Genomic DNA, 69,832 nt, shown 5'->3' on the forward strand with positions numbered 1-69,832 from the left:
GACGCGGTGCAGTTTGGTCTTTTCAATCTTCTCTTGCATATATTGTGTCACTCTTTTGCAAAACTGAATTTGGGGGTTGCTGATGTTTATGCTTGCAGCCGTGTAACGCTCTATGAAATACTTCATGCACCCATACATGATGAACTCAACAATCCCCACAAGTGGAAAGGCAAGACAAGAACGCATAACCATATTGAAACACTCTGCATGGTTCGTTGTCCGAATACCATACCGTATTCCGTTGGTATCATAAAGGAATGACCATTTCTCCTTAGGTGCACCTCGAATCCAGTGCGAAAATGGCTTCTCAATTGAATCCCTAGCCTCTGCAGCCTGACTCGTGCCTGCTCCTGATGCCCTTACCTTCACTAGCTCTGCAGTCAACTGATCAAGCATCTGCCATAATGCATTGAATTTTCTCTATTGATTTTGAGTGCATAACCTCTTAAACAGGTTCTTAAGATCCTTGTTCTTGAAGTGTTCATAAAAGTTTGCACCCATATGCCTAATGCACCACCTGTTTTGGACATCAGGCCATAATGGAGGTGTTGTCGCAGTTCCACGTTGCAATTTCAGTATTGATTGCAGGATACCTGCATGCCTATCACTAATAAGGCACACATCTGGACGTGCAGCAACAACATGAATCTTCACTCGTTCAAGGAACCAATACCAACTGTCTATGTTCTCATTCTCAACAAATGCAAATGCGAGCGGAACAATTTGGTTGTTGCAATCTACACCGATTGCGGTGAGTATCTGACCTTTATACCTTCCAGTCAAAAATGTGCCATCAATGCAGATCACCGGAAGACAAAACTGAAATGCTCTAACACAAGCACCTATGCAAAAGAAGGCTCGTTGCATAATTCTTTGTCCCCTAGTCACGGCTGGTACAAGGTATGTGTCATAAAAGCTTCTAGGATTTCTAGCAGCAACCTGGGATAACATACGAGGTAGGTTATTATATGATGCCTCGTATGTGCCGAACCGCATCTCGAACAACCTTTGTTTAGCCCGCCATGCCTTCAAATAACTGATGGTGTACTGGTAAGTCTGCTCAATGTGTCGAACAATCATTTTTGGCTCATAATTTAGGTTGTCCATAATAAATCCATACATTTGCTTTGCAACAAAGTCGCATGATATATTGCGATGCGAGGGAAGAACTTCTGACAGCAAACAAGTGTGCTCTGTGACAATGGAACATTTCCAGTTTGACTTCCATTTTCCCTTGAATGCATGTACTCGCCATGGACATCCAGCATTCACACACTTCACCTCATATTCTTTACTGCCAGACTTTACGACTCTGAATTCTCGTTTCAATGAGATTGCCCATAGTCTCACAACATTTTTTAGGGCTTCAATGTTTGGATATGTTGCACCTTGCACTACCTCATTCCCTCTGTACTCTCACTCCTGATTTCGTACATCTTCTGCGACATGACTGCCAAAACCATGCTCTTTCCACTCTTTTGGCAATGAGTACTGCTCGTCATCAGATGAGTCCTCACATTCTTCCATCTCTATTGCGGTTTGGTCTTCTGCCTCCATCTCGTCCACAATGCTATGTATCCTTTCTCCCTCATCAGCAAGGCCCTGTGGTCCCATGTTTTGGTTCTCTGTCTCTTCTGACTCATCTTGCTCAACATAATTGGTCTCTCTTCGAATACTCGAAGTTCCTTGATCTGCACAATGTTGGATTTCATTTTGTGTCTTCTCCTGAATTTGAACAAGAATGGCCAGAGGCCACCCACGCTCTAGAGCTGCTTGCATGTACTTCTGCCAGTCATCAGTGCTGTATATCATCATTAATTCCCATAATTCACTTTTTACCTCCCAATTAACAAGAGATTGGACAGTGATCATATGTGTCAACGGATCAACATGGAACCCACACTGCAGCCACTTACATATGGAACCAAAACTCCTTTCCAGAGGTTTATCTATGCCGCTAGATGTGCGCTTAAAGGCAGAAAGATCTACTCCATTTGGCCCATACATAACATTGTATTCACCATAAAATACTTGAAACTGCATCTTGCTCGACATATCTGTATATCACATAATACTTATCGAGTTATACTCTTTACTTCACTACCTTATTCAATAATCCGTAAAAACTAAGTATGAAATTCAACTACAACGTATAAGCATTCATAAGTACGTGATGACACTCAAATTCTATACTGCATATGCCAAATTCTATTCTAAATCATAATTAATTTATAAACACGTCTCTAATAGTACTGTAATTGTAATAATAAATGCGTAGAACTAATTTTCTAAACTAATTTACTACTACGTAACTACAAACTAAAGTATCATTGAACTCCTACTTAAATGGTTCTACTATAGCACTAATTAAATTAAATTACTCACCCCTACTTAAATTACTCATATTTAAATACGTAGTACTTAAATCTAACAATATATAAACTAAACATACTAACCTGCAGATCACAAGTGCTGAATCCGGCAGGACTTCGCCGCTTTCCTTCTCCTCACTCCTCTCTTTTTTTCTGAATTTTTGGTGGAATTTTCGGGCTCAAATGAGGAGGGAAGGGGAGGGCTGGACCTTTTATAGGGGGTTACCCCGGTCGCCCGCGGGGGGGGGGGGGGGGGGGGGGGGGGGGCAGGTCTGTCGCCCGCGTGGGGGGCGACAGGCCCCCCTGCCGCGCTACCACGCCCGTGGGCTGGGCCCAGCGGCGGTTGCCCGTGGGCCGGGCGACAGGGACTTTTTTTTCCAGGGACCTCATGCGAATTTGAAAAAAAATTTACACTTAAGGCCTGTCGCCCTATGAGGGGGCGACCGGGGGTATTTTTGAAATATTTCAAGACGGACATATATTTTTGAAATTTTAATTTTTTTAAATATAAAAAAGAAAAAATCGCTGGCTTTCATGGGCCTCAGCATAGCCAGGTTCTTCTCCTCAAATTAGCCCACTTACCTCACGCCAACTCAGAAAAGCCCAACTCAACGGCACACCCTGCTGCTTTCCAGAAACTGCTCGTGCGATCTCCAGAGCGCTGCCTCCCCCGTCCTCGCCGTCCCCGACGCCGCGCCGGCCGCGCCCCCATCTTCCGTCGGCGGCTCCTACTCGAGGTACGCGTTTCTGTCCCTTCATCTTCCATCCCTTTCTCCGTCACGCCTTACCCTCGGACCGGTGCTGCCCCGCCGTGGTAAGAACCCCCGCGCCACGGGTGGATGCCACTCGGTGGATCTGACCCGCATGTCAGCCTTAACCTGCCGTGTAGGAATCGCCTCTGCGTCGAGGCGTTCTTCCTCGCCGCGGAGCTAGTTGCCGCTTCCGCGGCGTTGAGGTGTTTTCCGCCTGTTGGGATGGGCCGGCTTTGCCGGCGCCTGCAACCTGTTCGACCGAATGCTTCTGCAAGTGACCTTAGTTTCACCTAACCGTATCGAGACTTGTGTGCTGTTGTTCAGTTTCATGCTCGTGTTCGTCTTCAATCGTTCTATCGATTGAAAGTTGCTATCTTTTAGACATGGACACATTGTCTCTGTAGTGAGAAATGAGAATCACATTGTCATGGTGCTTTGATTGCTTTATGCTGTTCAAATCAGTATGCTTATACCGGATAATGTGCCGTGTTGATATAGTCCATAGCTAGTAACCACGTATTCAATGCAAATCTAGTAACTAGTAAGCACGTATTTAATCCAAATGTTTTCGAGCACCATTTGTTCTACTTTTATCTTGGGGTTTGGTTCAAATATTTCATCTCCCACAATGATTTGTTGCCCCTAGAATTATTGCTCGTCTGTGTATTATAGTGGTGGGGTGGGATTTAGGGCTATCCACATTACTTGCTGTTGAACTAATCGCATAAACTGATCACATATGTGAAGGTGAAGGTGAAGCAGCATAATGGGTCGGAAGGCTGGTGCTTTGTACATAAACCCAAAGAAGTTTGGTGCTGTTGCGAAGCCTTGCATGGTAGAAATGGTGGCCTTCCTTAACTGCCTGGCCTTAAACAAACAGGAAGATGGCAAGTGTGTGAGGCAGAAGGATCTCTTGGTTATGTGCACTCAGACTCAGGTCATGATCCGCATCACTGTTAAATGTTTTGCATGCTTAGGCATTGTTTATTCAAAGCATTGAGCCAGCAATCATTCAGTTCCTACTTCCTAATGCCTGCTTGTGACATAATTGCAGAAAGGGAAACCAAAGAACGCAGCGAAGACCATCAATTACCATCTCCAGCGACTTGGGCGAGATAAGTTCCTCTAGGTTCAACGGTTTTGGGATCATTTCCTCGTCACGCTTGCTGCCTTGAATTAAGTGAGCGTCGAAAGATAAATTTTCTCTTCAAAGTAGCTTTACTGAAATGGGGCAGTAATGTGCTTGTTTAGGTTGGACAACTGGTCAGCCAATAATTCTATGACAAACAGTAATGTATCAGCAGTATATTGATATGGTTTTGTTCCTTGCTATTAAGGCACTTTGTTGCTATGTGTTCATGGTATACTGCCAATTGGAAGTGTTTTTGACTGCTTTGTAAGTGGCACTGTTGCTTCCCAGCTTGTGAATTGTGGTTTGACCGTTTTGAGTCCACAGTTCCAGGTCTGGTTGCTCGTGGGGTTGTACCATGTAATGTTCATGTTCTTTCCCTTCAATGGGGCATCGGCACTTTATCTGAGCCATTGTGACACATTAGACAGATTCTATGTGCAGGGAACACTTGATGAACCTACTGGCGACACAAAATCATCGATGCAAAAGGCCTAACAGTTGCGCCAAATATCAATTGGTTCTGCAGACGCAGGCGACTCAACAGACATAAATAGATTACCCCAGTATCAACGATTAAACCTTATGTTTTCATAAACTAATAACTGTTGTAATAAGGTCATATACGAGGCACGCCATACATAATGCATCACGAAACCAGCATTAAACTAAGCATCCACTGCAACAAGGACGACAGTTCACAAAACCAGCATTAAGCTAAGGCGCTAAGCATCACTTTCCCACGCTTAGGCCTCCAGGGATCGATTTGATCATCCCCTTCCCCTTGAGCTTCTTGGCCTCCCGCACCATGCGCTCGATTTCTTCCTTGCGCAGCCGGTCGGTTTGGCCGATGATGATGATGTTGTTCCTCCGCCTGGTGCTCCTCGCCACCGCCGACACGTTCATGACGCCATTCACATCGATGTCGAAGGTGACGAGGATATCGGGCACGCCCCGGGGCGCCGGGGGCATGCCAGAGAGCAGGAACGCGCCAAGCAGGTTGTTGCCCTTGGTTATGATTATGGGGCAATAGAATCCGTTTGTTCAGCTTATATCAAAACAGTAATCACTGTTTTGACCCAAAGTCACCATGGTTCTAGAATCTAAAATAAGCTGGGCTACGGCCACACACATGCCGAGCCAGAAGTTGCGTAACACTGGTAACAGTACTAGTTTTAAGACTAAGACTAAGACGGACAACTTGGGGACGCCAAGTTCTCACGGTCACGGCCGTCCTCGCCTTCCTTCATTGGCTTCAATGGCTGTTGTCTATCGTACGCCGCAGTTCGTCGCGTTCAGTTCTCACGGAACCTGTCGGCCTTCTGAATCATGCGTTCGATCTCCTGCGCGCTCAGCCTGCCGGTGTCGTAAGTGATGGTGATCTTGTTCTTCTGCCTCGTTGCCCTGTCCTCTGCCGACACGTCCAAGATGCCGTCGGCGTCGATGTCAAAAGTGACGTTAATCTGGGGCACGCCTCTTGGAGCTCGCTGGATGCCTTCTAGGTCGAACTTGCCGAGCAGGTTGTTCTCATCGGTGCTCACACTCTCGCCCTGGTACACCTGGATGAGCACGTTGCGCTGGTTGTCGTAGCAAGTAGTGAACACCTTCTCTTTCTTGAACGGGGATGGTGCAGTCCCGCGGGATCAGCAAGCTCATCACGCAGCCCATCGTCCTCACTCCGAGCGAGAGCGGCGTGACATCGACCAGGAGCACATCCTGCAACATCTCGTTGCCGCTGAGAACGGCGGCCTGGATGGCAGCGCCGTATGCGACGGCCTCGTCGGGGATGACGCTCGTGCAGAGCTCCTTCCCGTCGAAGAAGTCCTGGAGCAGGCTGCGCACCTTGGGGATGCGGGTGGAGCCGCCCACCAGGACCACGTCGTGGATGCTGCTCTTGTCCATCTCGGCGTTGCTCAGGCACTTCTCAACGGCCCCCATGCACTCGCTGAAGAAGTTCTTGTTCATGTCCTCGAATTTGGCACGGGTGATGGTGGCGAAGAAGTCGATGCCGCCATGGAGTGAGTCGATCTCGATGGTGGTCTCTGCAATGAAAGACAGCATTCTCTTTGCCCTCTCGCAAGCAGTCCTCAGCCGCCGGAGCGCCCTCTTGTCACTTCTGATGTCAAGCACCTTGTATCTCTTTAGGAACTCGCGGACGAAGTGCTTCACCATCTGGTTGTCAAGATCTGCCCCGCCAAGGTGGGTGTTACCCGCGGTGGCCTTCACCTTGAAAACACGCATGTCGATGTCGGCTCCTGGATCAATGTGGAGGATTGAGACATCCAACGTGCCGCCGCCGAGATCGAAGATGAGCACCGTCCTCTCTTCATCATCGCTCGACATCTTGTCGAGACCGTAGGCGATGGCGGCGGCCGCAGGTTCATTAATTATGCTCATGTCATTCAGACCGGCGATGGTGCCGGCGTCCTTGGTGGCTTGGCGCTGGGAGTCATTGAAGTAGACTGGGACGGTGATGGTGGCATTCTCGACTGTCGTAGCAAGGTAGGCCTCGGTGGTCTCCTTCATCTTGGCAAGCACCATGCCCGAGATCTCCTCAGGTGCGAACTGCCTCTCCTCACCTTCAAACTGGACCATGATCGTCGGCCGGTCGTCACGCCCTGCTACGACTTTGAAAGGCCATAGCTTGATGTCTCCTTGCACAGATGGGCTACTGAATCGGCGGCCGATAAGCCGTTTCACATCTGGAAAAGAAAATCAACCCATATGTTCAGTCTAGTGGAACCAACTAAAACTTTACTTTCAACTTAAAAAAGCCTTTGTTTCATGAATTATTGTTGTTACACGGATACTAGATATAAACCTACTCCAGAATTAGTCAATACTGCCGGTGATCTTTATGAGAAGAGGTATATATAGATTCCTGTTCCCACTATTCGTTCCTATCGTCATTCCAAATTCCCTTTGAGCTTCAAAATTTTCCAAATGAGTAAGTACTCCCTCCTTTCTCATCAAAACATAAAGGTGCGATTTAACTTGACATGGTATCTAAAATTAAACTTTGACCATAAAAAAAACTTTTAACTCCTGAGTTCTTTTAAAATGCAAGTTCATAGCAATACAATCACAACCATATATAAGTTTCAAATGCGATCCAATTATACCACTTTTGTATAGACAGGTTTTCATCTAATTATTGGTTAAAGTTATGAGCTTTGAATCTTGAAATGCATTATAAAACAACGGAGTAGATGGACCTAAAAAAATCGTAGTATCTATTATCTTAATACAATAGTGTTAAAAGAAGCCACCACGTTCGCCGAGAGGGTCTAGAAATTCCCACGTTAATAAAAAAAGAAGGATATATACCGTTAGATTTTATGAAGATCTAACTGTCTATATTAGTCTAAAGAATCCATATCACATAAATATTGGATAAAAGGTTTGTATTTCCTATTAGACTCAGCACATTAATTAGACTCGGACTCCAATTAGAGACTCAGCACATCAATTAGACTCAGACTCCATTAAGGAAACATCACATAATAGATACATGCATGTCTGTTTATGATACAACAAAGTTTGAGCACCGTTTGTGTCCCGAATTTAAAAAAAGAAAACATCACATCATAACTTCACCGCCAAACCTTTAGATAGATAAATTTGGAACTAGCAAAATAAGAAAATTAGGATTTAATCCAATTATTAGTAAATAGCTAATATAAAAATTTAAAAATTAGAAAAACATAAGACAAGATCAAAAAATCCATGTCAAATAAGATTAGTAGATAACTAAATTTGGAACTAGAAAAATAAAAAAATTAGAACTTAACACATTTGAAATTAAAAGATTAAGAAGCAACTACATTCACCGAGTGGGTCTAGAAATTAGCTCGGTCTATAAATACATGTCAATAAAAAAAGAAAAGAGTTACACTATTGGATTTTTATGAAAATCTATATCGGGTCTACTCAACTAACCTGTATCTGATACATCTAATAAATAAATATATAAATTCAAAATTTTAGCAAATATTCTTTCTCTTCCTAACTTAATTGGTGTCTTGATCAACCTGGATTTCAAAGTTCCCACATTAATTAAAAATATGGCCATCTATTTTTATAATCTTTTTAATCGTGTGATCAAGATTCAAGCAGATGCATTATATAGTTTAATTCGATCGCCTCATCTTGCTGGTGCACCAAAATAATAAAAAAGAAAGTACATGCATTATAAGCATCCACTATATGGATTGAAACTTGCAAGGAAAGAGCAGAGTCAGGCCAGAGAAAAAAGCAGATGCATTTGATTGCAAAAACAAAGCACAGCAAATAATTGAACTCAAAATTTGCAGCCGACTTGCACAAAAGACCAAGCACCCGAGCTAAACTGTCGCTTTGATGGATCAACCTTGAGCAAAAAATTACCACACGATAACCTCATATTTATACATTTGACATAATTCAGCAAACCTGAATTACAACTAATGGTTTAACATTATAATTTGCCGAATGATGGTTTGATGTTAATTTATGGTTATGGTGTAAGTGTAACAAGTGATCCATGTTCAATTAGACATAGCATTACCCTAGTGTCAGAAAGCAATTGCGGGATGTGACTAGTAAACACTCACCCGTAAATCTGCCCTCAACCAAGGATCCAACTAATCGAGAGAAAACTAGACTTTTATACTAAATGGATTGAATCGGCACCGTTATTCTTAAGAGAAACTTAGACTACGTCTAGCAATTTTTGCCATAGCATACGAGACAAATCAAACGCTACTGGCGCTCATGGAATAGCCATAGCGCAATAGCCATCGCCGTAGGGTCAATCACCAGACCAGGCCATAACTATTAATGTCAAGGAAGGGCGTCGGCACGTCGTGGCTCCACGGAGGGGCGGCGGGCGGCGACCGGAAGAGCCGGCGCGCGACGATAGTTTTCACGTAGTACGATATTTACTACGGAATTATCATGTGAGATCACATTTTCTCATTTTTAGGAAATAAAAATAGGGAACTATTGGAGATTGATTTTTTTTTGTCTGTCCATATCTATTTGGAGAGTTGGTAAACAACAAGATTTGGGAAGAAAATATGAAAAACTCTTGGAGATGCTCTAATGGTGCATTTTCCATGACCATTGTATAGCTATACCTAAGATAATATGAGAGTATGCATATATGGGGCTATATTAATGGGTGATTGAAGGACAAAGAAAATAAAGTATATTTTTACTTTTAGCACAAAATACCTAAATATTTTTATAAAAATCTAGAGATAATTTATCATGCACATTAACTAAAATATTTTACTCATGTCAAAAGTGTTTGCTAGCTTGGTCTTCAAAGATGCTCATAAGGGCATGGTTTACATTCGTGCATACATAAGGTGAGTGTGCACGAGTTTGTGAGTGTCTGAATTGTATTATTTAATCTCAAAAAAGTAAATATTTAGTTATTTTTAGTAAATACCCAAAAGACATATTTCTGTATATAAGGTTCATTTCTCTCTTAAGGCATGTAAAAACACCACACCTATGTCTGTAATTTTAGTACAAAGGAATTATAATTATATTTCTAAACAAACTATTTGCATATATATATATATATATTACTTAAAAATTCTAAGGCCGTGTTTAGTTCGCGATTTTTTTTTGTGTTCGGCTACTGTAGCACTTTTCGTTTTTATTTGATAATTAGTGTCCAATCATGGACTAATTAGGTTTAAAAGATTCATCTCATCATTTACAGTTAAATTGTGCAATTAATTATTTTTTAAATTACATTTAATGCTCCATTTATGTGTCTAAAAATTCGATGTGACGGTGAATCTTGAAAATTTTTGAGAACTAAATATGGCCTAAATATTGAAAGCAAGAACTAGGTACCCACACTATTTGCGCGGGCCACCTCGCTAGTTATCTGTAATCAAATGTTTGGGTAACACTTTTTCCCCTTCAAGGACTGCACGCTTTTATATGTCAACTTTCCGCCTTGGTAATTGCCCCCATTAACTTTGCATCCAATAACTCGATGAGGTGAAGTTGAAGGGGTTTGCATGCCAGTACTATCCATTAATGGTGCTTAGGGAAGCTAAGCAATCGCGCAGAAGACGAAACTACACCAAATTAACACCAAAAAAATTATGGAGTAAAATTTTTTTTGGCAGAATCCAGCGCGCGGCCGAGGCACACTACCGCATTAGGAACGCAGAGAAAAGAAGCCCCTAGCAATCTACGAACAGTGCTGCTGGCCTCATCTTCCCTGGTGACCAAGCGGCAGACAGCCAAACACGCGCCACGGCTTTGTGTTCGTACTTCTGAACCATCGAGCAGACGAGCACCTCGATTGGGAACTCGAGGATGTTCCTACCTACGTAGGTAGTAGTAGTGGTACTCACCGAAGATGGTATTGTCAGGGTTCAGGGCGGCCTGGTTCGCCGCCGCGTCGCCGACGAGCCTGTCAGACTGGTTTTCTTGTGCAGTCACTAAAAAATAATTTGGCTGCTGTACATATATACAAATGGAGCCACAATCAAATGGAGCGTTTAGATCAATTTGGATTTTGCATTTTTGTATTTTTGAAAGGAATTTTTAATATTTGAAGTATTAAATGTAGACTAATTACAAAATTAATTACACATCTCGTCTATAAACTACGAGATAAATCTAATGAGACTAATTAATCTATCATTAGATCATGTTTATTGTAGTATTACTGTAGCAATTTAGTGTCTAATCATGTCATAATTAGGCTCATTAGATTCGTCTCGCGATTTACAGTCCATTTGTGTGATGCGATTTTTTTTACTACATTTAGTACACCATACAAGCGATTTACAAAAATTTTGTATTTATGTTTTGGGATCTAAACAAGAGCCAAGTATTTTGGAATGCAACGTCAAATTCTTTAAAAAAACATGAATTGCAAATCAGTTCTATAAAAGTCGACATATCAAATTTCCTTTTCAATTGTGTTACTCCGTGTTTCAAATGACGTTCTATGAAACATGAGATTAATCCTTCCGTTGATCGCTGTAAGATGTGTTTGTTTAAATTTTAAAAGATAATGACCAAACCTTACAACTTTTGGCAAAAGTCAATTTAGGCCAGTTCCAGAACCGAACAACAGCAGCGAGGTTACCGAGCTGGGAAAACCAGCAACAGAACCCAATAATTAGACAAATCCTGCGCTATTTCGCGAGACGAATCTAATAAGGTCTTTGACCGCACGATTAAAAAATTGTTACTGTAGTATCACTATGGCCAATCATCAATTAATCATCGTCATTAGATTCGTCGCAAAAAATTACACTCATCTATTAAATTTTTTTACAAATAAACTTCGTTTAGTACTCAATGTATGCAAGATTCTCTAGTAGCATAAATTTGGGTAGCACGAAACAAAGGCCTAGCACAAATTTGGGTCGCAGGCCTAGCACAAATTTGGGTCGCACGAAACAGCTCGTAGCCAGAGAGCTGCACAGGTACCCAGGAGGTGTGCAGCCATGCAGGGAGCGTGTGAATGTCTGGTCGTACTGGTGCAAGCCAAAAGTTGTCAGGAGTCAGGACTCAGGAGGCGTGGGAAGAGGGCGAGCTGGTGACAGGTGACATGAACACTCACCACGTCTGCATGATGGAGCTAGCGGGGTGTCAAAACCAGGGTTTTTTTTCCGACCGGTTTATCCAAACTGCTGGCCACCGGTTCCGGTTTACCGGATCGGTTTGACCGGTTACCAGTAGAAACCAGTCAAATTCAAATTTAAATTCAAAAAACTTAGTTCAACCGGTTCGTACCGGTATACCGACCGGTTAGACCGGTTTACCGGTCGGTTTGACCGGTTTACCGGCCGGTTTGACCGGTTTGAATTCAACGAATTTAAAATCGCATGTGTAACCGGTATACCGGCCGGTTTGACCGGTTTACCAAGTGGGCCTTAATGGGCCGTCTCATTTTTTCCTTTTTTTGTTTTAACTTTAAATGCCCGAAAAGTATGTTAAACGAACGAATTTTTGAGAAAATTTGACACCATTAGATTCATCGCACCTTGAAGTATTTTTAGGAATTTTTTATTTTTTTGAATTCAAATTTGAATTTTGAATTTTGGCCGGTTGGGTACCGGCCGGAACCGGTCCGGACCTGTTTGACCGGTAACCGGTCAAACCGGACCGGTTCCCACCGGTTAGGTGAACCCTGGTCCAAACAGGGCCGAGCTAGCCGATGGGGAAGGTCAGTCACTGTTCGCGGCAGCGTCGGCGAACTGGCGAAGCAATAGGGAACACAGCCGGCGGCGCTGGACTTGTGAGGTGTCGAGAAGGTTGCCGATGGCCGACGACCCGGACGCCGGCGCCTCGTGCCATACTGCCATTTAGCTGGCGCGCAGCTTCCACATCATCTGTTCATGCCAAGGCGAGGAAATGTGGTCGAGTGTGTGCCAAGAGTTAATTCTTTCAATGTCATCAAAATTTAAGACAATTCTTTGAATGCCATAAAAATTTAGACCATCCCTTCATTGCCATTAAAGTTTTAACCCCATCCCTCCAATGTCATTCCGTCACTTTGCTGTTAGAAAGACCGTTAAATCAAAATGAAAAGACAATACTGCCCCTACAAAATGAACTCCATTAACAAATTGAACACAGCACCCAGTGCCTGAGCAAGATGAGCAGAGCAGCGGGTATGGACCCACGCGCGGCGATGTTCGAAGGCTGAAGCCGCAGTGCCCCAAAGCCGGCGGTTCGTGCGAGCGCGGTTATAAGGCAAGCAGCGGCCTCGGCAGCATGCGCATGCGAGACTCCGCCGGCCTCCACGCGAGTTGAGCACCGGCTCCGGTGATCCAGGCGAGTGTGTCATCAGTCAGTAGCAGCTCCAGCGGCCTGCGGAGTTCCGTCGCCCTGCGCGGCTAGCGGCAGCACGCTGGCTGGGGGCTGCATGCAGGGGAATGGCGGCTCCGGCGGTCAACGAGCGAGACGACGGCGCTCGGGCCAGCACCCGCGTGGCCCCTGCTCCGACGCGCGCGCGAGGTCCTGCGCCCGCCCTCGAAGCGCACGGCCTCGACCCCCGACGCAACGCGGCTCCCCGGCGCGCCATCGTCACAGGCAGAGGTCATGGGCCAGAGCCCGGGGGGGAGGGTGCAGGCAAGCTAGCAGCGGTGCCCGGCAAGGCTCACTGAATCGCTCCGAGGCCGAGCCTGCGAGTTTGTTGCCGCCATGGCCAAGGGCGGCCCGGCCAAGGACGAGCTGGAGTCCAAGAAGACCCCCGCGAAGGGTGCCTTCCCCGCGTGGTGCTGGTGCACGAATCGGCGGCGAGGAGCGCGGGGGACCTCCTGGCGGCGGGGGCGCGTCGCCCTCCTGTAGCGCCGTCCTAGCGGCCCCCTGCGGGGGCGCGTCGCCCTCCTGCGCCCCCTGCCGCACGGGGGGCCTCCTAGCGGCGGGGCCGTCGGTCCGCCCTCGCACAACACCCTCCTGGCGGCGCGCGCAGGTAGAGGGAGGGGTGGGCGGCGCGCCGGGTGCCGGCGGGCCTTGGAGTGAGGTGGCGTTGGGATCTAGGGATAGGGTTGGTGGGGGTAGAAACGGAGAAAAAAATGGCATTGGCGCATTTGTACAGTGATTTCACAGTTTCCGTCCGAAATCTAACGGAAATGGCATTGAGGGGGTTGAAGTAAAATTTCAATGGCAATAAGGGGATGACCTAAATTTTGATGGCATTGAAAGGATTGGCTTAAATTTTGATGGCATTCAGGGAATTAACTCGTGTGCCAAATGGCTTGGGACATGGATGAGGCGCCGAGTGTGGCGGCCATTGACGAGGAAGAGCTGCACCTTGTTCTTGCTGCTAGTTGTACTAGCTGCTAAGCATATAATCTTCCTTTTTTAGAAATCGGGTTTCGTTCATTGATTACAACCCAAATTACAAAGGTACCCTTAAAAGAAATAGAAATTACATCTAAATCCTTTTACATTCCCAATCGTCTTGGCCGATGGCAATCGGAGCTCCCAGCTTGATGCTGACCTCCTCCCTAGCAAAGAATATGGATTTTTGGCGCCGTCTTGAGCAACATATTGAAATCGACATGCACTATAAATGCTGAACGAACCGGTTGACATGATGGTCAGAAACCATCCCATCATCAGGCAACGAGGGATCTGACGCCTCAAGGGCTTCCAAAACCCCTAAATTGCCAAACGACGAAGAATTTCGAAGGGGAACTGAACCAACAAAGATGGGATCAAGCAACCAACTCAATTTCGCTTTGTGTTGGTACATATCACCAGCGCGGATGAAGGAGTATCAGAAGATCCTTCCGATGAACACATCATCGATAAAAGCACCGAAACTCCTCCGAGCAACAGACATGTAATAGGTAATGTATTTGGCGCCACCATTGACGAGAAAAACATAGGCGACCCAAAGAAGCATCCAGAGGGTTTGAGCATCGACGCGGAAAGAGACAAAGAAAAGATCGTCGATGTCAAACACCTTGGATATGAAAACATTAATATACATCTTTAGCCCATGGAGCATCTTTGTAAGCCGCCCCCATCAACAAAACCCATGCAAGAGAAGCTCAGGAAAGATTCAAGCCATAACCCTAACCATGGGGGCAGGAAAGCAATAGTAGACAAAGAAGCTCTCATCGAAACTCGATTGGTAGACACCCTCGCCTCCTCCTCGTCCTCGGACGAAGCCGCAACAACACCATTAAGTGCATCCATTCCGCATCGCCTGAATGGAAAGATCCAACCCTATTCTACCAAGTAGACACCTAATAGAAAGGGGTATGTACACCGTACAAAGAAATCGAGGTCCTTCGGTGCCGACAAGGCCACTCGAGGCGAGGGTAACCGGCGAAAGAGCAGTCGCTCTGGATTCGCCCTTTTTACTATAGATGGGAACAAGTCGAGAAGTCCTGCCCTGTTTAGATGCCAAATTTTTACACCAGAAAACATCACATCAAATGTTTGGGCACATGCATGGAGTACTAAATGGAATTTATTTAAAAAACTTTTTGCACCGATTGGTTGTAAATCGCGAGACGAATCTTGAGCCTAATTAATTCATGATTTGCAACAATGATGCTACAGTAACCACCCGCTAATTATTAATTAATTAATCATAGATTAATTAGACTCATTAGGTTAGTATCACGATTTATAATCCATCCTTGCAAAAATTTTATTAATAAACTTTGTTTAATACTCCGAAATACCGTTTCAAAAAAATTTGGCCAGAAGAACTAAACAAGGCCCAATTTGAACTTGGCTGGAAGTGTCCGAGATGGACCGAGTCGCACGCCCACTACTGAAGGTCTGAACCCACCAACAGTTAATTGGGCCTAGATAATCAGAGCGTCTCAGCAGCCCACCGGCCTGCGCACAAATCTTTTCATCGGTAATTATTATTTTCAGGTTAACCTCCACAAGCACTCGAGCAGCTTGCTTCACTATGGGTAATGGGTTCCACGTGATTCTGGACTGCATATTGATAGTTCAACGATGAGTCGATGACCCTTGCCCTCAGCCATGAAAATCTTGTGTACGATGTAGCAATCAGGGTTTTGAATTTTGTTTGAGAAAAAATTTCAGACATGACCGAAATCAGCGAATTTCGTGAAATTTAGACTATTTTTAAAATACTTTAAAATATATTTAAATTATTATTTCCGAAATTTCCAGATTTCGGAGGGGGCCGAAATCAGCGAATTTCGCGAAATTTCGGGTAGCAATCACCTGACCACAGAAAAGACAGCACTGTATTTACAAAGCACACGAACTATTCCCCACTTGAAAATATTTTTTTTTCAAATGAGTGGAAATCCAAGGGATATATAGAAGGATAACATAATTCCTGCATAAAATTAAGCCATCATGATCCCTGAAACAAAAAAAGATACAACGGCATAGGCTACGACCATGCATAAGCAAATCCAAGCGTCATCCACTGCATAAGCAAATCCAAGCGTCATCCACAATTAACAAAACCACCACTGTGCCACGCTTCTGCCACTCCAGGGTAAACACTAGGATTTGCTTCCAGAACCACAGCGTGCACCTAGCTCTCAAGTAGTCCTAGGCCGCTCTTTGGCGTTTGGCCCCAGCTTCCTTCATTTCCGCCTTGTACCCCTCCGCTTCCAGCACCATGCGGTCGATCTCCTCCTTGCTCAGCAGGCCCCTGTCGCTGGAGATGGTGATCTCCTTCTTCTGCCCGGTCGTCTTGTCCTCCGCGGACACGTTCAGCACGCCATTCTCGTCGACATCAAAGGTCACGACGATCCGGGGCGCCGCCCTCGGCGCCGGGGCGATGCCGGCGAGCTCGAACTTGCCGAGCAGGTAGTTGTCCCTGGTGCTCGCTCGCTCACCCTCGTACACCCTGACGAGCACGCTGTCCTGGTTGTCGGAGCACGTGGAGAAGAGCCGCTCCTTCTTCGCCGGGACGGTGGTGTTCCTCGGGATCAGCACCGTCATGGCGCCTCCCGTTGTCTCCACCCCGAGCGAGAGCGGCGTGACGTCGACGAGCATCAGCTCCCGCATCTTCTGGCGGCCGGCGCCGCTGCGGAGGGCAGCGGCCTTGATCGCGGCCCCGTGCGCCACGGCCTCGTCGGGGTTGATGCCCCGGCAGAGCTCCTTGCCGCCACCGAAGAAGTCCCGGAGCATGCTCTGCACCTTGGGGATGCGGGTGGAGCCGCCCACGAGGACGACGTCGTCGATGCTGCTCTTGTCCACCGCGGCGTCGCGGAGGCACTTCTCCACGGCCTCCACGCACCTGCCGAAGAGGCCTTTGTTCAGCTCCTCGAAACGGCAGCGCGTCATGGTCGCGTAGAAGTCGATGCCGTCGTGGAACGAGTCGATGTCGATGCTGGTCTGGCTCGTGGAAGGCAGCAGCCGCTTCGCCCGCTCACAGGCGGCCCTGAGCCGCCGGAGCGCCCTTGGGTTGCTCCGGACGTCCATCTTCTTGTGCTTCCTTATGAACTCCCGCAGGAAGTGCTTGACCATCTCGTTGTCGAAATCCGCGCCGCCGAGGTGGGTGTCGCCGGCGATGGCCTTGACGTCGAACAGCGCCATGTCTATATCCACGCCGGGATCGATGTTCAGGAGGGAGACGTCCATGGTGCCACCGCTGAGATCGAAGATGAGCACCGTCCTGCTTCCGTCGCCGCTTGGCATCTTGTCAAGGCCGTACGCGATGGCAGCGGCCGTGGGCTCGTTTATGATGCTCATCACGTTCAGGCCGGCGATGGTGCCGGCGTCAATAGTGGCCTGGCGGCTGGCGTTGCGAGTTGTTGAAGTAGACGTGGACGGTGATGACGGCGTGCTTGACCGTCGCCTCGAGGTAGACCTCCGCTGTCTCCTTCATCTTTGCCAGCACCATGGAGGAGATCTCCTCGGCGGAGAACTGCTTCTCCTCGCCTTTGTACTGGACCACGATCATTGGCCGGTCCTGGCGACCCGCGACGACTCTGAAAGGCCACAGCTTGATGTCTTCCTGGACAATCTCGTCGCTAAATCTTCGGCCAATCAGTCGCTTCACATCTGTGAGAGATTACACATCAATCAAGTGCATATAATAACTTACTTAAAGTAGCAGAAGAATTAGAAAAACAAGCTCTTGACATTTTAATTACCAGAATATCTTTTGTTTTCGTGTTTTTGGAAATGCAAGTACCGGCATGCAAGAATTAAATGGAAAATTTTCAAAGTGCTTTGGGAAACTAAACGATCACATACAAGACGAAAACCTGCTCCACTAAACCAGTGGTTCATTTAATTTGTTGGAAAAATAATGGCAAAAATATGAACAGGCAGTTCATGGCCGGCAACGGGACGAACGTTCTCGTCAGGTGACCTGACTCAGATCGGCCATCTGTGTTGGGCAGCCATCGTTGCATTGCGCTGACTCTTCTTCCTATACTAGTATCTGATGAATAGTATCATTCACGAACACCTCGGCGGCATGCAGAAAGTCACACAAACAAACGCAACGAAAGCGCTGTTGGGGATTACCACCGCATGTACCGGAGGTTGCCCCATACTGCAAGACGATGGCCGAAGGTATTGAAGGGTGCTGACGATCGAAGGTCCCCTTCCAGCCTGAAGGTCGGCGGAGGCACCCGAAGGTCACCAGAAGAGGCCGAAGGTCCAAAAAGCCCGAAGGTCCCTCCGAAGGTTCGTAGCCTGGGCGATCCTCCGGAGGTTGGAGAAGGCTCCCGAAGGTCCGGCGCGAGTCCGAAGGTCACTGGCAACCTTCGGGATAACGTGCCGTGCATAAATAGGATAGAGTATATAATTTGTATTTTCCAACCTGTAAAAAGACCATCGGACCGGAATATTCGTAGAATATTCTGGGCAGGTGAGGATATTGAGGTCATTATGTAACAAAGGTTGGGGGTATAAATACCTCCTAACCGATCTGTACTCGACACGTGTTATGACATAAAGGCGAAACTCTGCCATTTTACTGAGAGTTACCTTCGTGCATGCACCTTGTTTGGGCTACTAAGAGGCTGAGAACCCAACAAGGGCGCCCACCGTGTTCCCAGCTCGAAAACCAACCCCCGATGGCACAAACAAAGAGAAAGCCTACCGAACGCCCCGTGGATGACACCCAAAATGGTTCCCGAACCATCAAGGAAAACAACACTACGCAACCTCCACCAAACGACAATAAACCACCCAACGGAATTCCCGAAGGCCCAGATCCTTCGGGGTCCACCCAAGATGAGTTCACCACCCTGAGCCTCCAGCTCCAGGCCCTGGAAAGGCAGAAAGAGACCCTCGCCAAACAATTGGCAGTCCAACAGAATGCGCTGAACCGTGCAAACCAACTGGCCAAAGCCAAGTGCAAAGTAGCAACCATGCAAGCAGAGATTGAAAGGATGGAGAAAGAATGCGCAAGCGCGCAGACCAATCATGAGCAGCAACCTCCGCGAGGAGCCCCCCATCAGTATGAGATATACAACATCCAAACCACCAATACCCTCCAAGGAAACTATGTCCCACCTTCGGCCGGCACCTTTGACTCAAACTCGCCACTTTCCGCAGCACTGCAGCATACACCATGGCCGTTGGGCCACAAACCAACCCAGCTCCCAGGTACAACGGATCGGAAGATCCAACCCAATTTATCATGGCTTACGAAGCTACCATAGCTTTGGCTGGTGGCAATGACCCTATCATGGCAAAATCCTTCATCATGGCCTACGAAGGTCCACTAGCAAACTGGTACTCCCATCAACCTGCGGGTTCCATCACAAGTTGGCCTCAGCTAAAGGCGAAGCTCAGACAAGACTTCCAAGGCTTCGGGCGACTCGACTCGAACACCATAGAAAACTTCCACTGGCTCCAAGGAGACAAAGAACCCATCTATGATTATTTCCGAAGGTTCGTGCAGAAGAAAGCCCAGATACCAAACTTCCCTGAAAAAGACGCAATCGCCAAGTGCATCGCTGGTCTATCGCCTGGACAGTTAGCTTCGCATCTGTCTAGGGAGCCACCCAAAACGCTCAGCGACCTCTATGCTGAAGCAAAAAAATACGCCAGGTCAGATGCAGACCACAGACGAAGGGTTGAACAGCGAAGGATAATGAGGCAAGCTGAAAAAAACAACTAGAATTACAAAAACAAAAACCCACAGTTCGTGTTTCCTGTGGAACCTTCGCAAGAGACCAGCCCTGACCAGGAACAGGACTCATTCATAACTCCCCCAAACAAATCCCCCGAAAGTCAGCACAACAATTAGGGTCGTAACCATTCAGGATACAAGGGCCGAGGCCGCGGTCGTGGTCGCGGAAAAGGCCGGGGACCTTCGAATGGACCCAAAAAGATATTCTGCCATTTTCACGGCAGTGATTCAGACCATACAACCAACTTTTGCCCAGAGAAAAAGAAAACACTTGAATGAATGGAAGAGGAGAAAAAAGTCAAACTGGTCAGCCACACAGCATGGTCAGGACCTTCGGCTCCGCCGTTCCCACCTACACCCAATGTATACAACCCAACTTACCAACCCACACTAGCATTCACTTATAACCCATACCCAAACAACTGGCCACCTCAACCACAAGCTTATCCCAAGCCGCTACCCTTACCTCCGCCCCCGAGCCAGCAGCAGGCTCAGGAAGAGCTACCTCTGCCTCCTCCAGGCCCTCCTCCAAAACAAGAACCACAAGGCTCACAAGCTTCGCAAACATCTGCACTACCATCCTTCGGCATGATCATGCCCATTTCCGGAGGCTCTACCCTAGAGTTCCAAAATAAGAGGCAGCGCAGGGACTACTTCAGACAAGTCAACAACATCCTTGTTGATGGCCCGGCACAGAAAACCCATTGGTCCCACATGCCAATAACCTTTTCAGAGAAAGATATGAGCCTTAACAGCTATCCACATACCGATGCAATGGTCATCGAAGCTAATATTCAAGGATGGACCATCAGAAAAATACTGGTCGATACTGGCAGCTCCGCCGACATAATCTTCTCAAGCACCTTCGACAGAACGAATATCGATAGAAACCTCCTCCAGCCAGCCGAGATCCCGCTAATAGGATTCGGTGGGAAAAGGGTCGAGGCCCTCGAAAAAATCTCACTCCCTGTATCCTTCGGTGACACCAACAACCCAAGAACAGAACACGTAACCTTCGACGTCGTCGAAATGAACTACCCCTACCTTGCGATCTTTGGCCGGGGACTTATCAACAAATTTGAAGCAGTTGTGCACCAACTGTACTTGTGCATGAAAATTCCAGCTTCAAGAGGCATCATCACCGTACGTGGCAACCAACAGCTTGCCAGAGACATAGAAAGAGGGGTAGCTCCGGGGCAGAGAAATGTCCATGCCCTCGAAGCTGACAAAAGCCCGCTAGCTGCGAAGCCCAACAAAGAGAAAGTAACCTTCGATGAAGGGTGTGAGGTTAAAAGGGTGCCCCTAGACAAGCATTTACCGGATAAGGTTGTCACAATAAGTGCAACACTATCCGAAGAAGAAGAAAAAGAACTGCTCGACTTCCTGAACAAAAACAAAGATGTGTTCGCTTGGTTAGCAAGTGACCTTCGGGAGTCAGTAGAGACATAGTTGAACATCGTCTTGACATCAGACCCGATGTCAAGCCCAAAAAGCAAAAACCTCGAAAGATGTCCGATGAAAAGGCCGCCGCAATCAAAGTGGAGGTACAACGCCTACTCGACGTGAAGGTCATCCGCGAGGTCAAGTATCCGACTTGGCTCGCAAACACTGTGCCCGTCAAGAAGAAAAATGGTAAATGGAGAATGTGCATAGACTTCACAGATCTAAACAAAGCCTGTCCAAAAGACGATTTCCCTCTTCCACGAATTGACAAAATAGTTGACGATGCTGCAAATAGTCAGCTAATGTCACTCTTGGATTGCTTCTCTGGATATCACCAGATTTGGATGCGAACGGAGGATGAAGAGAAAACAAGCTTCATAACCCCCTTTGGCACTTACTGCTTTGTAAGAATGCCCGATGGTCTAAAAAATGCGGGCCAGTCATTTTCAAGAATGACCTCCAAAGTCATAGAGTCACAGTTAAAAAGAAACATTTTAGCCTATGTTGACGACATCGTCGTCATCAGCGCAGCGCGACGAGATCACATATCAGATCTTGCAGAAACCTTCGCGAACCTTCGGAAGGCTAACCTGAGTCTTAATCCTGAGAAATGTGTATTCGGGGTCCACAAGGGCAAGGTCTTAGGATGCCTGGTATCAACCAAAGGCATCGAAGCTAACCCAGACAAAATCACAGCCCTCAACAACATGGAAGAGCCACAGTCAATAAGGGATGTGCAAAAACTCACGGGCATAATCGCTGCCCTAAACAGATTCATCCCACGCTCAGCAGATCGAAGCTTACCGTTGTTCAAAGTCCTCCGAAGCTCCCAGAAATTTGAATGGGGCGAACAACAAAGGGAAGCTTTCAGCTCCCTCAAAGAATACCTTCAGAACATGACAAAATTAACTTCCCCGGACCCAAAGGAAGTACTCTTGCTCTACACTTCAGCTTCTCAAAAAGTTGTTAGCACGGCACTGGTGGCCGAAAGAGAAACAAATGGCACTCGCAAACAATACCCGGTGTTCTTTGCATCCGAAGCTCTGGCTGGATCAAAACTTCACTACTCAGAACTTGAAAAGATAGCCTATGCGGTTATCATGGCCTCCCACAAGCTTCGCCACTACTTCGAGGCTCACAGGATCATAGCCATCTCCGATCAACCTCTACACGGCTTATTGCACAATAGAGAAGCTTCGCCAAGGATAGCAAAATGGGCTTCGGAACTGTCATAACTGGTAGTCGACTTTGAAAAAAGGACAGCAATCAAATCCCAAGTCCTGGCAGATTTCATAGCAGATTGGACATCCCCCGAAGCTCAACAAGAAGAGCCCACAGAAACACGGACAGTTTACTGTGATGGAGCTTGGCAGAATGAAGGTGTCGGCATTGCAGCAATCCTCGAATCACCTTCGGGAGCTAAAATAAGATACGCGGCACGTCTTAACTTCGACCAATCCGCACCTTCGACAAACAACACAACCGAGTATGAAGCTCTTCTGCTCGGACTTCGAAAAATGAAAGCACTTGGGCATCAACACTGTGTCATCAAAACAGACTCGAAGGTCATAGCAGACCACATAGAAAAAGAGTCCGAAGCAAGAAAACTCGAGCTTATCCAGTATCTGGAAATAGTCAGAGCAATGGAAAAACACTTCAGGGGTTTCACGATCATCCATATTCCACGTGCTCAAAATGACGAAGCTGATAGGCTCGCAAAAGCAGTAGCCAGAAAGCAACAACTTCCACCAGATGTTTTCTTTGAGGAAATCTCTACACCTTCGACCAGACCGAAGAAAGAAATCGGAATCAACACAATCTTCAGCGAAGATTGGAGGGCGCCCATCATGGCATACCTTCAGGGACATTACGAACCTTCGGATAAAGGAGAAGAGAAAAGGCTCTCTCAAAGAGCAAGAGGCTATGTCATTTTACAAGGCGAGCTATACAAGTCAGGGGTAGTAACCCCTTGGCTGAAATGCATCCCAACTGCTCAGGGCATCGAGCTCCTGAAAGAGATCCACGCTGGCATCTGCGGATCTCACATAGGCATCAGACCTGTAGTGGCCAAGGCATTCAGGCAAGGTTTCTTCTGGCCGTCTGCGCTGAAAGATGCTGAAAAAGTTGTCAAAACTTGCGAAGCTTGTCAAAAGCTTGGCCCAAAATCAAACAGACCTTCGGAGCCTCTGCAACTGATAGCTCCCGCCTGGCCCCTCCAACGGTGGGGAATGGACCTTGTAGGACCTCTACCCACAGCCCAAGGAAACTACAAGTTCGCAGTTGTGGCTGTTGAATACTTCACTAAATGGGTCGAAGCTAAGCTTCTAGTAAACATAACCTCCGAAGCAGTCCGAAAATTCTTCTGGCAAAACATCATATGCAGATTCGGCGTACCGAAGGAGCTCACGGTAGACAACGGCAAACAGTTCGACTCACAAACCTTCAGCCCCCATTTGGAAGTTGGTATTGAGGGCTAGAATTTGGAATTGGCATTAACCAGCCCCCAATACAGCTGTTTGGAAGAGTTCGGCATTGGCGAACGGAATTGCAAACGAATACCGCGGGCATTGGCGAACACTGCCGCCAGCCCGCCCACAATTCAGAGCCCCCCCCGCCTCCGTTTTCCTCTGAATCGAGCGCCCTCCTCCCCATCGTACCGCTTCACTTCGCGAAAAAAAGACTGCGGGCTTAGGGGGAACCGCGGAAGGGAGACAGAGGGAGGCCGCCTCCGCTGCCGGTGGTCACCCTCGCCTCCGCCGACCCCGTCTTCGCCGCAGGTGTGCTGCGTCCGGCCCTCCTCCTCGTGCTCTTGCATCTCTGGCAAGCCTCCGCCCTTTTCCCTTCTCACTTCTACACCATCTCGTTCCCAGACCGATCGGGAGAAAGGGCGACAAGAGAGGCCTCCGCTGCCGGCCGGCGCCGCATCCCCAGCCTCCACCTCCCCGTCATTTCCACAGGTACGGCTTCACCGCCCCCAATCTCCGCCTCCGCTGCCCCTGATTTGCCTGATTGGAACCCTAACCCTAATCTGTTGCTTGGATTTTCTAGGGACCTTCACACCAACAAGCGAACTGGGTTGCTGCTTTGGCCGATTGAAGGTATGTGAAGCATTGATGTGTCTCGTTGTATGCCATGATGTTTTTCTTGCTGTATCTATTTTTTTGTTAGCTGATATATGTATGTTTGTGTACTATGTAGGCTAACAAGACAGCAGCTTGCTGCAAGACCAAAGTAGTCAAGAATTGGGATGCAATAAGACCAAAGCTGTTTTTTTATTATTTTTTTGCATATTTATGCCATTTTTCAGAATATGCATACTGTATATAAATTTTATTATAATGTATATTTGAAATCATTCCAATATATGCACAAGTTATGAAAAAGTACATTTGCATAAATGTACAGCACATGTAAATTGGTCAAACTCCTCCAATTGTACAATTCAACAATCTGTGCATCCAAACAGGAATTGGAATTGACTGATGCCCTTGATTCTAACTATCAATTGCAAATGCATCCAAACAACAGCATTGGCATTGAAGAGTATTTCCATTTCCACCCAGCTTTGGCATTGCTAGCCCAATGCAATTCCTCAGCCCCAATACCAACATCCAAACGAAGCCTTAAAGATGTTTGCCGAAGCATCGGAACCAAACTCATGTTCACCTTGGTTTACCACCCCCAATCCAACGGGGCTGTGGAACGCGCTAATGGCGTCATCCTCATAGGCATCAAGAAATGCTTATTCGATTAAAAGAAAGGCAAATGGGGTAGATGAACTCCCGAAGGTTATTTGGTCTCACAACACGTCAAAAACAAGAGCCACAAAATTCACTCCATTCAGGCTACTGTACGGTGCCGAAGCCACGAGCCCAGAAGAGCTCAAAAACAAAAGCCTAAGGGCAACCTCCGCACCCGAAGGCAACGAACCTTCGGATGAAACAGAACTTATAGAACTCGACATTCTACAAGCAGCCTCCAACCTAAGCAAATATCAAAAAGAAACCACCAAATGGAGGGACAAGAAAGTGGTCAGGAAGAACATCTCCGTGGGAGATTGGGTCCTCAAGCGCAAGCCAAACACAGAAAACGCAGGAAAAATGGAACCAAAATGGGACGGCCCATACCTTGTAATCTCCAGCAAAAGACCTAGGTCATTCCATTTGGCCGACTCCGAAGGCAATGAGCTGTCACATTCATGGAATGTTGACAGCCTCAAAAAGTATTACGTTTAGTCAACTGTAAAAAGGGTCGGACTGCAAATCTATAAGCAGCTCCGGACTCATTAGGAATCTTTTTATGTTTCTTTTTCTTCCAAAGCTTCGGGCCGTACTCTTTTCCTCACAAAAGGGGACTCCATCACGGAGGTGAGATTTTTAATGAGGCGGACCCTTGTAAATTTCATCATATGAATGAAAATGTTCCCCCCTATGTCCGAAGCTCTCGACAGTCGAAGCAATGTTAAAGTTGCGAACTTCAACAATCGCTCGATCTAAATTGAAAAATTAAGTCAGCCAGGCTCGCTTCCCTCTCGAGCCCAGCATACTTATCTAAAACAAGGTTACGACCTTCATTCTCAAGGCAAGGGGCTATCGGCCTAGCGCCGAAGCCAAAACACATTCGCCCCAAAACTAAGGTGCAACAAGCACTAAAAGACAAGGGGCTATCGGCCTAGCGCCGAAGCCAAAACACCTTCGTCCCAAAACTAAGGTGCAACAAGCACTAAAAGGCAAGGGGCTATCGGCCTAGTGCCGAAGCCAAAACACCTTCGCCCCAAAACTAAGGTGCAACAAGCACTAAAAGGCAAGGGGCCATCGGCCCAGCGCCGAAGCCAAAACATCTTCGCCCCAAAACTAAGGTGCAACAAGCACAAAAGGGGAAGGGGCTGTCGACCCACTGTCGAAGCCAACACGCTTACGCCCTAAAACTAAAAGGCAACAAGCACCAAAAACCCTAAAAACCTTCGCATGCTCTAAGCAGCAAGCGCAAGGTGGGGGGAGATGTTTTTTCTCAAAAAACAAAATTTGCCCATACCACTTAAAGCATGTGGTCACTTATTCAAAGACAAACCCTAAAAACCTTCACAGCTCTAAGCAGCAAGCGCAAGGTGGGGGGAGACGTTTTTCTCCAAAAGCAAAAACCTGCCCATGCCACTTAAAGCATGCGGTCACTTATTCAAAGCCACACCCTAAAAACCTTCGCAGCTCTAAGCAGCAAGCGCAAGGTGGGGGGAGACGTTTTTTCTCCAAAAGCAAAAACCTGCCCATGCCACTTAAAGCATGCGGTCACTTATTCAAAGCCAAACCCCAAGAACAGTCACAGCTCTGAGCAGCATGCGCAAGGTGGGGGGGAGACTTTTTTTCCTAGAAAATAAAAATCTGCCCATGCCACTCAAAGCATGCGGTCGATCAAACATTTTCACCCGAAAAACCTTCGCAACTCTAAGCAGCATGCGCAACGTGGGGGGGCGGCGTTTTTTTCCAAAAATAATCCTGCGGCTATAGAGGCCCCCAAAACCTTCGCATGTCTACGGCCTGCATGAGCAGGGTTCGGGAGACGTTTTTCCAAAGGCTCCGCAACCGAAGCCCCAAAACAAAAGTCACTCTCAAAACGAGTGCACAAAGCCGCTAAAATAAAGAAAACATAGTAGCAGCAATCATTTACATCAACCACCAAAGTATTCTCACCAGCAACACTACAGTTCAAACATAGTTCAGATGCTCCTAGCACCACTAGCATTCAAAAATTCGGCGACACTCGCATCCGGGTTAGCGAAGCTAAACTGCTCCCAATCCGTCCAGAGCACAGCAATGTCGTCGCGTCCAACTCGAAGCGGCGCCACAGATATTGTTCGATCTGCCGGCACAACAGCCTGGCCAGGGTGGGAATGTTTACATCAGAGTTCATATCACAAAAATATCAAGTTCACTTCATAAAAACTAAGGTCCTAAACCTTCGGGTTATCTTCCTCCTCATGATCGGCTCCAACTTGGCCCAATGTGCTAGGAACTTCTCCAGGCTCCGCGCCTTCGTTGATAACATCCTTCGCGGCTTCACGAGCTCTCCTGGACTGCAAAGCAAACAGTTAGAAATGGATCAATAAACAAACCAAACAAAGAATACCACCCTAACCTCTTCGAGGCGCTGGCGAGCCGTGTCCCGCAGAACTTGGCGCCCAGCTGTCATCTAGAACCTTCGCAGAAAAGCCCTTTTCACAGCCTGAATGCGGCTGGAGCAATTCTTCAATTTCGAAGCTTCGGGGAACTGATACCCACTATCAACAACCTTTACCATGTCCTGACAACCTTCATGTTCAAGCAACGCAAAAGCATTCTCACATGAGACAACAGCAGAGTTATCAGAAATATCTGTCAAGATGTTCCCAAGGACAGAAAAATTCCTGGAGCATCCAATCCAGCAAGCCAGAAACACCCAGACCTTCGGACCTCACCAGAGGCTCAGGTTCAGAACTGAAGGTCACCAGAGCATTCTTGTAAGCCTCGTAGATAGCATCACTCTTCTCATTAATCTCACAAGATGCGTCAGTTAATATATGCGCATTCTCTTCAGCTTCCTCTTGCAGCCTTTCAATCAATTTATCCTTTTTGGCACAATCAACTGAAAGTTTAGCAGCAAGGCTTTGAGCATTCTTCGCATGGTCAACCGCCTTCACAATCTCTTGCCGCAAACCTTCGATGGTTCTCTCTCGCAAGTCTAGCTCTTTCTGCGCCTCATCAATCACGACATCTTGGCGCTTAACCTTCTCCTCAAGATCCTCGTTTTGTTTCTTGCGAAGGTCATCAAGATTCTGGAGCGTGACAATCTCACTCCTCAGACGCTCGTTCTCAGCTGCAAGCCTCATCCTCTCAGCAGAACCTTCGAGCATCATGTCAGACTCAGTTTTCACTCTCCGGAGCAAAACCCTGCCTGCAACAAGAGCCTTCGCGTTCATTGCCGCCACCACTCGGCCAAGGTCTCCAGTCCCGTAACCTTCTAACTCCTTCTGAAAAGCTGCAAAAGCACGAACATTAGACAATTTACCACGCACATGTCATCAAAACAGGAGAGTTACCTTCAACATCAAAATATTCTTTCTCCAACAGTTGCCCATCCTCGACTGAGGCAGTCTGCGAAGGCAGAGAAACCTCCACGGACCCCAACTCGATCTCGTGGTTTAGCGTCGCCATCATTGTGGCAACATCTACTTCACGAACCCAAGGAAGATAAGGGTCAATATCAGGACCTTGGAAATTAACAGGTCGGGGTAGTAAAATCCCACCTAGATCATTGAAGGAAAATTGCCCTTCATCACGAGAGTCCTCCAACATCAGTGCGGCTGCCGACCTTGCAGAACCTCTGCGGGCCTTGGCCGCAGCTTCAGCAGCAGTAGCGGTATCAGCGCCAGCGGCTTCATCATCCTTCTCGCCAGACTTGCCTGCCGCCTCCGAAGTCTGTGCACCGGTAGTCGCAGTCGATGCGGCAGCAACCTTCGCAGGCTCAGGCGCAGCCTCAAAATTCTGCGCACTAGTAGTTACAACCAGTGCAGCAGTAACCTTCGAAGGCGCAGGGGTCGACCTAGCACCAGCCGCATCAGTGGGAACAGTAGGGTCTATGGTAGCACCCTCGTCCTCAAAATCCAACAAGCTAACACTTCTCAAGCTTGCGCTCCTCGACGGGTTAAGCTTCACCACCACGTCGCCAACACTATCAGGGCCTGAAAGAAGTGACCCAAACTGGTCAAGATAAAGCTCCATAGGTTCACCACGAAGGGGAGAAAGACTAATAGTCTCCTCTAACTCCCGTAAAAAAAGACTCGCTACACATCTCACTACTAGAAACACCTCGAAGGTACCGGGTGAAGCGGTTACCTTTCTTCGATGCAAACTTCGGAGGAGGTCGGGGCGGCTTTGTCGCCAAAACCTTCGGGGCAACCTTCGATGAGCCAGCCTCCGCGGTAGAAATCTTTCTTTTCTTAGCGGCGGGCTCTTCACTCGAAGCTCCCTTTCCCCTCCTTTCCGGTTTCCTGGGCTCCTCCCGATCAACATACTTCACGCCCATCACGACCAAAGATCGGTTCACATGGATATTCCCCAAGCCGCAAGTAGCAAGGGAGTCGTACTCCTTTGCCAGGTACAGCCCGGCAAGCTCTCCTGCTCTGCGCTCAACCTCCGCCACAATCGCCTCGTCATCCAAACCAGGCGGCTTAACCAGTTCCAACCTCGGGAAAGGAAGCGCCTCCTTCGACATGCGAACCTTAACTCTAGTAAAAGAGTTGGGTTCCCACCTAGCAGACAAAGGCCAAATCTTGGCACAGACAAACTCTTCAATCAAATCTCTCCCTGATATCAGCCCAACAACCGTCGCAAATGCGTCAAGGCAATCCTTGTACCCATCCGCCGCTCTCCGAAAATTAGCCTTGCTAGTATGCTCAACAAGGTTCACCTTCGAGGCCAGTGGGTAGCAAACTTCGGACGAATCTCCAGAAATAGGGAATGCAACCTTGGTGTAAAACCAAAATTGCGCCCAGTCATCGTCCCACCTATTCTTCTGGCAGTTCGACAATTGCAAACGCTCAATCTTCTGGGACCGATTCGACCTTCGGGGAACGAAGGTGCAGCATCCACTCTGAGCACTGAAAGCATCATCTTCATCTTCGAATCTAACCTTACGGCCCTGAGGATGAAGCTCATAGAGGCGGCATAAAGTGTTGACCGAAATGGGCCCTCCGAAAGACTTCACAGCCCAGTAAAATTTTGAGAGCGTCACGAACGCGTTGGGTGTTAGCTGATGAATCTTCACCTTAAACAGTGAAAAAATTTCCGGGACCTTCGGGTCAAGAGGGAACCGAAGCCCAGCGACAAAGAAGTCGCGAAACACCACACACTCCCCATCCTGGGTATCTGGCGTCTCCTCGCCTTGAGGTGGGCGGCAAACTCCCGCAGGAAAGTACCCCCACTCAACATACGACTCGATAAGAGCCGCGGACATGAGCGAAGGTCCGAACCTCAGAGTCGGGGGGGTTCCCTTTCCTCATCAGCTCCGAAGGATCGGCATCAACGCCGGACAACGATTCTTCTTCCTCCGAAAGATGCTCCGCCTCCTCGGACGAAGCAGCACCTTCGGTTATGTCTTTAGCTGTTTGCTTTACCCTGGCCATCCCTGCGAAGATGCACAACCTTGATTTAAAAAAAACTCACAGGCAATGAAGACGAAGCGAAGATCTTCCGATTCACAAATCACAAATCCAAGTTACCAAATCCAACAGCTCGAAGCCAAAAACTTAAAAAATCGGCAGAGCTTCGCTAAAGGTGTGAAAGCGACACCCCCACCTTATATAGTGGGGTGAAAGTGAACAGTAACAGCAATGGTAAAATCGAGAAGAATACCAAACGCCATCCAACGAGAGGCTGACACGTATACAAAACTACCTTCGGCTCATCCCTTACGTTGCAAGTGATAAAGACTTCGAGGGTCCGGCCCGTCGGAGTCGGCCCTCGCCCGCGAGGGGCTACTGTTGGGGATTACCACCGCATGTGCCGGAGGTTGCCCCAGACTGCAAGACGACGGCTGAAGGTATTGAAGGGTGCTGACGATCGAAGGTCCCCTTCCAGCCTGAAGGTCGGCGGAGGCACCCGAAGGTCACCAGAAGAGGCCGAAGGTCCAAAAAGCCCGAAGATCCCTCCGAAGGTTCGTAGCCTGGGCGATCCTCCGGAGGTTGGAGAAGGCTCCCGAAGGTCCGGCGCGAGTCCGAAGGTCACTGGCAACCTTCGGGATAGCGTGCCATGCACGAATCAAATAGAGTAGACAATTTGTATTTTTCAACCTATAAAAAGACCACCGGACCGGAATATTCGTAGAATATTCTGGACAGGTGAGGGTATTGAGGTCATTATATAACAAAGGTTTGGGGTATAAATACCCCATAACTAACCTGTACTCGACACGTATTATGACATAAATGCGAAACTCTGCCATTTTACTAAGAGTTACCTTCGTGCATGCACCTTGTTTGGGCTACTAAAAGGCTGAGAACCCAACAAGCACAGAGTTTCGTTCTCACCGTGGATGGTGTTGGCGGGGTTGAGGGCGGCCTGGTTCACGGCCGCGTCGCCGACGAGCCTCGCGGCGCTGGCGAACGCGACGCAGGACGGCGTGAGGAGGTTGTCCTGGTCGTTGGGGATGACCTCGCCGCGGTCGTTCCGCCACACGGCCATGCAGTAGTACGTCGTGCCCAGGTCGATGCCGACCGCCGGGCCGCCGTCGCCCTCCATCGCCGCAACCTGATCAGATGCGACTGCGCGAGGCGAGGAACAGGCGGCGGCGCTAGTACTACCGCCGGAGATATGTGTGCGCGAGTGTTGCGTTGTTTGTTACCCCTGGTAATTGGCCTGGGACGTTTATATACTGCGACGGTCATGATTAGCCTTTGAAGTTTGCATCTGGATTCGTGCACGTTTTGTATTCCAAGTATTAACGATTTTTTGAATTTTTTTTACCATATTACTTTGGTCAAAGCATCTAGTGTATGTACTCCTACAACATTCACTAGACTGGCCGAACCCCAATGTTGCGTGCTTGCATCAAGTGCGAGCGCTGAATCTTGACATTCACTATCAGCATCAGGTGGTCAAGATTCAGAGACCACAAAGAAAGTTTGCATACAGACTCCAGAGTAGCAATTTAGCAACACAAGTCGGCCAGTGCTAAATGTACGAGTCGTTTGCAACTTGTCAATTGTAGAAAGAGCCGCAACCGTTTCAATGCAAACCCTTTGGAGTTCGTAACCATTTCTGACTCTCCGTACCGTGTTCAAATAGATGGGCATCAAAAGCAATTGTCTCTATACCGTGTTTAAATAGATGGACATTGAAAACAATTGTCTATGTACCGTGCAGTGGTGGAGCCAGCCCAAACACCTAGGGGGCTCATTCCTCGTCCTCACTCTTCTTCTTTCTCCTTTCCCTCCTCTTCTCCTCCTCCTTTCTCTTTGCTCCAATGGCACGCTGGCTCCGCCCCTGGTACAGTGTTCAAATAGATGGGCATTGAAAGTAATTGTCATGTGGCTGATGGACCAATTGCCGCATACATTGCTAATCACATTGGCACCTAGATATCTTTCAATTTTCTAAGCTCTGGATGTAATGTTTTTAATCTTTAATTTGTCCTTTTAAAATTCTCATATCCTTAAATTTGATAAATTATTGTTTTAGAAAATTGAGTGATAAAATGGGTCTAGGCCTCCAAGTAGCGGCTTAGCAGCCTGCGTACCAACATATTCCTCATCCAGCCAAGTGTTTCACTTCGCAGCCGTCCTCTTAACCCACTAACAGCGTTGGCGCGTCCAACATACACAGATATTAGATGTCCATCGATGGTTGCAAGACTAGGCCGTCAGCTGCTATAGTGTTTTGCTTCACAACCGAATCTGAGACTGACGAGTCGGAGACGGCTGCGCCGCTTTCAATTGCGTCTGTCAGACTCCACTAGTTGAGTCTTAAATCTCAAAGACTTCATTATAAGAAATTATACTTCCCAATATAAAATATGGAATAGTAGTTTTTATACATAAAACTATTTATTATTTTTCTTCCATCACAAGATTCATGAACTCCGCGTCCCCTCCATAATAGAAATCTTTCTGATTTTTTTGGCATTGAAGCACACGTAGACTTGAAGTCTTATCTAGAAACCAAATCTTTTTTTTTCCTTCTCTCTTCAATAATTAGGGTGCCACATCAAAAAAAACTATAAATAAAAAACTATAAATATACTTAGACTCCATGATAAAATCTAGATTGGGACTGCCCTGGACATGTTAACAACGTTGGCACGTCCAACCGACACAGATATTGAGATATCCATCGATGGCGGCGAGACCTGGCCGCCAGCTGCTACAATATTTTACTTCACAACTGAATCTGAGACCAGACGAGTCGGAGACGGCTGCGCCGCTTCCAATCACCACTCCACAGCTCTCTGTCTATTGCCCTACCGAGCTCCCACCTCATCAGTAATATTTCGTTGAGCACTTGCGCACGCTTTAGGTGGAGGGTATGGCCAGTGGCGGATCCAGAGACCTGGACTACTGAAGCTGGCTAAAAAAAAGGAAAAAGTCTACTTTAGCTCCTTCAACTATCGCAAAAGTCCTCCTCGAACTATCGAAACCGTTTGTTTTGCCTCCCTTGGCGGTTTTACAAGTAGTTTTTTACATTTTTTTCATAGATTTTTTCCTTCTCTCCTTTTGCACTCAATGAGATAGCAAATGTGGATAAAAAATCATGAAAATTGGTATAATGGTAGAGAAGAATATAGAGAACACAAACTTTTTGAAGTTGAAACTCAAGCAAAATTGAAATTTGAAATTTTGAAGAAAGAAAGAATTCAGACTTCATTGAATTTTAAAGCATCAAGATGAGCTCCATATTTGACAAAATTTGAACCATGTGATACATATTAGAGGTGCATAATTAGAGAATTTTTGGAGTACACATTCTATAGAAAAAATTTAAGTTTCTTAGAAACTTTCAAATTTGAGTCAAATTTGATCTTTTTTTATTTATTTTCATATTTGATTTATACATATGCAAATTCTTGAGTATATTTAAATTATCTGAAAATAAATAAAATTATTAATTTGGCTCAAATTTGACCCTTCATAATAAACTTTACTACAAAACTTATACTCACAAAAATTTCCTATTGATGTACCTTTAATATGTGTCATGCAATTCAAATTTTGTCGGATGAAGCTCATCTCGATGCCTTAAAATTCAATAAATTTTGAATTCTTTCTTTCTTTAAAATAGTATGTTACAAATTGTTTTAGGTTTAAACATTGCAAAATTAGGTTCTTTATACTCTCCTCTACCACTATGCCAATTTTTATTATTTTTGAACCACGTTTACTGCCTCAATTGGATGAAAAAAGATGTAAGGGAGAAAAATGTAAAACCGCTATAAAACTATCGAGGGAGGTAAAACAAACAGTTTTGATAGTTGGAGGAGGTTGGATATCCGGTTTTGCAGTTGAGCGAGAAAAATCATCTTTTTGCGATAGTTGAGGGAGGCAAAGTAGACTTTTTTTCTAAAAAAATGATAGTATGGCCCAAACTCAAGAAATAAGCAAATAGCCCACCAACGGCCCAAAATATATCTGCGAGAGAGGCGCATCGCGAGTTCGCGACCTCCTCACCGCGCCTCCTCTTCCCAGGCGCCGCTGAAGCGCCGCCGCCCCGCGCCCGCCCTCCGGCCTCCGCACCTCCGCGGACCCTTCCCGCTATCCTGCTACAGCTGCTCCGCTCGCGCCGGTGGCTGCTTCCCTGCTTCCCTGCTCTCCCTCGCGGCCCCGCCTTGGAGTGCCAAGCAGCCGCCGGACGGCCGGAGCTAGGGATTCGGCCGACAATCGCTGCGGCCAGGGCGCCGGTCAGTTCGCCGTCTTCGTCTCTCTCATCTCATTCAGTGGTGAGCTCTAATTTCACCTCTCTTTTCAATTCATTTTCGCCTGATATGTAAATTGGATGTTAGTATCTGCTACTGCTAGTGTTGGGACTTGAGAGGGCATGAAGAACGTTAAGACCATATCTTAGAACTATTTATTGTAATGTATGCAAGTTTCTAAAAATATTTGTGCTATGTGTACCGTGTGTTTAGTTAATTTATGTTTGTATGCATATTTCGTACTTGTATACCGTATTGTGCATTGGATTATACCGAATTGCATGTTGAAAATTTTGGTCAGGACTACCCCGGTTTGAATACTGGTTCCACCACTGGCCATGGCTGCACCGAAGATCAAATCAACCGCGCTATCCATCACCCACAAGTGCCGGGTACTGCTTGCTGCTCCCTTATCACCTACTGCTGTTCTTGCTCTGACTTGCCTCGGCACCCTGCTTTTGCAGAACATCTTGGCTGCCGGTTGGGAAGCGCACCTCAACACTATCAAGGCCGATGCCAAGGGAAGGTGTGTACACCCGGTACTCTCTCGATTCATACGTTTGTGCCGTGTCATCCCTGTATTTGTGCCTTTTGCGAATAAGTCTGGGAACGGCAACAGTTCTAAGTTCTTTGGTTTGATTGGTCTTGGTTGGGGGTGCTCTTGGGCAGCAAGGAGGAGATTTACACGTCGAGGGTGCACTACATGATCCAGAAGGGCACGCCCTACTTGATCGTCCCTGAGAATGACATGCACAACATTGTAAAACCTTAGTACTATTCTTCGTTTACGTATGATGTTCGATCAGTTGCTGTGATGATTAAATTGCTTTATTTGTGTGGAATCTTGTGTTGGATATAGAACATTGTAATCGACGAGCGGGGTTCTCTTGCGGTGTCCAGTCCGATACGGGGTCGGGTTGTGAGCTTGCTGAAGTCACTGAATAAGGTCCTCCTCTTTGAATTTCAACTTAGAGTACACCAATGTTGTTGCTTGTTTGCATTTCTCCTATTTATTATAAATATGTATACATTTTATTACATCGATCTTTTTGTCGTATGCAGATGTGTCCTCGTGTTGCTATGACTGGTGATGTTCTGCGCCTGAAAGACTCAAAGGTAAACATGTTTTGAAGTCTCTAGTAGGGATGAACATGCTTTCTTGCTTATTATTACAGGTAGTAATGATGCCAATTAATCTCTATTTTTGTGCTTAAGGTTCCAATTATCGTCGATAGCCTAAAGAAAGCTATTATGAAGGAACATGAAGCTTCTAGTGCAGCTAGTCATGGAGTGGCAGCAATATTGTCTTCTGCGGGTGCTACCTGCAGATCACGGAGTGAGGGCCTCCTTAGTCTACTCAATGAGAACAGTTCCTACAGCATCTTCAAATTTGACATTAGGTTTGTAATATGTCCCTGGTGATTTTCTGATGTTTGGAATCTTTTTTTATTACTCATGCACGTAGTTTCAGCAAGCAATCTATCTCCCTTGCAGTTCATGTGTCTACATAGATTCCTCTGGGAGCAGCCATAATATTGAGTTAGACAGCTTCGAACCACCAAAACCAGATCTGCTAAGTAAGCTGTTTTCTTGATTGTTAAGCTCTTTCACCTCTGCATCTTCGTTTAATGGATGTTGCATGGAGATAACATGTTAAGCTAGATATGTAACACTAGGGTGCTACTTATTGGTTGATCTCAACAATCATCGTTTCTGCACCTTTTCAATTTTGCACCACTATGTTCATTTCCTAATTATATATTCTACCTCCTAGTGCCCTTCTCTGCGAAGCTTATTGATGGTATCAACCGAAGTGACTCGAGAAGGAGAGCACTAATGCTTTTCTGTTTTGAGTATTTTAATGTATTGACAAGAGTAAGTGATTCTCTTATATCTGCACAAATTGCAATGTTGCATAGCATACTCTTGTAGTTTCTTACTTGCAAGGCTTCGTTCAAATTATGACCTTACCACTTGTTCAGTACAATTGACCATTATCCTCTGTCTTTGCTTTTAGAACGCGGTCATGCTTTCCATGGACCACCATGGTTTTGATGTGCTCGCCAAAGTCCCTGAAAGAGCCAGCCTGGGTAATGTCCCTCATCAATACCACTGGAAGGAGTTCAGGTTCACATTCAAGGAACCAGCCAAGGATGCTGAGGACTTCTGCCGCACACTGGTTAAGTTAGAGGAAGAAGTTCTGGCGAGCGTGAAGAGCTATAGCGGTTTAGGGTGACAGCCATAATCTGAATCATGAGGAACAAATATTTCGGATTCGGATTCCTGTACTCATCTTTTATGCGTTATAGCTGTAGATGGTGACAGCCTACTTGCCACATTATGAATCAGTGAGGAACAAGATCAAATACTCAGATTCCTGTATTCATTTTTTATGGATGGAGGTATTGTTTGAGTTGGTATATTTTTGAACTGTGATGTTTAAAACATGGATCAGAGAACTTCCAGCATCAGATTGAATGAACATTGCCTGAATTATTCAATAGCTCCTCGACATTGCAGGGCAACGTTCTATGTACTATCAGTATTTTCTACCTGTCGTACGTTGCAAAAGTTTTTAGCATTCAACCAGACTCTGTTGGGCTTTTTTTTTCTCACACCAAATCATCACCAGCTGCCACCTATCAGATAACAAATCAGCACTAACCACGGCCAACCGAAGAGTCAATAAGATTCGAAAATGATGCAGAACATTCAGTAGATGCATGGATTGAGAGAAGTATAATAAATATACTAATCACTATTTATAACCATGGTTGCAAATCAACTTAACACATTAACTAGGGGTCCTATGTATGGCGAAAAGCCAAAAACCAAAAACTGCAGGAAGAGTACAAGATCCACTGTGTAAACCAGCGGCAGGTTATTTTGGAGCAAGAATCAAAATCTCCTCATTTAGTCGACTTCCTCGATCTTGGGTCCAGCACCGCTGCCGCCGGCCGCCGGAGCATCCCCAGCCATGCCACCGGCCATGTCAGGACCAGCGGCGCCCTGGTACATCTTGGCGATGATGGGGTTGCAGATGCCCTCCAGCTCCTTCATCTTGTCCTCAAACTCGTCAACCTCGGCGAGCTGGTTGTTGTCCAGCCAGGTGATGGCACCCTCGATGGCATCGTCGATCTTCTTCTTGTCGGCCTCCGGGAGCTTGGACGCGATCTTGTCGTCCCTGATGGTGTTGCGCATATTGTAGGCGTAGTTCTCGAGCGAGTTCTTGGCGTCCACCTTCTTCTTGTGCTCCTCGTCCTCGGCCTTGTACTTCTCGGCCTCCTGCACCATCTTCTCGATCTCCTCCTTGCTCAGCCGGCCCTTGTCGTTGGTGATGGTGATCTTGTTCTTCTGGCCGGTGGTCTTGTCCTCCGCCGACACGTTCAGGATGCCGTTGGCATCCATGTCGAAGCACACGGTGATCTGGGGGACGCCCCTTGGCGCCGGAGGGATGCCGGAGAGCTCGAACTTGCCAAGCAGGTTGTTGTCCTTGGTCCGGGCCCTCTCACCCTCGTACACCTGGATGAGCACGCCGGGCTGGTTGTCGGAGTAGGTGGAGAAGACCTGCTCCTTCTTGGTCGGGATGGTGGTGTTCCTCGGGATCAGCACAGTCATGACGCCTCCGGCCGTCTCCAGGCCGAGCGAGAGCGGCGAGACGTCGAGCAGGAGCAGGTCCTGCACCTTCTCGTTGCCCTCGCCGGTGAGGATGGCGGCCTGGACGGCGGCGCCGTACGCGACGGCCTCGTCGGGGTTGATGCTCTTGCAGAGCTCCTTGCCGTTGAAGAAGTCCTGGAGCAGCTGCTGCACGCGGGGGATGCGGGTGGAGCCGCCCACGAGCACGACGTCGTGCACGCTGCTCTTGTCCATCTTGGCGTCGCGGAGGCACTTCTCGACGGGCTCCATGCACTTGCGGAAGAGGTCCATGTTGAGCTCCTCGAACCGGGCGCGGGTGATGGTCGTGTAGAAGTCGATGCCCTCGTAGAGGGAGTCGATCTCGATGGTGGTCTGGGCGGTGGAGGAGAGCGTCCGCTTCGCCCTCTCGCAGGCCGTCCTCAGACGCCGGAGCGCCCTGGGGTTGCCGCTGATGTCCTTCTTGTTCTTCCTCTTGAACTCCTGCACGAAGTGGTTGACGAGGCGGTTGTCGAAGTCCTCGCCCCCCAGGTGGGTGTCGCCGGCCGTGGCCTTGACCTCGAAGATGCCCTCCTCGATGGTGAGGAGCGAGACGTCGAAGGTGCCGCCGCCGAGGTCGAAGATGAGCACGTTCTTCTCACCGTCGCTGCTCGACTTCTTGTCGAGGCCGTAGGCGATGGCGGCGGCGGTGGGCTCGTTGATGATGCGCATGACGTTGAGGCCGGAGATGACGCCGGCGTCCTTGGTGGCCTGGCGCTGGGAGTCGTTGAAGTAGGCCGGCACGGTGACGACGGCGTTCTTGACGGTGCTGCCGAGGTAGGCCTCGGCCGTCTCCTTCATCTTGTTCAGGATCATGGAGGAGATCTCCTCGGCCGAGAACTGCTTCTCCTCGCCCCTGAACATCACCCCGATCATGGGCTTGTCGGCGGAGCCCGGGACCACCTTGAAAGGCCACAGCTTGATGTCGCTCTGCACCGACGCGTCCGAGAAGCGCCGGCCGATGAGCCGCTTGGCATCTGCATGCAACAAATCGAACCACGCAGCGTCGTGTCAGATCCCCCACACCCCACGTTTGAACAGATAATACTAGATCGATGGCGCTGCAGCACTTACCGAAGACGGTGTTGATGGGGTTCATAGCGACCTGGTTCTTGGCGGCGTCGCCGATGAGCCTCTCGGTGTCGGTGAACGCGACGTACGACGGCGTGGTGCGGTTGCCCTGGTCGTTGGCGATGATCTCGACGCGGTCATGCTGCCAGACCCCGACGCACGAGTAGGTCGTGCCGAGGTCGATCCCGATCGCCGGCCCGTCTCCCTTCCCGGCCATGGCGGCGGTTCTCGTCGACAGTATCTCTGGGGAGGTGGGGGAAGAAAACTCTGCTCCTGCAAAGCCGAGTTGCGAGAAGAAGGGAACAGAGGAACCGGTGGACGCGAGAGAGGGGGGCGACCGGGGCCTGGATTTAAAGGTTTGTGTGGCCGGGAGTGGGGTTCTGGAACGTTCCGGCGCGCGGCGGCCGTCGGATGCGATCCGGACGGCCGCGTCGTGGGGAGCTGGGACCCGTTCGTGGATGCTAATTCCGGCAGCTCCGTTGTGAGGAGGGTGTGGGGTTCTAGAGAGCGCCAGAAGGTTCTGGAGGCCGGAGACCTCACCTTTCGCATCGTCGGCTGGCGGGTGACGCGTTGCTTCGGCGGTGTTGTGTTCGATCTCGGTTCACACGCCGCCGGGGTTGACCGAGGCAAGGGTGAGGAAGGTTCTTGCCTACTTTCTCCGTTCCAAAATAATTATAATTATAAAATTTAAAATTTATTTAAAAATATATTAACTTTGATTAATCTATTATAAAAAACAAAATAATATTGAAATATTTTCAAAAAATAATTAATAACTCATCCACTCATCATATAATTATAAAATATTAGAGATATTTTTATAATTTTACATCTACCGTTAGTTTATGTGTTTAATTTTAAAATTATATTTATTTTGAGACAGAGGAAGTATTTTGGATTTTCGACTGAGCTTCCTTCCCATTTTCCTCCAACGCGACTACAAGAGCCGGGCCATTTTCTTAGTGGAAGAGCTGGGCCAGTTCGGAGCCCAGTACCATCACCCAGAACTGCTGGGCCATGTAGATACTCTTCTGGGCCAAGTAAACAAATGCTCGCCGTGGCATCACAATGTCCGGTCCAGGCCTGGTTAGGTGGCCAGATGCAGTTGGGCTCGTAACTAACTGGGCCTCACTTTTCGTATCACTAACAGCGCCCTCGCTATTGGGCTCTGAACTACTAGCTTAATCCACATCGGGCCGGCCCATTGTCACAGATAAAAGACGCGTCAAAAAAAAGGCGCGTCCACTACCACTTGCATCGGTGCGGTTTCGGTTACGACGCGGCGCAGACGCGCAGTCGGTGCTGCGGCGATACGCGAAAGGGACGGCGGTGCCCATCTCGCTTCGCCGTCCTCGCTTTTCCGGCGATCCGGAGGAGAACGGAGAACCTCGCCGACGTGGACGCTCCGGCCCTTCAGATTTGTACTACCTCGTAAACCTATTATCCCGTCGCTCCAGCCCTTGATTGCAGTCAAATATTTTTTTTCTGAAACAAAGATTGCAGTCAAATATTCTCGCACCAACCTGAACATCCGACCAACGAAGGGATCGGAGCACAAGTTAGCGTAGAATCTTTTGCTAGTAACATCAGATCGAGTGCCAAGAGATGTGATCCAAAAGCAGGTCCCGAACTGGCTGAACTGAATCTGATCGTCGATCCTCCACAAGTGTCAATGGAGCGGAGAAAGAAGAAGAATGGCACAGCTTTAGCTGGTGCTCTGACAGACTGAGACGACTAGGTATGCGTCTGGAGTCGACGCTGAAGCGCGGACGAGGAGGCAAACGCCTTTATTCAGTGCAGTATCTGCAGGAGGTCTCGTTAACTGCAGGAGAGCCTCAGCCACCCCTCCTCGCCTCCTACTCCGGCACGATGTGCCCCACGAATCCTGATCGCACAAACAAAACTGTTGTTTTCTCGGCCTGTGCGGCGACAGTAAAAAATCAGGCAGCCGCGGCCCGCCCATCCCCATGGATGGTTTGTGGATATTCCTCGGGCGGCTTTAAGCTGCATCGCCTTTAAGCTTTGCCTGCGGATACGTAGGGTCCAGGAAAGCTCAAGGGAAGGAAGGAGATCGGAGGATCTCGTGGAGATTAGCGCGCGAATAATGGAGGTTGGAGGGGGCCGGGACCTACGCGTAGCTGGATCATACGCCCACCATGCGTCCTTGTCTCTCCTGTTGCCGATACCAAGCAGCAGTGGTTGTAGACATGCACTGCACGGCCGCCGAATCGTTTGTTTCCCGGGTACGACGCCGAGCTGGAAGACGATGGGCCTGAGCCTGCCATGGAGGTGTCAGGTGTGCCTGCCCAAGACCCCGCCGGCCGGCCAGACTTCGCCGTCGCCGCGATTCCGGGCTCCCGGCACAGGGGCACCTGCAGGAGGCAGACCTCCCCTGATCACCTACGGCGTGTCCGCCATCTGCTGTCACTCGAGCGCGCACGACGACGACGGAATCGATTCCAATCCATGGATTCGACACGGAGCTCTGAAAGGGCTCCCGTCGTCTCTGACGCCAGAACAACATCGTACCGGCAGGGCACGCGATAGATCGGCCACGGTGGTCGGCCCGCGGCCGGCAGTTAGCACCGCCGCTAGGCGCCTCATATGCATGTTCATGTTGGGTCCGGTCACGCGCGCGTACGGCCGGCCGGTCATGTCCTGCCGAGCTTTTCCATCAACAGCCAGCTCCGTCGTGGGCCGTCGCGTCGAGGTGTATGCAGGTCGTCTGATCGCGGAAATATATCGCCCACGCTACAAAGTTAGGATCCATCGCTTGAAGCATGAGTTGGGCCGTTTTAATTTTATTTTGCTCAATAACATTATATGGAGGCCCCATGTAGACTACTTTTCTTTTAGCGTGCATCCGCGATTGGCTAATTACATGCAGCATGCACATGCATGCACGGCTATACATTATTATTAGTTCGTTATTACTTTGACTGTTTCCTTTTTTTATTCTTTCTACTTCTTCCCTTCATTCTTTTTGTTTCCTTTTTCCTATTTTTATTCTAAGTCTGCATATACAAATTTATTTTAACATATAAATAAATCTGCATTCTTTTGTTCATATTTAAGAGTGATTTATACTCAATGTATATTAATTTATCTGTATTGTAGATTCATGAATTAGTGTGTGAAATGATTTGTTTCCTTTTATACGCTAATTTGTCTTTATGTAAAATTATTTATCTACGTGTAGCCGTGTAACGAAATTGTTCGCAACACCAAACTATTTTTTTGCTTTGTAGATTAAAGTATTTCGTGATGTTGACTCATTTATTTGTGATATTTGTTTTTTATTATTTATTCTATGCAATCAAATGTTCGCGATGTATAATATTTTGTTCGGTGTATATTATTATTTGTTCATTATATTTACCTTTTTTTGTTCATATAAAATAATATTTGTTCATATTGTTAAAATATTTATTCCCACTAGCCGAAATTCATTATTGAGTATTAATTTTTTTTCAGAATTTCGTGGAAACATAAGCAAGTGTGATCTTGTTTTGAAGATCTTGTTAAAAGAAAGATAATGGTGCAACCCAAATTTAATTTGGATGCTCAATTTAATACTTATAGCTTTTTTTAGTTACGATTTTGCATGTATGTGAGTGATGTCATTATCTCTATCCTCTTTTGCATGGACATAATCATTTCTCTAGATGGAAGCATGGCACATACAGTTAATAAGCTTAATTGCGGTCCAAATTGCTACCCATGTGGATAATGGTTTCATGAAACATCGCATATATAATCGCACCCGTCTGATCGCCGCTGCGCGCGGCCAAGAGCTGAGGATAGGAGCTGAGCTCATAGGCTGGCCGCCTGGGCTTGTGATGCATCTATATCCATTGCAGGCGGCAGGCGTATGTATGCGAAGCCACCATGACAAGGTGGAGCAGCTAGTCAGCTTAGCATCTTGGATAATGCGTTTGATAATTGGTTCGGATTGGTAAGGTTATTAACCTGGCCAGCTAAGGGGGCAAAAGGAGCTAGTTTAGGGCATGTACAACGCCATTAATTAGGTCGTCTATATACGGTTTTTCCCGATTAACGATGTGGTTTAACAAATAGACAGCGCTCGCCGTCGTCTCGTGAGGCGACGATCGCGGCCCGTGCTCCAAGGACAAATCGACGAATCCTTTTGCGTTGTACGCATCGCCTCTTCGGAGCGACGACGCTGCGGGATCCCCTGCAGTCGCAACGCTCCCTGTTTGACGTGCGCGTCATCTTCCCCTCGCCACCCTTCTTCCTCGCCAATTCAGCCCAAGGAGCTGCCATGGCGGACAGTTTTGAAGCTCTAGTCTCACTACCCAAATTCTCCGTCCACTCTTCACCTCCCTTCGATTCCGTCCACCCCGAGCACTTCCTTGGCCTTGCGCAGCTCCCTGCTGCATCTCCCCGGCCAGCCGACCACCACATGGCGCCACCGCAGGTGAGCAGAAACTGCCCAAGCCGTCCGTCCGTCCATCCCACGGTGACCTTCCCCTTGCGACCTCTCTCATCCCAAACAAACCACAAAATTAGAACTTTCTTGACCTGGTGAAGCTCGTGCTCCTTCTAATATCTGGTGTTCGCCACTAGGTCGCCGGGAACGCGGCTGCCCCCGCCATGCCGCCATGGACACCACCGCCCTGCTCGTATCTGGCAAGCTCCGGTCGCCATTCATCTGCACCAAGTGTGTCACCACGACCTCCTTGTCTTACTGATCGCAAATATACGCACCTTGGCGCCGGCAAGCTCATCGTCGGCAGGAATGCAAGTGAGCTCAAAAGCTGACTGCAAGGTGCTCGACTAAATGCCTGACACGGAACAATACTAAAGAATGTGCATAGATCACTACAGGCTACTCATATACGTATATGGAGAAACATGCATCTGTACCTTTCTGAATTGACATTGTTTCTACCATGCTGAATATACATATTAAGAGAAACTATGTTCCATTATATGAATAGAAACATCAACGCAGCCACACAGGAACCATGCGCAATTCAATTCATTTGGTGCACAAAATATTATTTCATACATGCAACAAAAAGGCATACAAAGGTCCAATTTAGACTAGATCATCTTGTGTTGTGTGTCCATATTTGTATTAAATAACTTATGGACAGACTCACAGACACTCCACTGTACAAACTGTCTTTATAGTTGTCTGTGTGCGGTGTTCTAGACTGTTACAGACGGCACCTGTCTGCACGGTTGTACATGCCCTTACTCTGTACAACTAAATGGCCGGCTAAGGGCCGGGGTTGGTGTTGTGTGCAACTCTGCCTTGTTTCTGATTGGACAAACAAAGGCGAGTGGTGTAGCAGATGTTATTACTCTATGACGATTGGCAAGCTAAGTGAACTTTGGGATGGGAATACACTTTACATAAGAGAGCGGTTCTATTTTTATACACAGAAGACATTGCTAATTGGTCTTGTAATTTTTATCCCTGGAAATTCTAGTACCCCTAGTACCGACTCCAACTGCAATGGAAATCAGTGCTTTTACTGAAAAGAAAGAAATGGGTTGCAGTCACACCATCAGCCAAATGATCTTTGTGATTGTGAGTACATAATAAAATCCGATTAGCTTGACGTTTCACCACGACTAGCTCTGTCATAGAAAGTTGCGTATGGTCCATGCATGATCAGTTAACTGTTAAAGTTTTGTAAGCTTGAACACTTTGGACATCGTTGGTGCTTGTGGAATATAACTTACCTTCGCTTTCTTTTGTAATTTCTCATGGAAGCAGTTAATCTACTCCCTCCGTTCACATATGTAAGTATTTCTAGCATTCGAAATGTAACCATTTCTGCCACAATCCGCCTCTCCCGGGGGGGGGGGGGGGGGGGGGGCTCCCTTATCACTAATTTAATATTGGTGATTACACCTCTGTAATCTTTACGAATGATTGAAGGGCACCACTGTCATTTTCCTTCTTAATCTGTCCAACGATAACATTTGTGGACAAATTAAGCAAGCGATGATCAGAGTACATGGAGTTGTAATCTCCGCATCTCTCTTTTTCTCTCCCTTTTTTCCCCCATTTACCAGGATATGCATATGCAAAATCTAGAGCCCCTTAAGAATGTATGCATTTGCAAAATCTAGGGCCCCCTAAGAATGTAATTACCATCTTTTTAAAACATAACCTTTTAAAATACTGGCCATGTACTGCTATATATGACTAGTAGTGTTAAGGGTGTAGGGTCAACCAACCATAATTTAAGTTATAGACTTAGGGCGATGTCTGCTCATCAATGTTTTAAATAGAGGGCTATAGGTTTTAGCGGCAGGATCCAAAAAACGTTGTTAGTTCTACTGCAATGGGCATAGCACACTACTAGAAAACTCTACATTTGTCCGCATCATTAATACCGGGCTCAAATTCAGCCGGTACTAACATACCTATTTAGTACCGGGCCAAACGTACAGTGCCCATAGGAGTTAATTAGTACCGGCTGGAGGCACCAGCCAGCACTAAAGTGCTCCACCGACAGCCGCCTGCAACAGCTAGCAATCATTTAGTACCGGCTAGAGCCACCAGCCGGTACTAAATGGCCCCTAAAACATTTAGTACCGGCTGTTGGCTCCAGCCGGTACTAAATTGGGAGCTTTAGTACCGGCTGTATTCAAGAGCCGGTACTACCCTCTCCGTCATCCGCCGCCTGCCTATCTTTTTATTCAGCTATCCACCGCACCCATCCATATCTCTCTCTTCTCTCTCTTATCCTATCTCTATCTCACAGCTTCTCTCTCTTCTCCAGGCAGGAGCTTGCGGGGGGGAGTGCGCCGGCGCACCGGCCGGCCTGCAGCGCGGCGGCGCGCGGCCTCCCAGTGCGGGGCGGGGCACGCGGCCTCCCCGACGCGGAGGTGCGCGGGCGGGCGCCGCCAGACCGCGGCGGCGGAGGCGCGCGCGGGCGCCGCCACCAGACCGCCGGCCGCCAGCGCGCAAGCCGCGAGGGCCTTCCCCGGCCGCCAGGGAGCAGGGGCGGCACGCGGGGGGCGAGGAGGCCTCCAGGGAGCAAGGGGCGGCGCGCGGGGGGCGCGGAAGCCGCCAGGCACCAAGGGCGCGGTGCCGCTGACCACCATGGGCGCGCAGGGAGGCTTCATGTTGTGTTTTATTTTTTGTTCTTGTGAAACTTTGACTTGTTCATGTGAAGTCTATGAAATCTGTAACTAGCTCGTTCATGTGATTGCAACTTTTTTGTGATTTTTGTGGTTCATGTATTCTTGTGAAATCTGTAACTGGTTCATTGATTCATGTGATTGTGAACTTTTTGTGATTCATGTGATTGTGATTTTTTTGTGATTCTTGTGATTGTGGCATGCGCCTTGTGGAAAAGAAAATGAGAAAAAAGCTACGGGTGACCTGTACTAAACAGGCGTTTAGTACCGGAGGAGCGGTACCGGTCGGGAAACCGGTACAAACCGGGGGTTCCCGACCGGTACTAATGAGAGATTTTCTAGCAGTGGCAGTAGCTCCACGACACTGCTATAGCGACGCTATAGCACCACTATAGCCCGCTATTTTGTACATTGCTGCCAATTTCTAGAAGTACATACAGACACAAATGCATATACACTATTTGTATATATATTTTTTCAATGTACTTTAAATATTTTTTGAAATTACTAAAATTTCACATGAACCAAACTAAAATTAACAAAAAGTTTTGATGTCAAACAATAATTTGATCGTCACTTTGACTCGAAATCTGAAACAGTCCTTTTTTAACTCTATGAAACTTCTTCGGAGATTCTTCGTTTTGTAAGCAGTGTATGTGATAACTTGTGAGAAACATTCTCATTTTTTTTCACAACCTCCACATATGATATCTTGATGTCACGACAAATTTCATGATTTTCAAACTTTGTTTGGTTATTATATAATTTAACTATAATTCGGCGACACGTTGGTGCTCATGTTTCGTGTTAGAGATGTTAAAAATTCCCTTTCATTTTATGTACACGGCCTCAAAATGGACTCAACAACAAGAATATCATTTTTCCTTTTATGAAATTCCAGTATCCGAAGCACTTGCAATGCAAATTGGATTTATTCTAAAATATTCATGTAAGGGAAATATATTAACAAAATATAGCAAAAAAACCTACAAATGTACGATATTGTAACACAGGGTATCAAATATAGTATGAGGAGAGAAGAAAAAGTTTAGGAGGCAAAGGAGAAAAAAAGATATCAGATTTGTCGTGTGCCATATAAAGACACTAGACAAAATTGATCTTTGCCGTGTGCCAACAGCTAGGCTCACGGCAAAATTTATCTTTGTCGTGTGCCAACAGCTAGGCACTCGGCAAAAACTCAACTTGCCGTGTGTTTTTTGGTCGCACTCGGCAAAAATTTAATTTATCATGTGCTTAATTTTTGTCGTGAGTTTTTGTGGCCAGCACTCGATATATATTGGGTTTGCCGTGTGCCTATGATGTTGCTCACGGTAAAGAGCTAGGCACACGAAAAAAGTGAAAGTTTCCCGTAGTGATTCTACAGAAAAAAAATGATTGGTCAAAGTTGATACGAAAAACGAGGAGTGACAAATATTTTGAAACGGAGGTTGGTAGCTAGCTAGAGCAACTTAGGGTAGTGAGGCGCTCAGTGGTTGCCAAGTTGCTAGTACAAGTCCAGAACACGTCATGCCTTCTAGCTCCTCTGCTGTACGTACCTCGACGTACGGCTAGAACATCTCCTGTGCTCCCATCCCACCTCTTCCCGTGCTTCCATACTCCCAGTCTCTCACTTCCAAAAAATATATAAAAATATGTACGAAAAATCAGCCGAAAATAAAAATGCATAGATGATGTAAAGATGCGTGCTAATACAAAATTAGGGGATGAAAAGAGTTTTGTGCAAGAAGGTAAATCAACCTGTCAATTGACACGTGCTGTGGATTTACATGAACAGTGGCCCGACCCAATAAACATGCTGTTTTTTTTGTTTCTCCTTATATAAATTTTTGTTTGTTCTCAAATTTTGCATGAGCATGCATATTTGCATCATCTACCATTTTATATTTTTTGATGATATTTTCATGCGCATTTCGATGTGCCTTTTGAAAGTAGGAGTATGGGAGTATGGCAGGAGGCGGGAGCTAGCATGGGAGATGTTCTCGTACCTCCACCAACTAGCTTAGATCATATTGCTCGATTCCAATTCTGCTGCTTAGCACACTGCTGAATCAGGTCAGTCTTAACCGTGAAGGGAACTTTAATCTCTCTCTCATTCTGATCAAGTAGGCCCCACACGAGAAAGCAATGACTAGAAATATAAAAGACGCCATACTCATAAAAGGAGAAGATAAATTCATGCTTTTGCCCTTCCTTTCTCTTTCCCTGCTTTCTCTTTCTCTTTCTCTCTCTCTCTCCTCCTCCATCCTCTCTCTCTCTCTCGCTCTCTCTCTCTCTCTCTCTCATCTCATCTCATTGCTGTCTTCTCTCCTTCAACTGCCGGATGTGATTCTCCACCACCTTCCTCCGAGCTTGCCAGAGGCCCAGAGGAGAGGACTCATCTACCTCTTTCTTCCTCGCCTGCTACCTTTTCTTTCCAAACACAAAACCGCAGCAAAGAAAGTGCAAATTATAAAGAAAACATCAGAATTCAAAGCAGCCGGAAAGCAAGCTGCTAGAAGAGCGAAAAGAGAGAAATATATCTCAGCAGCACTAAGTGGCCTCCTCCATGGTGTTCCCTTCAGTACCGGCCTACCTAGATCCACCTAATTGGAATGACCAGGTACTGCATGAGCTTCTCTCTCCATCTTCCTCGGTGTCTAATAAGGTCATCTAACTTGCCTTGAATCTTGATCCGTCCGTACATGCACTTGTTTCTGCTTCATGGCAAAGGAATTTGGCTCGATCAAAGATATTCTCACGAATCTCATCTCGATGGATATTCACAAGATAATTCTCTCTTGTTTTTTTCCTTCTCTTTTGATCTGTAGCATGCTTGTGTATGTGTGTAGCAGCAAGGCCAGCATCCGAGAGCGAGCGGGGGTGGCGATGCACCGCTGCTGCCCGTGGGTCCGGCGGCAGCTCCCAATGTTTCCGGCTTGCCGAGCAGCTCGTCGGGGGCCAGTGCCGCCATGGCCGCGCACGCGCGGCCCAACTCGATGGCGGAGCGCGCGCGGCTGGCGCGGATGCCGCAGCCGGAGCCGGCGCTCAAGTGCCCGCGCTGCGACTCCACCAACACCAAGTTCTGCTACTACAACAACTACTCCCTCTCCCAGCCCCGCCACTTCTGCAAGGCGTGCCGTCGCTATTGGACGCGCGGCGGTACCCTCCGCAACGTCCCCGTAGGCGGAGGCTGCCGCCGCAACAAGCGCTCGTCCAAGTCCTCCGCCGCCGCCGGCGGGTCTTCTTCCTCGTCGAAGCCGTCCTCGTCGGCCAGGCATCTCGCTGGTCCGTCATCTATGCCATTGCCATCCAACAGCACGGGCCCCACCGGCGCGATCATCCCACCAGGTCTCGGCTCCTTCTCGCACCACCTGCCGTTCTTGGGCTCGATGCACCATCCAGCGCCCAACCTAGGGCTATCCTTCTCCGCCGGTCTGCCGCCGCTCGGCGTGCAGCACATGGACACGGTGGATCGGTTCCCGGTGGCAAGCGGCGGTGGTACCACCATAGGTGCATCGCTGGAGCAGTGGAGAGTGCAGCAGCAGTTCCCTTTCTTGACAGGAGGAGGAATACTGGACCTTTCGCCGGCGTCGATGTACCAGCTGGGTTTGGATGCTAACCGAGGAGGCAGCGGCGGTTCAGCAGCGGCGGCGGCGGCGTTTACGTTAGGGCAGACCAGTGCTGCAACGGCTAGGCAGGAAGGATCAATGAAGGTGGAGGACAGTAAAGGACAAGAAATGAGCTTACAGAGGCAGTACATGGCGGCTCTACGCCACGGTTCACAGGGTGTCTGGGATGGAAATGCTGGTAGCAATGGTGGCGACGGTGGCGGCAATGGCGGTTCTACTTCTAGTTGGCCGATGGACATTCCTGGATTCAATTCTTCATCGACCGGTGGCGGCAATGGCAGTGGCATGTTGTAGTGCACGCCTTCTTGTGGTCAATGTCCTAATCAAGATGGCAATGGCATTGTTCAGAGGCATGGTTAACTTTGAGCAAATGCTACCTAGGAAGGAGGAACAAGAGATGGTCAACCCATCGGTCTGTTCATCAGCTGCTATTCTTCATCCACGACTGTAGAAGCACTGCTAGCTCATGATGATCACAGGTAGGAGTCTAAGTTAAAGTTGCTCTTTGGTTAACCCCTTTTCTGCCATTTGGTTATTTGAACTCAGAGGTTGTGCCTGCATTGTGTCCATAGCACCACTTTTCTACTTTTTCACACACTATCATCCACAGGGATTAATTAATTAATCAAACTTGGTGCATGGGGGTATACTATTTGATAAGTATATTTGACATGGAGACGGATCAAATTGTTTCATTATTATTTGTGTGATGAAATTTGCATGAAAATAATTTTGGTTTGTTCCCAATTTACTTCCTGGAGAATATGTATATGTTTGCTTCTATCCGTTGCTGTATTATGTGTGTATGATAAATAACATTGCACAACTACAGTTCAAGCACGTATGCAATTAATATAGGAGCTGTAACATCTTAGTCACATGCCTCTGGTATTAATTAGAAGAGCACAACAACTCATTAGGCCAGTCTCGGTGGGGATCGAGGAGTATCATTGCACAGTTAAAAACTTGGTAATTGTGCTGGAGGAGTATTATCACTATGACACTCATCTCTCATCTTATGAAACTCCACCTCCTCATTCTTCATAAATGACTCTGCCATATTAGCAAATTTGCTGGCATGACATTTAATACTCATAACACTCCTATGACACTTCCATTGATATTGTCCTTAGTAAATTAGCTTTGCACTCATAACATCAGTCAAGTAATTATATTGTTATTTTCTTTTTGATTGGTAAATAGGGAATATGTCAACGGCTCAACGCATATTTTTCAAACTTTACAAGTTAATTTTTATACATCATATACATGACTTTATGAGTGTGTACGGCTGTGATGCCGTCGCGTTACTGATACAAATACTAGTTTCATGATCTTTCTTGATAGAATGTGTATCCAGACAAAAAAACTACTAACCGTATGTGTATCCCAACTAAACGGTTCGATCTGAACTTAGATTAGTGTTGTATACAAAGCCTTTCACTTGATTTTACTTCCAATAGGAGTGAAAAATGTATCCTGTGGATTATGAAACAATTTAAGAGTATGTCTTTATATGCTAGCTAGCTAGATCTTCTTATTTTCCGTGAATATTTGTCTAGAAAGCACCAATGCTAGTATGATCTAGACAATTAACTAGGTGCTACGTACAGAACTAGCTATCTAAATCATTTCTGCAAAGACAATTTTATGTTAGTAGTTTTTTCAGCACAAAGGCACTCTTCACACCAAGGCACCTGCAGCTAGCTAGTTCTTCAAGTTAAAAAAAAAAGTGCACGTGCAGTAACAAATGTTTCACAAATAAACATTTGCCAATATGCCAATATAAAAATCTTGCCAGTAAAGGTGGTATCTAATATAATTAAGTTTAAAGAGCCAAAATTGTCAGGATTTTTTCCACACTAGAGGAAGTGAAAAAAATATACATGGGAACAATTATTTATCATTCTTTTATTTCTCGATCAAGATCTTGTCTGGGAAATTTCCTTTTCTATGCCTTTATTTGATCATTTTCTTGAACTTGGCCCCACGAATATGTCTCAAAGCCCCATCCTTTAATTTTATGCCGCCCTTTTATGCTTTTACTCCGATCCTATCTATTTGGCTGATTAACAGTTACATGCATGCATGCCCAAAAATTGTATTTAAGGGGAAATAGGTGGACTATAATTAACCATTCAGATAAACAATAGTTTCACATTGGTTTTTTAATTTTATCAAAACCTGGAATTTAGTTAATCCTAAAATTTCCCAGAAATAAATCATCCTATATCTTCAAAACATGGTAATTGTATTAAAGTCTCTCGCTTAATTTGAGACGAGAAAATAATTTGTTGACACGTAGTTAATCTTGAAATGTAATGTCTAGCTATAGACTTTCATTGGCTGCACCTTAAGAAAATTACTCAGAACACGATTATTACGTACTAAATACCTGCACGTATACATACATACTAATTAATCTAGACGTATGCCGGGGTCATCATGGCCTCATGAGGTAGATAAATTGAAGGTGTATATATAGTACAGATATATATCCCGCTTTCAAATCAGGTACGTAAAGCTAGCCGGTGCATGTGTGCATGCAAGCTTTTTATCAGGTTAGCAGAGTATTGTCAGTGTACAACTTGATGTAACCCCTTGTCAGGTCACTTGGTGCCCGGCCGTAACATGATTGCATTATGATTGGAAACGGTTCGTTTTCCTTATTGGAGCTCGCTGATGATGATGATCATGGAGCTATGCACATAGCAACGCATACTTACGTAAACAAAGTGCGTTCTGATTATTAAGTAGTGCTCTATGACATAGTAGTGTGTGTTTATCTTTTAATTTCGTCATTATATTCTATGCGTCGATGTGTCATCGTGGTAGTGCCTAGCTATATGCATGTACTCTGCTAAAGCACTTTCGCAACTTCCCAAGCAATAATCGAAATGGAAACGCTAGCTCTCTGTGTGTGTGTGCATTAATCGATCACTTGTCACACATCGTTCACCAAACAATACTGTTTAGTTAGCTTTAGGCCCTGTTTAGTTCCCACCCCGTAAATGCAAAAAAGTCGTAAACGGAAAAAAGTGAAAAGGAACTTTGCTAATTTGAAGTATTAAATGAAGTCTATTTACAAAACTTTTTGCATAGTTGGGCTGTAAATCGTGAGACGAATCTAATGAGCCCACTTAATCCATGATTGCAACAGTGATGCTACAGTAATCATCCGCTAATTATTGGTTAATTATGGATTAATTAGCATCATTAGATTCGTCTCGCGATTTACAACTCATTTGTGCAAAAAGTTTTGTAAATAGACTTCATTTAGTACTTCAAATTGTTAAGATTCCCATAAAAAAAATTGCGTTTACCTGTAAAAGGAACTAAACAGGGCAATCGGTCTATCTACTTCAGTACGAGCAGCAGACGCCTCCGTTTTTGGATGCACAGGCACAGCTTCTGAATTCTTACCGTACGTCTTCATGCATGTCAGCCCAACTGCAATGTTGCAAAAGTTAATAAACGTACGGTCCATGGATAGGGTCGGGTGCTCACCTGAATCCCTGTCTGCTCTTTAGAGCACAGGGTACTATCCCAGCGAAAGCTCAGTGGCGTGTGTGTGTTGTGTGGGTGGGTGGGTGGCTAGATTGCCCCCAAATAATTGTATACTAGCAGACTAGCTAGTAGCATATAGCAATTGATGTGGCTGGTCTCTGAATCTTTCAGTAAGCTAGCTAGGCCGGCCGGCAGCCGAGTAGCTTTGAGAAAGAAGAACATGCGCCTTTTGACCAACCTGCGCACAGTGTTTCGTCGAACTCGTTCATTCATGTCCGGGAGCCAATCGATCGATCGGCCTGCGCAAAAACCTAATACCACTGGCGCATGTGTCCTTGTCTCCTTTAATCGCGTCAGGCCCGCGCCTGCACTCCACCACTGCTGCACATATTTCCATCGGTCTTTCGACCACCACCCACATGTTGTGCGATATGCATCTAGCTAAGCTAGCACAGGCTTGGCTAAGCTGCTACGGCTTCAATTCCTTGCGCTTCACTTCTTCTATACCATTCCCATGTTGTAGAGTAGTGTACAGCTGGCGGTAAGTGATGCTTAAGGATGCAAGTGGGTACCCAATGATGTTTTTTTGGACCAGCTAATTAATTCCGATGGCATGTCACTCTAGTTCATTTCTCTTTCCAAATTATTTACGCATAATGCTATTCTAGTTTATTTTATCATTTTTCGGGTCGACCCAACAACCCAAAAATTATCTAACTTTCATCCCTAGTGGTGTTGTCTGTTACGTTTCGCCCGATCAGTGATCAAGAGCTTATAAACTTTGCTGCCTATCAAAGACGTGTAAAGTTTATCTTAGTTTCGTCCAGTAATTTTCAGTAACTTGCCTATCAATCCATGCTCCCGCATGGGCTAATTAAAATTAATATAAAAAATAAAGCTTATAGCTAATAATTATAATTATCTAGCTCACACTCTCTTTCACCTATCAAATACTATAACACATAAATATATATTTATTAATTATTATCTAGTTGCAATAGATTTATTCTGCATCGCACCCCATATGTGTTTGATATATATATATATATTTAATTGAACCATTTGTCTATGAATTGGTATTTTTATCTCTTCCATCATACATAAATACATGCTGACACATATCGTAGGTAATACTTTTATATAAAAAGTAATATAAATAATATTTCATAATGATAGAAATAGTAATTTAGAATTTTATATTGACGCACTTTAATATTTTATTATAATTATATAATTTAGATTCAGATTTAGGGATTACTTTAATTTTTAATAATGATAGTTTACATTTAAATTTAAGGGGTTATTTGTATTATTTTTATAATGACATATGTAGATAATTTACACGAAGATTAGAAGATTACTTTAGATTTTCTTTATAATGGCAGAGCTGGGTAATTTAGATACATGTTTAGGGGTACTTTAGTCTATTTTAATAATGGTAGATATTAGTAATTTATTAGGAAAAAAATAACATATCCAATATCTATTATGATTAGAGTTGTCAGATTGATGTCATGATGTTTCTGATTTCTATCTTTATTTTTTAAGTATCTATAGGATCTTAGGTGTCTTCATGTGAAGTTTCAAAAAAAATCTCTAATTAGTAGTACTAAGATTTTATGATGGCTTCTTGTTGAAAAGGAAAAAACTATTTTTGGTTTTCGCTACCTGAAGTACATAATGTAAACTATATGGAGGCTGCCAATAATTAACGTGAGACGACTGTTTCAAAAAAAAATTAACGTGACGCCTACAATTTTACCCCTTGCTTGCTCTTGCTTTTTCTTCGTACGAATGCATGGCGCGCGAGAGGAAGCAAGATTTCCCTGCATGTCCACGCACTGCTGGAGTGTTGGTCTGATGCCCTCACGAAGGGAACACGCGTGCGGTAAGCGGCGGCTTCGGCGAAGCAAAAAAGCCTGCACGCAAGCCATGCGTACACAGGGCTCGGCATGCAGCGAGCCATGGACCAGATGCCTGCGTACAGATGTGTGCGATCGATCTCCGTCAAGCTTTGGTTAACAGATCGAGAGCATAATTTTGGTTAGTGCTCTATCTTGTGGTGTGGAACATGTTCACTCGAATTCGATCGGTTTCAAAATTTAGCACTACATATTATATGAAGTAACCATGTCGATATGGTTATAAAGGAATGATGAATTTGTTTTTAGGATCAGGAGGAGTCTGCAAAGAGGGAAGAATTAATGTAGATTTATGCAAAGCTCATATATATGCAGTTTAATTATGATTTGTACGTGAGTCCTGCATGCATGCAGATCTCCTTTTCACTCATTCTTTGTCCCCTTTAATTTATGCCTCTGGATACCGGCCGCCCCCCCCCCCCCCCCCCCCCCCCGCAGTTCTGTTTAGTGTTATGACGTGCCCCCATGATACAGTGTCAGAAAAGTTCAATATAATATAACCCAGTAGATGATTAAAGATCATATGTAAATGCTGCATATTGCTGCTGCATCAGCTAGAAATTAACATTGCTGTCAATGAGTATGTAGATAACCATTCTTAAAAAAGGCGACCAAATAGTATTCTTCTTAATTACTGTGGTCTCACAGTGACTACACACCAGCAAGGTATGTATGGAGGAAAAGGTTTAGTAGATGACTGTACTGCTAGCAAAGTATATTGCACTTCGGACCAAATAAATTAACTTATTAACTAGAAAAATTGCCCGCTCAGTAGCATGGATCGATTTCAGTAGACAGTTGTATTCATTATGCAACCCTTAAAACTTTTTTTTGAACGAACAAGCATGAGATTGTGCTTATTCCATTGATAGAGAAGAGTGATTGCAGAAGAGTGATTAACCAGTAATTACAGCAAAAAGAGTTATTCTCGCGTTAGGAGGGACGCAAAGCGGCTAGCCCCAGCTTGAGCCCAAGCAGTGGCCTCGTTCTTTATTTTCGCAAACAGGGAGAGCGCAATGGACTCCCGCTGCTGAAAAACTCTAGAGTTTCTCTCCTTCCAAATTTCCCAAAGAATGAGCATGGCCAGGGTGCGCACTGCCTTTCGCGGAGTGGCTGGCATCGTCGTGATGTTGCGTCGGATCCGGATATGCAACTGTATATTATAGCTACAATAGTGGTCTCTCTTCTCTTGAACAATGGGAGAACTTCACTCTATTTTTTTTCTATTTTAGAAATATCTTGCAAATATATGGATTTTCGGGGATATATATGCTCTTTGTTGTTTCTCATTAGATTGCTAGTAAAATTAGAGGTGAGCAATTTTGTCATAAAATAGATTGAAGGAAGAACAACTTCAGCTCTAGAAAAACTAACATAAAATAAATAGCATCCAGTGCATCACTTTCTTCATTTAAATTAAAAAGTAGCTAGATTCTTGACATGAAAGAGACCCCCTTTTTTTCTAAATACGATCTATATATTCTTTGGACCAAGATGGATCAATACTAAAAGTTTGAGCCATGCAATACAGTCAGCAAACATGGAACCACACTACAAGACACGCACCATCAAGATGATCTATATTCCACAGCCAGCAGGGGAGACGGCGACAAATGATAGAAAAGGCATCCATATGGTCCAGGTACGTGGCTCTGGTTGCTTTCGCTCCCTACCTGGTCCTTTACAACTGTGTGATGGGAGAAGAGAACAAGATTAACAAAGGACATCGATCATGAACACATATGCATGCACTACTAGCAATCAAAAGGCGAGCGGGAAAAAGACAAGCGCAGCCCAAGTTTAAAGCTACTAGTCGAGTGTGTGTGTGCGCGCGCGCGCGCGCTCAAGCTAGTAGCTAGGGCTGATCCTCAGTAAATGGAGGAGCCGAAAGCAAGAGTTGAAGAGGACCATAGCTGCTGGCCTGGCTGGCCATTGGCTTGGCCCCTTGGGGCTGGATGGATTATTGCCTGCTTCACCAGGGAATCAGTGGAGGGTGCTAGCGAGAGTAGTGATAGCGCTGCTGCCTCTATCGATCCCCAAGAGCGCTGCTGCCTCTATCGATCCCCAAGCGTACGTGCAGCGGCAGAGATGAACCTTTCACTGGTACCAAGGCACACGCTGTGTTCCGGCCGGGCCCCCACTCTAGCTAGCTCATGGCATCCATGATCCATGCCATGGCCATGCCCATGTGGTTACTGCGCAGCAACAGAAGGGCTTGCAGCAGTGCAGCACAGGTCAAGTCAGCTTCGCCGGACTAGCTAGCCAGGTCATGAAATCGATCGCGAAGACCATAGCAGCATAGCGCCATACTCCTGCAGCTTAAATTTGAGCTCTTATATAGTAAGCACATAGTATATAACAATCGTGCATTTAATTAACCCACAATATTCATCATCAAATAACATGCATCGAGGCCACATCAGGCGTTTTTCGTGCATGCTTTGCTAAGCTAGCGTACGCAAGACATCTCGATGGCGTGTATCTCGCCATGAGAGACATTGTCAGTCGCCGCCATGATCGTTAGTCGCCGCCCATGGTTCCATCCAGCAGCACAACAACAACATTTACCTGGCCTGGGGTGAATAATCTGAAGAACAAGGACCCACCATACCAGCTAGCTGGTGGCGCCGGCAGCACAGGCTTCGGGCACGCCAGGCAGCTAGCAGCCAACAGTCCAACGCAGCGCACGCTAGGCGCTGGTAGGAATAGGAGCTACTGAGCTAGTAATCCATAAAAACAGCAGCCGGCGCTGAATCTTAGAAAGATGCGCCTGGGTTATCGGACCCTCGCTGCCATGCTAGCTAGGACACGACATCTCGACTCCGGCCGGGCCAGGGCGCCCAGCAGCCGGCCGCGTCCGTCCTCGATCTTGGGTTGGGTCCTTGTGTCTCTCACCGGCAGCCAATCCCCCATGCGCCGTGTAACCCGCCCACCACACCATGCCAGCATGTATGCTGCTGCGCGTCAGGGCGAGACGATACAGCCGGGCCGACCCGTCCGTCGCCGCCCCGCCTGCCACTTCCGGCACTGCTGGGAGAGCCGCCGCGCCGCGCCGATTCCCGGAGGCGACGCGCCCCGGGTCCTGGTTGCACTCAGCAAGACCGCGACCGCGAGCGCTGGGTCCTTGGGGATCGATAGAGGCAGCAGCGCCCGTCCCCGTGGGCCGTGGTGCGCGCGCTCGGGAATCGGCAGAGACTGAGGAAGTCCTCAGCCGCATGATGAGCCTGGCGGGCTGCTGCTGGCGGCGGTCGTGGAAGCAGTTCCTCCCCGGGTTTCCGGCCAGCGGCTCCTTCCTTCGTTCCCGCCGCTCCGCCGCCGTACCGTGAACATGTGCTAGTACTGTCCTGTGTTCTCACTCTACAGCTCTTTCCCTTTCTGCTTGCTCTCGGTGGCATGCATGCCTGCCACGACGGGCCCCGGTCACTCGAACGCATGCATGCATGCACGCACGCTCGCTGCTCTTTTTGCCTTTGTGCGCATCACGGCGAGTCAGCGACAGGCGCGCAGCTTGTTTTATATATTCCCCCCTTGACCCTTGTGTGTGTGTGTGTATTTAAAAAATAATAATACTTTCCATTATTTTCCACACTCTCTTGTGATCAATTGATCTTGGGAGCACACGCTTAATTCATCTGTAAGCCTGAATTTGTTGGTGCGCCCATGCATACATGAGTGCGTGATTGGCTTGACACGTCACATGCCACCATGACGAGTAGCTAGAGCGCGCGTCCAGCTTTAGCGCTTTTATCCCTCCGTCCATCGATGGCATGATATCATGCACGGGGGCCATGTTTTAACGTATCCGGTCTCCCCGCGTAGCATCGCATCATCTTTATCTCTCCTCGGTGCTATGCATGCGTGCTTGATCGAGTACGTGCTTTCGTTTATCTTATACATGGCGTATATAATATATATAGTATACGTATTAGAGTAAAATACATGGCCAGTCCTCGAAATTATCAGGATGTGTCATCTCGGTCTCTATACTTATAACACTAGGAATCCGGATCCTTAAATTTGTCAGGGTGTGTCATCCAGATTCCTAAACTTAGAAAATAAAAAATCCAAGTACATGCAACGATTAAAAGTGGTTTCAGACCATGTTTATAGTTTAAAAACAAATCCAGTGAATAATAGATATAGTATTTCAAACCATAAAAATATCTCTCAACCCCTAAAATTCTCCAAACATTACAAAAGATATACTAGAAATACATCAGAGCCTAAATAAAATAATTGGAGCTCATTAAAATATCTCATGAAAAAATATTTTTCACATTCTCCTAAAGCTAAATCTAACTTTTAGAACTTTCCAAAAGTATTTTTCATGAGCTCTAATTATTTTTAAGCTTTCCATGCTCTAATTTTTTTTAGGCTTAGAGATATTTCAAAAAAAAAAGATAGTAGAGATACATTGGAGCACGGAGAGTCTAAGTAAATAATTAGAGCTTATGAAAATACTTTTGAAACTACTAAAGAATTAGATTTAACTCTAGGAGAATGTGAAAATATATTTTCACGAGATATTTCATGAGCTCCAATTACTTTATTAGGCTCTAAAAATTAGATATGTTTTTTATTCAAAATTCTCCAAAAATTACAAAAACTATATCTATCATTTGTTGGATTTTTTAACTAAAAATGTGATTCGAAACCACTTTTAATCATTGATTAGACTCGGATTTCTAATTTTGTAAGTTTAGGGACCGGGATGACACATCCTAACAAGTTTAAGGATCAGGATTTCTGATTTTATAAGTATAGTGATAGGGGTGACATACCCTAACAAGTTCGAGGACTGGCTATGTATTTTTACCTTGTGTATTATGTAGTGTCGTCTTGTATCACTCGAGTTCCATTTGTTGCTCCTTGATTAGAGCATAGCGTTTCAGCCTTGCTGCGTTTTAATTAATTTCTCCTTAGCGACCACCCTAGCTAGCTATATCTAGCATTTTAGTCTGGCACTAATAACGGCAAGGTTACTGTTGCGCCCTTGAGAGCAAGGCTAATAATTTAGCCTGCTGCTGGCTGCAAGAAGCTTTACATCTCATCTCTCAACCCACTTGTATAGTGGTTTAGCCCTTCATCATTAATATATGGCCCACTTGTCTATCTCACAAATTTTCTTGGTTCTTGTGTCCAAGCTGGTTGTAAGCTAACAAACAGCCCACTTCTTTTCTCTCCTCCACCTAAGCATTTAGGCTGCTTTTAGCCCATCATAATACTTGTTCTGATAGGTTGATTTGTTGATGACTTCTGACAGAAAGAAGCTAGTCTCCTACTACTCCTTTCTACGCCTACATTGATCTCCGAAATCTGAATGAAGAGACTACTATCTAGCTAGCCGCCTAGTCTTGATTTATTTCAGTGTTCAGATCGAAAAACTGAAGAAAAAATACCACTGTATATAGCTACTTAAAAAACGTAGACTTTTCCGATGTTTGCTCAGTTTTTTATTGAAAGAAATTGTTTCCTCAGTTTATGTTCAATGGTGATTAAAGCACATTAAGATGCCCGGCTAATATACCGTTCTGCTTGACAAATATAATGTATAATGAAGTACTACTGCATGCATATACTTCTCTCTAACGTTGAACTGGCAGATGGCGAATTAACCATCATTTCCTGGGTCCCTGACGATCGCGATTGATCGTTGGTGGGATCAGCCCCGGCCCCCTGCATCCCCATCATCGTCATCATATCGCACTAAAGCTACGCAATTGATCATACAGCCACATGTGTAGACGTCGCGTCGATCTATGATCGGACCCGGCAGTGAGCTTTAAGGCCCCTTTTTTCTCTCTCTCTTTAGCGTACGACTGGCTTTTCTTAGTTAATTAATTTGTCCACGGCCTCTTTAATTCGTCGTTAGGTTGTCGTCCGGTGCAGTATAATCAATCAGGTGGTGATGATTAAAAGCGGCCATAAGCGATGAGAGCTGTTTAGGAAGCCGGTGATTTGTGGGTGAGTTGTTGGAGATGAAAGTTGAAACTAGCTACACTCCGTTCGGCCGGCTGTGGTTGTTGGTTGGTGCTGATTTGTTGTGAGAGAAAAATACTACTCACTGGCTGGTGGCCGGTGCTGATTTTTTTTTCTTCATGCTAGACTAGAAATATGGTAGTATCTCAAGCTATGGCAGAATGCTTTGAGAGTCAACCATCAATTCTAATAAGCCCCGTTCTTTTGTGGTTCATACCAGGTCAAATCAGGGTCTGACTCTCAACAATAATCTCACCCTCACGCCCGGACCCTGCATAATTGCGCAATGGAGCGAGCAAGGACAAACCAGGCAGTCCTACTCCTTCCCTAGCCAGCTACCGTACCACGTCAAAAACTGAGACCTTCCTCTCAGGTCTCTCGCCACGAGCACGAGGGCTCAACCAACGTTGACGGGGAAAGGCGCGGGCACGCGCATGTGCCCCGGCCGGCGGGGGGCATCGGCGTGCACCTCCAGCACCCCTCCCTCCCTTTCGGCCGCGCTGAGCCCTACCGCCGCGACAGCTCAGTTTGTCCCGAGCGACACTAGCTAGCTAGTGTGGCCTAGCTCGCCGGCCTCTCGAGCCGGGGCAGCGGCAGCGGCAGCGGCACATCGATCCGTCAGAACTGCTGCCCCGGCGCGGCGTGCACACGCCGGCGAGGACTTGCCCACCCAGGTGTGGCGGGGCACGGGACTGTACGGGGCGCGGCGCGCCACGAGGGCACGATGTGCGGCCCGGTCTTGTCTGTCCCGGCGACAGCGCAGCGCTGGCGCCCCCGCCCTGTGCTGTCGAGGAGCTACGGGCTATGTTGCAGATCAGCTCGTGATGCATGTCGCGCACGCAGGGTCAGGTGCATCGAAGGGTCCAGGTAGGCAAATAGGATAGCTGCTCGGATGATGGAACTGAACCTGCAACAACGGACACGCAAATATACATGAGTTCATGTAGGCAAGCTCCAAAGTGAAGCGTACCACAGATGTCCAGCCCCAATACTTAGATAAGTCCCCTTTCTCTGGCGCTGTCTGCCTGGCAGCAGTATTTCAAATTTTCGATTCAACTTTCCTGGTTAGAGCAACTGAGGAAGCAAGAATAACAGGGCACAAATGCTCATGATCCCAACATGCCGATTCTTCCTCAGTTCCGTGCACACATGGAGCTATGGACTATGGCAGTTCAGCAGTGATGGGATAAAAGGAACATGCAACTGGACAGAAGTTACACCTGACCAGCTGTGCTATAAAGTACAAATCCAAGATCATTCCACTAAGGCAAGATGTCTGGATGCTCCACGGTATCAAGAATTCAAGACAGAACATGAGTTTGGGATGAACAAACACTTGAACTAAAGCTTTACTGCCGCTCTTTGTCAGGCATGTAAACAACCTAGGACGCCAGTGATTAGTTCTGTACTGGGCACCGGGCACAAGTACAACGACACCTCCCTAAAACTCGAGGATACCACATTCAATCACCGGTACACTGTAGGGACAACGCACGCAGGTTAACAGCTGCTTCAAAACTCACTCGTCAGCATGCCAGTGGCCCTAAATCACGCTGCCCAGACCTCCTAGTTTGCAGTGCGCAGCAGAAACCACAAATATCCACAATAGCAATTGCAGGCGATCTTCCACCTGCCAGCTCTGGCCAAAAAACAAGCCACTAACTATCAGAAAAGGTGTTGCTGATCAGTCACCTCATCAATCAGGAATATGTGATGACGTGGGAAGCAGTGATCGCATATCTGCCTGCCCTTGAGCTTGAACAAGGGCCTGAGCCTGTGCCTGCGCCATGGCCTCTGCCTGGGCTTGGGCTTGACTCTGCTGCTTTAGGAACCGATTCATTCGTTCAAGCAGCTGGATTGCCTTCCTCTTTCCTCTGTCTGTGCCACTTTCTGCTAGCTCCTCCAGCAAAGACACGATACCCTGCTCCTGCGCTTCAGCAAGATGCTGTTGCTGCTGTTCGCCATTGCAGAGATGCACCATTACGGCAGCTGCATTTTCTTTGCTCCTAGCAGATCCATTTCTGATAACTCCAACAAGAACAGGTATTGCAGATGCAGCACCGATAGCTGCTTTGCCCTCTGGATGGCCAGATAGGATTGCTAATATCGCAAGGGCCTCATCTACCATACCACTTTCAGTCTCTGTTAGTAGTTCTAGTAGTATAGGAACCAATCCAGCTCTAACAGCCTTGCCCTTGTTGCCCTGATAAATGCACAGGTTAAATAGTGCTGTTGCTGCATCCTTTTTACCCCGTTGACTTCCATTACTCAATAGCTGTACCAGCGCAGGAATTGCCCCAGAAGCCCCAATAGTCACCTTGTTCTCATCAACAATTGAGAGGCTGAACAGTGTGGCAGCTGAATTTTCCCGAGCCTCCATGCTGCCCCTCTTCAATACATGCACAATTCCAGGAACAGCTCCAGATGTGATTATTCTGGCCTTGTTCTCTTCATAGATGGATAGATTCAAGAGAGCGGTAACGACATGTTCCTGGGTGCTAACATCAGTGGTTGATAGCAGGCTAACAAGAATAGGAATAGCACCAGCATCTCCAATGCAAGCACGATTCTCAGCACTACGCTTGGCAAGCTGACGAAGCATACCAGCAGCACCACGTTGATCTTCAAGGTTTTGGGATGAGAGTTTCTGAAGAAGCTCGACAACATTGTTATGCTCCGCAGCAGTACATGACACTGGTGCATTACTAAGTTGAGCTGAGCGCTTTGGAGGCTCTATACCATTCGCCTCGCACCATTGAGTTATAAGGCTGCGTAGGACATAATTTGGAGTCAGGGATTTATTCGGAAGCTTCTGCTGTGTCTTCGGACAGGTGTCATGGCCAGCCTCCAGCCACCTCTCTATGCACCCTCGCTCATAAGTCTGCAAAGGCATACACAAGTAATTATAGTGAACTGAAATGCAAAAGGTCTGCATATTTGAATGGAAACAGGGGGGGGGGGGTGGATATTGGGGGCAAAGTAAGACCTGCCCAGTGGCGACAATAACTGGGTCTTTCATTAAATCCAGTGATATTGGGCAACGGAAATCATCAGGAATAATAGGACATGTTGAATTGTCATTTGGGGAAATGTCTGTTGCACTTGCTTGAGCACCCATTTCAGGGTCTTGAGTCTGCACAAAATCCTTGATCCTCTTCAGGAGCATCGACATCTTTTCAACAATTGCACCAGGATCACCACCACTAGCCATCTCATGCAAGGTAAGAGATTCTTGGTTGAGGTCATGTATTGTAACAAGCTGCAATTTCTCAGATAACCTTCGAAGAATATCAGGGTCAACATTAGCACTGCTGCTCGAGTTATAGACAGACATCAGATCATTGAATAGATCATCATCAGATGAATCCGATCGTTCCTTTGCTCTTTTGAACTGAGCATGCACCAATTCAACCTGCATAGCATCGCAGATATTATGTTATGCAGGAACGAGGGAAAAAAAAACATTGAGACAGTATTGTAAAAAAAAACACTAATGAAAAGAGGAACTCTGGAATTTAGGAGTCTACCTGCTCTCTTACTTCATCTGATATGTTTAGCTCATCAAACGAGATACCAGCTAAGGATTGTTCAAGTCTTGCTGTAATGTCCTGGAAACTCTTCATTATTTTCTCTGTCTCGAGAACCTGCAAATTGGGAGGCATTTAGTCATCTACAGTAAGAAAATGGGCATGGTTGTATATCTAGTGCGCTATCCCTATGTGCTTACTGCCAAAGTGGTCCCTGCACTATTATAGGCTCTAGTACCAAATCATTCTGATTTACAACAAAGAAGCTTGTGGAAACACAGATAGGATTCATTTAGTGCTATGACAGACATTATAAAAAGCACAAATACCACCTGGTAAACTGGCAATTAATTGCCCAGAAAAAGAAAACGGAGGTATTCCAAAGTAGAGAAACCTGAATCTATGCCTGCTTGCTTCTAGGATACCCCTTTAGTTGGCAGAATAGGGAAGCGTCATGTGGAGAACAACTCCCACTGGACTACAGAGTTGCCAGAGCAAGGAACCTGATGGGTGTGCAGGGTGTGGATCGTTGAAGCAGTAGCTGGGATTTGCATGAAAATGATGCACCTCCTGTGACTGGTTCTTATGTTACTGGTGGTTGGTTTAGGGTATTTTCAGCAGGCACGCCTTGAATATGTCAAAACTTAACCTGCTTTAAAACGTTGCAATACGCTTTATTGCAAAATAAAGCAGGAGGGGACCTTTGATATTAAAAAAAATATGAGTAAGGGACATGGAGGCAAAGGTAGTACTCCTTGATTCTTCATGATTTACGATACCAGTTACCAATTGGAGGTAGGAAGCGAAGAGTTTGGTGGTGAAGGTAGAGGAAACCAAGGTGAGATGAGCTCCTAGTGTCTCCACTCTTAGATGGAGACAAAACAGTGACAAGTGATGTGGATAGAGCCAGTTAACAAAGTGGTAATATAAAGGAAAGATGACATATTTGGATGGCATTGAATTGTACCACACTGTCAGCAGTATATACCTAAATAGAGTAATTTACAGTGATGTAAAACTATTTCTTCCTATGCAATCTTCTTACAAGGCCTTATGACTTATGAGCATCCACATCACTGGCACTGCTTGCTATGCAATCAATACACCTAGCATCCAAATTTTGCATAGCTTCTATACTTCCAACCACACATCAAAATGTTTAGCTCACGTTTCTAGTTGAGAATCTGCATCCACAATACCAGATAACTCGGTATTTCACACAGCTGTGAAGCTCGTAGATACTATATATGACCTATTAAGACCGCAGAAGGCCAGAAGCTCAAACTAGCCAACTTTGGAATACCATGATACTGCTGGTTACAGCATAATTAGAAGATATATAATAGCATTCAAACATATGAAGGCTTGGTCAAGGTCTCAAATATCTATGTAAATGGAAAAGATAGCAGACTTGCTCAACAGCATTAAACAATGTCAATTGTCCTGACCCGGCATTGATTTTGACAGCTAGATATTCCAAAACTTAGTCCCACCTTCGACCAGCATTAAGGTTAAGCATAATTCGCATGTCGTAATGACCCAAAAGGATGACAGGCAACAAATTACTCAACATAAGAGAAAAGGGATTACTACGGCTTGTGCAATTGGAAGCGTTTAATTCTGTTGTATCAATACACTTGAATTCCATCCAGTTCGTCAGGCAAAATTCTCTTAGCTCCACAGCGAAATCATAATTCAACACGAAAATCAGTAAACAGAAGAAACTTAAGCAGCGAAGCATAAGCAAGGCGACAAAGCTCCAAGCCATAAAGCGAGAAATCCCACCAGGAAGATCTTGCTGCCGCTGCTGCCGAGCCGGAGCAGCTCGCCGGCGCCATGGAGAGCGTCCCTGAGACGGCGGAGCGCGGCCTCCGACGCCGCGGGCAGCGGCGTGGGCGCCTCCTTGGCCTCCTCCAGCATGGGCACGAGCAGCCGGATCCGCCGCGACAGGTTGCAGAACTGCCGCCTGTACGAGTTCCTGAAGTCCGAGATGGCCGCGATCTCGCCCACCAGCTCGACCAACCGCTCCACCAGCTCCCCTTCCTCCTCCGCCTTCGCCTCCCTCTCCGCCGCCTCCGAGCTCGAGGGCGGCAGCGGAGCGGCCGCCGCCGCCTCGACCGCGTCGGCAGCGTTGGCGTTCGCGTCGGATTTCGGACCGGCCTTCGCTTCCTCGTCCATGGCAGCACAGCTGGGGCTCAGGCCCGGACCCCGTCCTGCGCGCAGCACGGTGGCCGGAGACCGCGCGTGGTGGCGGAGCGTGGGGAAGGGGATTTGGAGTAGGCGAGCGAGGCTGAGGCTCCGCCCTCGCCTAGTATAGCTGCTTCGCTCTGCCATGCGGGCCAGCCATCCGGTCCCACCGGTCAGCGTCATCCCGGCGCTGATATACGAGCTCCCCGAGCCGCTGGCTCCCTCCGCCGCGCCGGCTCGGCTCAGCTCCAGCTGGTGCACCTGAGCTGTGGACCCCGGGAGTGCCAATCCCGAGGCATATGGACGGCGCGACCGCCACCGGTGCATGGGGGTGGGTTCAGGGAGCAGTTTCAGCGGAGCTGTACGTGCACTGGACGGGGTAGCTTTCGGGCTGGGACTGTCTGCGTTTGGATTGCTTTCTGTTACGGTAAATGACAAGTGGGTTTTCCTCCTTTTATCTGCTAATTCGGATGGACAGGAACTCATCAAAACCCAAAAGGCAAAGGTGTCGCCGTCGTGACCCGGCTGCTTTGCGAAGACGAGACCAGGTTTTCGTGGCTAATATCAAAGCGCGCTCTAATCACGAGCGGCGGGACGGTGGAGCCGTTGGTTTGGTAGTGCGTGTGAAGCCGCCGGTGGGGGCCCCACTGCGGTATGAGAGGTGGGCGCAATGGGGAAGCAAGCGAGGTGGAGTTCCCAGTTCTCGCTGCAACGATTACATCAGAGAAAGCTTTTAAGCATTGCTTTTTTCTGTATGCTTTGTTGATGCTAGAAAAAGTTAGTAATGTTGGTAAGATTAAGGGTGCAAATGGGTGATCACCTCCAACCCTCCTTAGTTCAAATATTTATACAACTTCTCCAAATGGAATCCCACTTTGATGACGTAGTACAAATATTTGAAATTAAAGAGGGTTAGAACTGCACCACCTAAAGGTCATCCATTTGCACTCCTTGGTAAGATGTTGTCTCGTCTCAAAACACGCAAAATAAATATTCCACATTTTTTATGGATATTTGATAATAACAGACTAGGCATCACGCTGAAATTTATACATTGTACCGGACGTAATAGGTTGAATTCGATAGGCATCACACGTCACAGTAGTTTGTCATGGAAATATATGTAAGCATATGCATTTTCTTTTCTCTTTTTCTTAGAGAGATACAGAGAAGACATCTAATCTCTAAAGCTTATGAGCCACTAATAAGAGAAAAATAATTGAGTGCCGTTGTCGGTACCCCAGAACTGGGGTACCCCCTCTTGCTGTGTCTAGGCAAGAAGAGCTTTGTAGTTATCCTTAACTATGTCCAGCAGCCGAACCCCTGCGGTCCGGAAGCCCTGTTCACCCGTCAACGGTCCCGGACCCGTCCTCTGGTTGGGAAAGGTCAGGGAGCACCACGTGTTCCGGAAGAAGCAGACGCTCAGCCCGAACAGCCGGAGGCTCCGGACCTCCCGTGGGGGTCCGGGGAATCCCGGACCCCCCCTTTGGGTCTCGGACCCCCGGTATAGTAACCGGACCCCTCACCAAGGGAAGGAATCGACACCCCGCCTCGGGGTGGTCCGAAGCCGCCACGTGTTTGCAAGCACAGACACGTATGTAAAGCCGCTTGGTCTCCATATTAAGGTTCACCTACCGCTGTATTCATCCACTGCGGTAGGAGGACGTCCGTATTGATGTAGCAGAAGCCGAGACGATTCTTTGACCAGGGGGCACTATTGATCGCGTATTACCAAGGTGCATAGTGGGGCTGCTGGCGCCACCCACGCCGCGCCTGTCAGTCTGCAATAACAGGTGGATACGACGGCTCGGCTTCACCCATTATGACGCCTACATAATAGCCTCAACAGGTCACGCCGCAAGCTACGTTCCCCCAACGGGCACCTTGCTGACGGGACAAGAGAAGACCACCCTTTGTCAGAGGGCTAGCAGGGCACGGAAGCGTATCAGAGGAAAGATTCGTTACCACTGTAGCCATTCGACTACTCTGCGCAGTATGCTGCACAGTAACGTTGGGCCCACTTGTCGGGGCCCAACGTCCTATGTATCCGCACCCCTTAGTCTATAAAAGGGGGCGCACGCTAGAAGAAAAACTCAGGCTGGGTAAGAGCCAAGACCCAGCAGAGGATAGATTCATACACAACAGAGATCAAACTTCTCCTAGTGGATGTAGGGTATTACGCTCCGGCGGCCCGAACCACTCTAGATCGTGTGTTCTTGTGTGCCTATCTCAGAGCTAGATTAGCCAAACCGCCTAGTACCTTCCCGAGCACTCCCTCACAGGGAATAGGCGGGTGCGTTCCGCCACCCGGCTGTGGGTACCCTAGAAACCCCACGACATTTGGCGCCGTCCGTGGGGAGGTCAGGCGCAGGCTGGATCTTCAGGCTTCTGGGGGTGTGTTCATCCTCTACAACGGCAAACAAGAAGATGAAGGAAGGCAGGGCGTCACCCACGCCACTTGCCGTGGCACTAGGGCGCCAACGCCCACGGTGTAGTGGCG

The 69,832-nt window shown here is 47.0% G+C and overlaps 5 protein-coding genes, 2 long non-coding RNA genes and 2 pseudogenes across 13 annotated transcripts; 5 read left to right on the forward strand and 4 right to left on the reverse strand.

The window, feature by feature from the left end:
* Positions 1–2,967: 2,967 nt before the first annotated feature.
* On the forward strand, positions 2,968–4,575 carry LOC120691309. Its single transcript, XR_005682175.1, has 3 exons — positions 2,968–3,109; positions 3,872–4,061; positions 4,179–4,575. It is a non-coding gene; the product is annotated as an uncharacterized LOC120691309 (long non-coding RNA).
* An 898-nt stretch (positions 4,576–5,473) lies between these two features.
* LOC120691307 lies at positions 5,474–6,863 on the reverse strand (annotated as a pseudogene).
* Positions 6,864–16,151: 9,288 nt separating this feature from the next.
* On the reverse strand, positions 16,152–31,686 carry LOC120691306 (annotated as a pseudogene).
* LOC120691310 lies at positions 24,074–24,745 on the forward strand. The gene is made up of 3 exons (XR_005682176.1): positions 24,074–24,233; positions 24,325–24,374; positions 24,475–24,745. It is a non-coding gene; the product is annotated as an uncharacterized LOC120691310 (long non-coding RNA).
* Positions 31,687–34,425: 2,739 nt separating the features above from the next.
* Positions 34,426–37,214, forward strand: LOC120687601. Of its 6 annotated transcripts, none has more exons than XM_039969619.1 (10): positions 34,426–34,737; positions 35,015–35,105; positions 35,178–35,239; positions 35,383–35,473; positions 35,573–35,659; positions 35,776–35,829; positions 35,929–36,113; positions 36,208–36,290; positions 36,488–36,588; positions 36,731–37,181. In XM_039969619.1, the coding sequence occupies exons 2-10, from the start codon at positions 35,052–35,054 to the stop codon at positions 36,947–36,949; spliced, it is 936 nt and encodes a 311-aa protein (XP_039825553.1). In that variant the 5' UTR covers positions 34,426–34,737; positions 35,015–35,051; the 3' UTR covers positions 36,950–37,181. The 6 variants fall into 6 exon arrangements, with proteins under 6 accessions (XP_039825553.1, XP_039825551.1, XP_039825552.1 ...); XM_039969621.1 differs by having other exon boundaries at positions 34,440–34,737; positions 35,178–35,252; XM_039969620.1 differs by having other exon boundaries at positions 34,440–34,698.
* Positions 37,215–37,441: 227 nt separating this feature from the next.
* On the reverse strand, positions 37,442–39,790 carry LOC120687600 (heat shock 70 kDa protein 4-like). The gene is made up of 2 exons (XM_039969616.1): positions 39,460–39,790; positions 37,442–39,362 (listed from the first exon to the last, which is right to left on the reverse strand). Exons 1-2 carry the CDS (start codon positions 39,671–39,673, stop codon positions 37,627–37,629), a joined length of 1,950 nt encoding a protein of 649 aa, XP_039825550.1. The 5' UTR covers positions 39,674–39,790; the 3' UTR covers positions 37,442–37,626.
* Positions 39,791–43,550: 3,760 nt separating this feature from the next.
* LOC120692594 lies at positions 43,551–44,434 on the forward strand. Its single transcript, XM_039975956.1, has 2 exons — positions 43,551–43,894; positions 44,044–44,434. Exons 1-2 carry the CDS (start codon positions 43,739–43,741, stop codon positions 44,236–44,238), a joined length of 351 nt encoding a protein of 116 aa, XP_039831890.1. The 5' UTR covers positions 43,551–43,738; the 3' UTR covers positions 44,239–44,434.
* A 4,402-nt stretch (positions 44,435–48,836) lies between these two features.
* On the forward strand, positions 48,837–50,948 carry LOC120692536 (dof zinc finger protein DOF2.4-like). 2 transcript variants are annotated; one of them, XM_039975860.1, is made up of 2 exons: positions 48,837–49,201; positions 49,431–50,948. In XM_039975860.1, exons 1-2 carry the CDS (start codon positions 49,148–49,150, stop codon positions 50,502–50,504), a joined length of 1,128 nt encoding a protein of 375 aa, XP_039831794.1. In that variant the 5' UTR covers positions 48,837–49,147; the 3' UTR covers positions 50,505–50,948. The 2 variants fall into 2 exon arrangements, with proteins under 2 accessions (XP_039831794.1, XP_039831795.1); XM_039975861.1 differs by having other exon boundaries at positions 49,434–50,948.
* An 11,745-nt stretch (positions 50,949–62,693) lies between these two features.
* LOC120688491 (protein spotted leaf 11-like) lies at positions 62,694–67,431 on the reverse strand. Its single transcript, XM_039970832.1, has 4 exons — positions 66,931–67,431; positions 65,146–65,262; positions 64,605–65,030; positions 62,694–64,499 (listed from the first exon to the last, which is right to left on the reverse strand). Exons 1-4 carry the CDS (start codon positions 67,321–67,323, stop codon positions 63,315–63,317), a joined length of 2,121 nt encoding a protein of 706 aa, XP_039826766.1. The 5' UTR covers positions 67,324–67,431; the 3' UTR covers positions 62,694–63,314.
* Between the last annotated feature and the right edge of the window lie 2,401 nt (positions 67,432–69,832).

Source organism: Panicum virgatum, chromosome 9N (assembly GCF_016808335.1).
Source record: "Panicum virgatum strain AP13 chromosome 9N, P.virgatum_v5, whole genome shotgun sequence".
Taxonomy (NCBI): domain Eukaryota; kingdom Viridiplantae; phylum Streptophyta; class Magnoliopsida; order Poales; family Poaceae; genus Panicum; species Panicum virgatum.

Excerpts from the sequence above, each read along its gene's own strand:
- LOC120687601 (XM_039969617.1), top strand. The coding sequence starts at position 35,052 with ATGGCTGCACCGAAGATCAAATCAACCGCGCTATCCATCACCCACAAG. Across the intron at positions 35,240-35,382 it reads AAGGCCGATGCCAAGGGAAG|CAAGGAGGAGATTTACACGT; the intron begins GTGTGTACACCC and ends GCTCTTGGGCAG. Across the intron at positions 35,660-35,775 it reads TGCTGAAGTCACTGAATAAG|ATGTGTCCTCGTGTTGCTAT; the intron begins GTCCTCCTCTTT and ends TGTCGTATGCAG.
- LOC120687600 (XM_039969616.1), bottom strand. The coding sequence starts at position 39,673 with ATGGCCGGGAAGGGAGACGGGCCGGCGATCGGGATCGACCTCGGCACG. Across the intron at positions 39,363-39,459 it reads CCCCATCAACACCGTCTTCG|ATGCCAAGCGGCTCATCGGC; the intron begins GTAAGTGCTGCA and ends TGTTGCATGCAG.
- LOC120692594 (XM_039975956.1), top strand. The coding sequence starts at position 43,739 with ATGGCGGACAGTTTTGAAGCTCTAGTCTCACTACCCAAATTCTCCGTC. Across the intron at positions 43,895-44,043 it reads ACCACATGGCGCCACCGCAG|GTCGCCGGGAACGCGGCTGC; the intron begins GTGAGCAGAAAC and ends GTTCGCCACTAG.
- LOC120692536 (XM_039975860.1), top strand. The coding sequence starts at position 49,148 with ATGGTGTTCCCTTCAGTACCGGCCTACCTAGATCCACCTAATTGGAAT. Across the intron at positions 49,202-49,430 it reads CACCTAATTGGAATGACCAG|CAGCAAGGCCAGCATCCGAG; the intron begins GTACTGCATGAG and ends GTATGTGTGTAG.
- LOC120688491 (XM_039970832.1), bottom strand. The coding sequence starts at position 67,323 with ATGGACGAGGAAGCGAAGGCCGGTCCGAAATCCGACGCGAACGCCAAC. Across the intron at positions 65,031-65,145 it reads CAGATGAAGTAAGAGAGCAG|GTTGAATTGGTGCATGCTCA; the intron begins GTAGACTCCTAA and ends GATGCTATGCAG. Across the intron at positions 64,500-64,604 it reads TTATTGTCGCCACTGGGCAG|ACTTATGAGCGAGGGTGCAT; the intron begins GTCTTACTTTGC and ends ATGCCTTTGCAG.